We start from the raw sequence: 71,773 nt of genomic DNA on the forward strand, positions 1-71,773 counted from the left end.
TTCAGATCATGAACTAGAACAAAGGAAGAGAAACAATGTTCGAATATCAATGATCAAATAGGATATAACCGTAAAATGCATAATAGACATACATAATACTTAGCACTTATATGCGTAAAGTACATTTAGTTAGTTAATGTCTCACCTACCTACGCGACATCACCATAGCACATAGTCTGAATTCCTATAAACAAGTATTTGTCAATTTTGTCATCCTGAACAATTCACACGAGCCAATAATCATGTAAACTAATAATTATATAATTCAAAAACATATAAAAGAAAAACTTTATATTTTCTTTAGATGTGTACGCGTTTGTTGAAAATTGACTTTTTAGGAGAATATTTTATCATTTTAAGACCATATTTTTTGCCAAAAATATATGATGATATCCTTGCTATAATCAACATTCGTGGACGATTGAAAATTTGAAATTAACATTCAACACGTTGACGCTGGACTATTTTGAGTTATAAATTTTAACAAATTGATAAGAAAATTTATAATCTAATTGTTATATTTTTACTACTTAGTATTATTTTAATTTAAAATTATAAATAATAAAAGATATATAATATCTAAACTTTAATGCTACCTCTTTACCCGGAATATAAAACTAGAGGATCAGACGGTGGATTTATTATCACATTAAAAGTCAACTTAAAGTTTAGGATAAAGTTTGAACTAAGTTATAATGTATTATATGAGAAAAATATAATGCATTTGTTTGACACGTAGTGAATAATAAATTTTTCAAAACTATTTCGGTCTCGTGTAGATAGGGTTGTTAAAAAATGTCGTGACTGAGACAAAATCGGTTCATTTGTAGATAAACTTATTTGAGCTGACTCGGTTTATAAGTATGATGAAATTTTTAGAAATTGACAAAGTAATATTTCCATTTAGTATTCCTTTTAAGGCAAGAATTGATTTTTCTTTGATACGAGCTCGTGCTAAGATTAATTTACCCATCTATACACTAAACCGAAATGCTTATAAGTTATAACTCAAATATTATCCTTATCTGGCGATCCTAATCATTCTTAGCGCAAGTTCTACAATAATCTATGCTTACTATCTCGCTCATTTTAACTATTAGATGGATATAATATAGAAATTTATTAATTTGTAGTAATTGTAATTATCTAGTTTCTTAGTTTATCACGTCTAGGGTTTTCACACTCTTGTATTGTTTAATGAGAAAACTAATCGGCATTTCTACATTTTTTTACATGGTATCAGAGCACATGTTTTTCGAAACGTATTCTTTGGGTATCTCAAGTCATGATGTTGACCCACTGGCTTTAGATAACCGACATGGTCCTTGAAACTTACGGCTTACTCTGATTCTAACCGCGGGGGGGGGGGGGGGGTGCCCATATTCCTGTTGTTCCGCATCGGATTTTTATGTGACAGGCTACACTTTCACACTCAAGTGTCGAGGCCGAATATTGAGTGGGTTGGGGTTGGGGGGTGGGGTTGGGGTTGTTTAACACAGCAATCGAAACGACTTGGCTCCGGAATCTGATGCAAAACTTATATACATAATAAACTGGCTAGAAGATTGAGTGTAAAATCTATGATGATTATGTTACTGGGATTGCTCTTGATAACAAAAGTGAAAATTAAGATTATTATCAGGGTGACTAGTTTGGAATTAAGGGATGGCCGCAAACGAGACTAAGCGGATTGATCAAGGTGCAATCTTATATTACCCAAGAAGTACAAATGCACCAAAATAATTAAATGCTCATTTACTATTGTTTGTAGGCTGACATAGAAAGTTAAAAATGAGTTGATACTTAACTAATAAGTTAATTGGACTACAATTTGAGTATAAACTTATTTTGCCTGAAATTTTACCATTTATGTAAGTTTTCTAGTTTTTGTGCCAATTAGGTAAGTTGATACTCAGTAAACATAGGCTACTTATTAGCTATATGTTTACTAGACTCCTGAATTTGTATTGTATAGATGAAGGTGTTGACTTCCATATATCGCATGTTTATGCTATTAGTTAAGCTAATGTTTTTGCATTGATATGTTGTGCATATATTACACTAGTTGTATTAATACACTATATATCCAACTAAGTAGATCGATACCATTGATCAAAATAACTGAAAACTTGTTTGGGAAATTTTGGGTTTAAATATTGATGCATGCAAGTGTTGCTAATTAGGTGTGTTTTGATTTTACTATACTTAAGTATCTATACTTGACCTAGTAACTAGTAAGAAACACGAGTAGAAAAAAATTGTCACATACTCACATATATCCGAATAATATTATGAATGCAACATTATATCGGTGTTCTACTCGTTTCACGTCTAAATTTCTCTCCCCACATTTTGGCCTCTGCTATGGCCTTTGCTCTTTTCATCCTCGTCATCTTTAAACATAGAGCTTAAATCCGAATCCGAATCTGGATCTGAATCAAAATCAGAATCTTGTTTGGAACCCGCATGAGGATCAGATAAAGATGCAACAAGATCCAATCTATCAACAACTTCACTCATGTCCGGACGTTTTTCAAGATCATCATCCATACACATCAATGCCACTTGTACCGTCTTCTGAAGTGTTTTATGCATGAACTCCCCTTTCATTTTCGGGTCCGCTAGCTTTACGTATCTCCTTTTGTTTACTAACATCGGTTCCGCCTGAACATCATATTAGCCAGTTAAAAACAATTAAAACTTTATATTCAATGCATCTATGTTTTTCTATAGTTCTATAGTAATTTATATCGAAACGTACATAAAAACCAAAACAGCTGCTAAAACTTATAAACGAAAAATAAAAATATTAACTAACTAATGTCGCGTATTTGGTAAAAATAGTAAAAAGTTGGGTGCAAATAGTGGGACCCGCCTTAAAAAGGGCAAATTACACTTTTCGTCCTTTATGTATAGAATAATTTGCAGATCGTGTCATTTAACTTCATTAAGTACAAAGAACGTCCCTAAAGTTCATACGTTATCACACTTTGCGTCCTTTCCACTAACCAATGTTAACCTTTTTTGCTAGTTTATTATAAAAATGACCATTTTGCCCTTAGAACTAAAGCGTAAACAGGCCATTTTGTTACATCTTTGACTCCTATGTTATCAAAATAATCAAAATCTGTTTATGCAAACATTTAAGAAACAACATACCCATTCGATAAGATACTGCCCTCCTTCGGTTGTTTTATCTAACGCTTGTCGCCCCGTCACAAGTTCCAAAAGCACCACCCCAAAACTGTATGTATCAGACTTTATGGTCAAGTGACCAGTGAACCCATACTCGGGTGCACAATAGCCCATTGTGCCCATTACTCGAGTTGACACGTAAGATTTATCACCTAACGGACCAAACTTAGCCAAACCCAAGTCAGATATCTTTGGGTGGTACCCTTCACCTAATAATATATTGGCTGATTTCATGTCTCTATATATAATAGGAGGTTCACAATTATGGTGCAGGTACTTCAGCCCTTTAGCTGTTCCTAGTGCTATTTTTATCCGTGTGTTCCAATCGAGCGGTTTCATGTACGGTTTACGATCTGCGAAAATAATCAAGTTAGTGAAAATAATATTTTCTCTATGAAATAAGTAATGGTGTATACATGGACGGGATGGGTCAGGTCAGGTCAGGTCAGGTCGGGTCGGGTTTGTTGGCTCACAAACATTTTTCTAAGACAAAACTATATTACTCCCTAAGTTTCAAAATTACTGTCAACAAATAAAAGACATAATTTTAGATGTTTTGCAGTTGATGCAAGTTTTAGGTAGTAAAATGACAATTTTACCCTTAGTTCGTATAAGATACTATTTAAAAAAGGTGTAAATGATCCGAGCTGCTCGTGAACTACTCGGGATTAGCTCACTAAAAGTTTTGATCAAGCCGAGCGTAAACAGGCTCAAACCTATATTGGAGCTTATTTAATAAATGAGTTCTAGACAAGCATCGCTTATCGAGCTCGACTAGGCTAACGAGCATGAACGGGCCCTATTTATATACTTTTTATTTAGTATATTATTATTATTATTATTGTTATTGTTATTATTATTATTATTATTGTATAAAATACTATGATAAAAGTGACTAAACGATATATATGCTATCTATAACATTAATTATTATAAATATATAAAAAATATAAATGTATATAAATAGGATAAGTAATAAACAAGTCAAGCTTAAGGCGACTGCCGAGCCTGATTGAAAAACTACTCGCGAGCCAAACTTGATATTTATAAATAGAGCTCAAAACTCGGCTCATTTAGATCCCTACCACTAAGTAGTAACATGATAAAGGTAATCAAGGGTAAATGGGAAGATTGATAAATAACTATCTATTTTTCAAAGTGACAATCATTTTAAGACAAATTAAAGTAGTAACATGACTAACAATAATATGAATACCGAATATACCCTTTAGGTGACTTTTTGACCCATTTAACAAGTTAAGTAGATTAGTCAAAATGGCCACTTTATAGAAATATACAGAAAACATGTTACCATGTAGGTGTTCTTCCAAGGATCCTAAGGGCATGAACTCGTAAACCAGAAGCAGATTATCATTCTCAGAGCAATATCCAATCAAATTAACAATATTCGGGTGACACACGAGCGAAAGCATTGTGATTTCAACAATAAATTCCTTATGCCCTTGCAAACCATCTCGGTTTAGTTTTTTTAACCGCGGCAACCTGACCATTAAATCACTACATTAAAAGTTTAAAAACATATATACCTTCAAATTAATAAACTTAAGATTAAAAGATATAAAAAGTTATTTACTTGGTTAGTGTTTTCTAGCTTTCCTTTATACACTTCCCCGAACCCGCCTTCGCCAAGATAACGGTCGCTTTTGAAATTATCAGTTGCTTTTACAAGCTCTTGGTAACTGAATATCCTTTGTTTGTTAATGTTAGTATTTGCAGGAACATTGATCTTTAAAGATTTTGATGGTGATGTTTGTGCTTGTTGTGTTCTTGATTCTTGTTTGTTTAACTTTGTTTGTGAATCTTCATTATCCACCTTTTGAACTGCATCATTAGAACATGTGTTGTAAGAAGCAATTTTGACTTTTTAGCTCAAAGTTTTATAAGGATTCTATTCAAATATACCAACTAGCATGTTTTGCATGTCAAGTTTTATCTATGAATATCAATTTAGCCTCCCTGTTCCTACGGTGTATAGATAAGGCTGTCTACATCTTACCCTCCTCAGACCCTACTATAGTTTTGCTATTGGTGAGATTTATAGAGTACGATGATGATGTATACTCAGGGTCGGCTCCGAGAAGACGAATTTTTTTTTTTGGTCAAAGGCGAAATTATTTTTGGGCCTTAAGTAAAAGGAACATTTTGTTGGGTTTAAAACAATTTAATTTTAAGTGGGCTTACTGGGTTTTGATTTGACTTGTGTAAAAAACCAAAAAATGTCTCAGATAAGACTAAAACCCACAACCTCTTGGTTATTTGTCATACCACTTTGCCACCAGGCCAAGCTATTGTTTATGTAATTGTGTTGAAACATTGATTATACATATTTTGTTTCATAAAAATACATATATTTTTTTTAAAAAAAAATAAATCGGGCCTAACGGGGTGTCGGGTCTATGGCCGTCGACTGCCCTGCCACACCCTTGGGCCGGGCCTGCGTATACTGCATTCAACCGGAAACAAACAAACTAACAAATTCGTTGATGTCACTTTTAACCAGGCTGATATAACATGTCAAACACGATATGATAAGACACGAGTACCTTTGGCGCTAGACATGAACACAACATGATAGCTAATCGTGTTTTTTTTTTCAAACACGAATCTGTCGAGAAACAGGTTACATGACACGACATGTTTAGGGACATGAAAAGTTGTCAAAAGTTCATAAAACTCTTAATCAATACGTAATTCTTAACATATTTGAAACAAATATTCATAAAAAAATATAAAATCAAATCATAGCATCCACTAAGGCACTAAGTAGGGAATATATTTTATTTTAAAAAAAATGAACATGCTGTTTAAACGGTCTTAAATGTATCGACTGTTTAAGACACAAAACTTGTTAAGCCAAACCCAGCCTTGTTTAACTTCGTATCGTGTTAACAGGTCTCTCATTGATCACATTCTAGCTCAATCAATGGTATGATTCTCTACATGAATGGTTGGATTAACGAACGGTTTAATTAAAAACGTACGATATCATATCATATCATATAATCATTTAATTAAGGAACATAAATTGAAAAATAAAGAAGAAGAAGAAATACATACATATACATATAGATATATATTGTCATGAGGAGACCTGTGGGATCGGTGGATACATCATTGTTGTTGTTGTCGGGGCTAACTTTCCGACGGCCGGGGAAGCAGAAACATGATATTAATCCTCCCACCTTCAAACACAAACTTCTGTAATTCATTTTCATGGCTTGCATGCATCGACCCACCAACCATGCATGGTGGTTTGTCGATGAAATTGCTTACGAAGTTTTCAGAATTCAAATGATTTGTGAATAAATGAAGGAATTGAACGATGGATTATTATGTTTGATCATGTTTAAATGCAAAGAATTTTGTCTCCTGAGAAAACAAAAATTCTAAGAGAATATTAGAAAAAAAAATGGAAAGTTATTTTCTAATATTAGGCCATGGGGTATACTCTAACCCCTACATAGATTAAAGTGACATGACACTTTAAAGATGGATTAAACCGCTCTCCATTTGTTTTAAGTGTGTTAAAAAGGTCCATAGGTTATGCTTTTAAAGGGTTAAAAAGAACAATATGTATTAATTATGTATTAATTACTAATTGATTTGTCATATTAATTATGTGTTAAATGGGTTAAACCATTTCCTTTGGATGACATAAAGTGAAAGAGAAAAAAATGATGATGTGGAGCTTATGTGGAATTAAGATGGGTTAGAGTACACCCCATGGCCTTATAGGTAAACCTGTGCGTTACGACACAATTGATAATATTCGGAATGCTAATTAAAAAAAACTAGTTGTTATGTAAATACGAGTTTGACTGGGGTCTAAACGGGAATTTTCACATGGAGTGGTGAGCTAAGAATCATGAATCGGGTATGAAAATGTTGTGATATGTGAAACTAACAATGGTGTTAGGCTCGTTACATGAAGGGGACTTCATGTAACTTTTCTCCTATTACCGTTGATGGAATGTTTATTCACTTTATTGGGCCACGTGTCATGAGAATATCCAGTTTGTCCCTTATGCAGCTGTAATAGTTGACCGTGGATGTTGTTTTACATGGGCCCAATGTCCAATATTGTTGTCTTCTTTGTGTGGTTATCATAGTGGTCCCACACGTACATGTTGTACAGGTCAAGTGGCGCTCCTTGTTGATGCTTATTTTGTACAACTCTTGGCGATGGTCTATAACATCTAGGTGGCATTATTGGACTGTCTGTTACAAGGCGTACAATTGTGGGTATGTTTCCTTTTTGACGTTTTACCCTGTTGCTTATGGATAACTTCACCCAATATGGAAAATTCTTAAAATGTCCTATTAATGGAGAGAGATTCTATTTTTGTCCTTGTAAATAAAAGTTTTCAGAATGTCCCTTATAAACACGTCTTTAAAGATATGTTGGGTCTCAAGTCTCAACGTGTCTTTCACAACATGTTTGGCCTTAACGTGATTTCACGACCTGTTAGTCGTCATTCAAAAGAAATTTCAAATCAGTTTAAATGAAAGTTGCATTGTGATGTTATTTTAATGTTGTGAATAGATTTAAAACATCAAGATTATATCTATACTAATTAATAAATAAATGTTTACTTATGCCACATGTCATCACCATGTTAATTCTTACAAAATTTTCCCTCCCCTCTCTCATATTAAATACATTTCTCTTTTTAATATTTCATTTTCAATTTTAATAATTCCATCTTAATTTAAAAGAATTAATACCATTATAAATATGTTAATTTGTTTAATATAAAATATATTGCATTAGTTATTAATATTAGATTTTTATAAGTAATTAATACGAAACGGGTGGGTTTCTTTAACCGATTAAAGTATCAAACATCGTTCATGCCAAAACAATTTAAGATTAAAATGACTTTTGGTCCACGAGTTGGTTTAAAAAAGTAGCCGTTTTCAACTAAACTTTGATATAAAAAATAACAAAGAAATAATTTATGATTTATGAATTTATAACAACTTTTTATTTTCAAATTGCGTAATGTGTAACTTTTTTACCGTATAATATTATCTTTATATATGTGATACATCTTTTTTGTATTTTACATTATGTTATTATTTAAAAAAAATTACTTATTTTAATCCGTGTGCTATACGGGTAACTAACCAGTATATTAATAAAACAAAGTTGCCAAGTTGGTTGAAAGTTGAAACAACTTAGACGATAGAATTCCAATTTTAATTTTCTAGTGGAGTGTTTTTAACGAGATTCAAATACCCTTTAATCGGTTTAACAATTGAAAACGATTAGACTCTTTATTTTATAATAACTATATTTTTGTCTGGATAGATACAAGTGCTAAAGTGTGATATATTTAATTGGTAATCTATAAATATTAATTAAATCCAAAGGAGTAATGGATCATATCTTTATGGTAGGCAAGTGAATGATAGGTAATTACTGGCCGACATCTCATACATGTTACTATCACCACTACACTACGTGACAATGACTAGGAATAAGATACATATCTACCTACTTCAATGGGTGCTTTGTGTTTGATTGTCTACTTACGTAGTTATCACTTTCTCATTATATCTAGCGATAAAACCAGAAACTTTTAGTTAGAGGGTTATTACAAAGTTATTTTTTCATTTGACTGCAACTATTAGGTCCAGCTTATTTTTCATTTGATAAAAAACCGATTTTATATACAAAAATTTAACAAATTTAGGTGATTAAAAGGTTAATAGACTCTCTTGACACTCCACTAGTTCCACCCCTTATTATAGATTTATATCCATTCATTTTGGGCGAGGGAGCAATTTTTTAGTTGAGTTTTACATTAGTTTGGATTTTAGCTAATAATTACAATAATACAGGTCGAGTTGACTAGAGCCAACGTGTCCATTTTGAGCCGGATTTTAGCTAACAACATTAGTTCAGATTTTAGTCTGGATTCACCTTGTCAAGATGATCTATTAAACTTTTTGGACATAACATTTCTAACCAACTTTCACGATAAATAAATCTTTCCTTTCCGCTCTTTTCTTTTCTTTCCTTTCCTTAATTCTCTTCTTTCTTTTCTTTCGTATATGAAACTCGGAAACACAACATAAGTTTTGATATGATAACAAGCTTGCTATACAAAAGCTTTATATAACATTTTATGATTGAAATAGGTTTAATTTTTATAGTAATCCTTATTGATGATATTGACTGATAATAATCTTTATTCATTTTTTAACGACGTTATATTTTTTTCTTGAATTTCAAACTAATGTTTTAGGGTTTTCGATCAGAAGAAGGATACAAGTTGATTGATGTAAAACTTAGTTCGAAACAGCGATCCGAACAACTTGATTTTTGTTAATTCTAACTTCAAACACCCGAATTGAATCATTGTTCTGTTGTTTTTCAGCATCGTTTCAAACTAAGTTTTACATCAATCGACTCGTATTCTCCTTCCGATCAAAAGCCATTAAATATTAGTTCGGAATTAAAAAAAAATTATAACGCCATTAAGTCCTTTTAACGAAGGACACTTTTGTGCCGACCTTTTTAAATGCAAGACCGGCAGTAACAATAAACTGACTTGAAATTATTATCAGCAAATATATTCAAAGGATTATTAATATTAAAATCCAATAAACCTTTTAAAAAAACACGCTTGTAAAATTTAATAATTTGAAGACAGCGATATATATTCACCGTATTCAAACTGACCGACCAGTAACCAGTACAAAGGCTAAAGTTGAAACACAAAACAAAACAAATGAGTTGGGTTTTATGTTTTATGTTTTTTTAACTTTTAAACTCACATTCATTACCACACTACACCTCGAGATCGGGTCTAGGGTTCCTCATCATCTTCTTCTTCAAAGGTACAAGTTTTTATTCAACAAATTAATTTCTTCTTCATTCATCAATTCATGTTTATTAATATTATTTATTGTAATTTAACTTTGTGTAGTTTATTTCTAGGCTGTTTTATTAGTAATTTAAATTGTTGTTGCAAATGCCTGAAGAAGATCTTCTAGAGCTTAAGTTTCGGTTGCTTGATGGATCGGATATCGGTCCGTTTATGTACCCGCCCGCCTCCACCGTTGCCATGCTCAAGGAACGAATTGTTACCGAGTGGCCCAAAGGTTAGGCCGATACGCGTTTATATGATTATTAGGCCTTGTTCGTGTTTGTCCGTTAAGCGTTTAGCGGACAAGCGAACGGTTATTAAGGAAATGAACTTGTTTGTGAACGGTTCATGAACACAAATGAATAGAAATAATGTTTTATTTGTTTTGGTTATTCGAGAATGGTTAGTGTCAACGGGTCGTCGGTCTGGCAACCAAGTTTGTGTTGGTGTTTATTTATTTTAACGTTCATATTCATAGTTAATTTTCATATAAATTAGTCACATAATACTCGTATATTTGGTTTATAGTTAATAATTTTTGCTTAAATATATATGATAAACAAGCATTAAACAAACGCCTTTGTCTGTGTTCATTTAGCTAATCGAACGAAATTCCTTGTTCATTTTCGTTTATATATTAAACGAACGGACATAAACGAACTTCACATCTAACAGTTCGCCGAATGTTCGGTTCGTTTACAGCCATAATTGCTATTAAAGTTCTTGCATAATTTGATTAGTTAGTAACTCCATCATGAATGTTAATTGAGCTGGATATTCATGTTAGATTTAACATTTAACGATTAGACGCTACATGTATGAGTATGCTTATAAGCAATCAATCAATCAATCAATCATGCCCAGTAAAATCCCACCGAAAGCAAAGCTATAAGTAGGGTCTGGGGAGGGTGGGATGTAGGCACACCGTATCTCTATCCAAAGGAATAAAGAGGTGGCTTCCAGAGAGACCCTCGGCTCTAAGTGCATGTGTATGAAGCAAAATAAAGGAAATCAAAGTTTAACAGTTATATAAAAACTACTACTAATTATAATAATAATAATAATAATAAGATCACAGTTTAACAGCCATATAAAAGCTAATAATAATTATAATAATAATAATAATATATGTAAGGGAAATACCATTATGGTATGTGACCTAAATAAGTTAAGTCTAAGCCCTAAGGTATTCAATTCTCTCTAAAAATCCTTAGCTTTAATTCTACTTCTCCACGAATTCCTATCCTCAACCATGTCCTCGGAGAGGTTTAGGTCTATCAAATCATGCCTAATCCTCTCATCGCAAGTCAATTTCGGTCGTTCTCTACCCCTCCTCCCCTCTATAGTAATGTTTTCTACGGATCTAACAGGATTCGTCGTCTGTCTTCTCTTTACATGTCCAAACCATCTCAATCTCCCCTCTCTTATCTTGTCTGCTATGTTCGCCACCCCTAATCTCTCGCGAAACACAACGTTTCTTATTCGGTCTAGCCTTGTGTGCCCACACATCCAACGTAGCATTCTCATTTCTGCTACCTCCATCTTCCGCACTTGTGCCTTCTTGATGGCCCAACAATCTGTTCCATATAGCATTGCAGGTCTAACTGCCACCCTATAGAATTTTCCCTTTAGTTTAGTCGGGAAACTCTTGTCGCACAATATACCTGTGGCTGCTTTCCATCTACACCATTCTACCTGAACTCGGTGGGTCACATCACTGTCTAATTCCCCATCGCTCTGTACAAATGATCCTAAATACTTGAACTTCGTTACCTGCGGGACCACCTGCCCTTCAATTGTGATCTGTGCGTCTTCATTGTCGTTTATCCCACCAAAATCACAGTGGAGGTACTCCGTCTTAGATCGGCTAATCTTTAAACCTTTTGTCTCTAAGGTTGTTCGCCACTCCTCAAGCCTCATGTTTAGATCTTGTTTTTTCTCAGCAAGTAACACAATATCGTCTGCGAACATCATGCACCACGGGAGAGTCCCCTGAATCGACTTTGACAACTCATCCAAGACTACTGCAAAAAGAAACGGGCTCAACGCTGACCCCTGGTGAAGACCTACCTCTACAGGAAAGAAATCAGTATCCCCCACTGGCGCACGGACACTTGTTTCACTCCTGGTATACATATCCATAATTATCTCTATGTATTTCCTGTGCACTCTTCTACCCTCCAAGCACTCCCAGAGCACCTGTCGTGGCACACTGTCGTAGGCCTTTTCTAGGTCAATAAACACCATATGTAGATCACGCTTCTTCTCCCTATACTTTTCCATTAATCTTCTTATAAGGTGTATTGCCTCTGTGGTGGAACGCCCCGGCATGAAGCCAAATTGGTTGACCGTAACCTGAGTTTCTCGTCTAAGTCTACCCTCAATCACTCTTTCCCATAGCTTCATAGTATGACTTAGTAGTTTGATTCCTCGGTAGTTACCACAACATTGGGCGTCTCCTTTGTTCTTATAGATAGGAACTACAACGCTGCTCCTCCACTGGTCTGGCATCTTACCTGATTTGAGAATACTATTGAACAGAGTAGTTAACCACATGACTCCTTCCTCTCCCAGACACTTCCACACCTCGATGGGTATGTTGTCTGGGCCAACCGCCTTAGACCTTCCCATCCTCCTAAGTGCATCCTTCACCTCTTCTCGTGTGATCCGTCGGCAGTAGCAGTTATTCGATTGTTGTCGTTGAAAGTTTGTGTTGTCATGTTCTTCTTGGTAACCTCTCCCATTGTTAAAAAGATTGTGGAAGTAGGTTTGCCATCTTAGCTTGATGTCCTGCTCCTTGACCAGTACATGCCCATCTGTATCCTTTATGAACTTCACCGGTTCTAGATCTTGCCTTCTACGCTCCCTGGCTTTGGCAATCTTAAACATAGCATGTTCCCCCTCTTTTGTTTCTAGACTTTCATACATCCGTTTAAAGGCCGCCTTCTTTGCTTCCGCCACTGCCTTCTTCGCCTCTATCTTGGCCGTTTTGTAGTTGTCCCTCAATTCCACTCGCTCCTCCTCATTCGTGCACCTCATTAGCTCCCTAAAACATCCTTGTTTGTCTCTTATCTTGTCTTGCACTGCGTCATTCCACCACCAAGACTCCTTATGCCCACTTGTCTTTCCTGTTGTGACCCCGAGAGTCTCCTTTGCTACTTGGATGATCTTTGTGTCCATAGCTTCCCATATATGAGTTGAGTCCCCATTTAGTCGAGCCCGCGTATGCAGTATGAGTTTATCCTTAAACAGTAGGAGATTTTCGTCCTTCAAATTTCCCCATCGAATTCTCGGTGTACCTTTCTTCTCTCGAACAGTCAGCTTATTTCTGAAGGCTATATCTGTCACTAGTAGTCGATGTTGAGTCACAACTGCCTCCCCAGGTATGACTTTGCAGTCCTTCCACCAACGTCGGTCTCCTTGCCTCATCAAAAGGTAGTCAATTTGCGTGTCGCGTCCACCACTGCTAAAAGTGATTAAATGAGAATCTTGTTTCCTAAAATAAGAATTTATAATACCTAGGTCATGTGCCACCGGCATGAAGCCAAATTGGTGTATTGCCTCTGTGGTGGAACGCCCCGGCATGAAGCCAAATTGGTTGACCGTAACCTGAGTTTCTCGTCTAAGTCTACCCTCAATCACTCTTTCCCATAGCTTCATAGTATGACTTAGTAGTTTGATTCCTCGGTAGTTACCACAACATTGGGCGTCTCCTTTGTTCTTATAGATAGGAACTACAACGCTGCTCCTCCACTGGTCTGGCATCTTACCTGATTTGAGAATACTATTGAACAGAGTAGTTAACCACATGACTCCTTCCTCTCCCAGACACTTCCACACCTCGATGGGTATGTTGTCTGGGCCAACCGCCTTAGACCTTCCCATCCTCCTAAGTGCATCCTTCACCTCTTCTCGTGTGATCCGTCGGCAGTAGCAGTTATTCGATTGTTGTCGTTGAAAGTTTGTGTTGTCATGTTCTTCTTGGTAACCTCTCCCATTGTTAAAAAGATTGTGGAAGTAGGTTTGCCATCTTAGCTTGATGTCCTGCTCCTTGACCAGTACATGCCCATCTGTATCCTTTATGAACTTCACCGGTTCTAGATCTTGCCTTCTACGCTCCCTGGCTTTGGCAATCTTAAACATAGCATGTTCCCCCTCTTTTGTTTCTAGACTTTCATACATCCGTTTAAAGGCCGCCTTCTTTGCTTCCGCCACTGCCTTCTTCGCCTCTATCTTGGCCGTTTTGTAGTTGTCCCTCAATTCCACTCGCTCCTCCTCATTCGTGCACCTCATTAGCTCCCTAAAACATCCTTGTTTGTCTCTTATCTTGTCTTGCACTGCGTCATTCCACCACCAAGACTCCTTATGCCCACTTGTCTTTCCTGTTGTGACCCCGAGAGTCTCCTTTGCTACTTGGATGATCTTTGTCTCCATAGCTTCCCATATATGAGTTGAGTCCCCATTTAGTCGAGCCCGCGTATGCAGTATGAGTTTATCCTTAAACAGTAGGAGATTTTCGTCCTTCAAATTTCCCCATCGAATTCTCGGTGTACCTTTCTTCTCTCGAACAGTCAGCTTATTTCTGAAGGCTATATCTGTCACTAGTAGTCGATGTTGAGTCACAACTGCCTCCCCAGGTATGACTTTGCAGTCCTTCCACCAACGTCGGTCTCCTTGCCTCATCAAAAGGTAGTCAATTTGCGTGTCGCGTCCACCACTGCTAAAAGTGATTAAATGAGAATCTTGTTTCCTAAAATAAGAATTTATAATACCTACGTCATGTGCCACCGCAAACTCTAGAAGATCTGTTCCGGTCTCATTCCTATCACCAAAACCGAAACCCCCATGTACGGCTTGAAAACCATCGTTAGCCTTACCAATGTGTCCATTAAAATCACCTCCTATGCAAATCCTCTCCCACCTAGGTATGCCCCCTACCACTGCGTCTAGGCAATCCCAAAATTCTCTCTTTTCCTGATCCCCTAGGCCTACATGAGGCGCGTAGGCGGAGACTACTGCCACTACTTCCTCTCCTAGTACTAATTTCAACACCATAATCCTGTCATTATGTCTTATCACCTCCACCACACTAGTGTGTATTTCCTTAGCCACTAGAAACCCCACTCCATTCCTAGCTCCATCAGACCCCGAGTACCACAACTTATACCCATTACACTCAGCCCCTCTATGTCCTTTCCACTTAGTCTCCTGGAGGCATGCTATCTTAACCCTACGTCTTTTAAGCACATCTACCAATTCTAGCAACTTACCATTTAATGTTCCTACATTCCAAGAAGCCAAACGCAATATACGCTCCCTATCTTTACTCTTTCCTACACCCCTCGTTTTAGGACATGGTCTCAAGTAATAGTCATGGTTCCTACGCTCTATGGTTGCAACTAATCACACAAACACAAGCAATAGAACACCAAATCAATAGTAATAATAATAATAGTAACAAAAACTAATAATAATAATAATAATAATAATAATAATAGTGTGTAGCAATAACACAAGCAATTGAAGTTAGATCATGAAACCCAATACCCAGCTCTATTCAAACAAATCGGGCAGCTAAACCCAACTCAAATTGTGAAATTGACAAGTGCAAAAGTGCTTAGAAAGAAACAAGATTAGTGAGGATGGTGAAGATTAAAGGGGTAGAAATACCTGTGTACCGCAAAAACTATAAATAAGACGTAAAAAAATTCGCCGGCCGACTTACGATCTCGTTGTCTCGCTCCTTCGGTTTCGAGCGGTGGCTTGCGGGTGGTTTGTGGTGGAGACGAGGGGCGAGTGGAGAAGAGAGACTTACCTGTTGTCGGAAGCTTTCCAGTTGATACCGCCGGAAAAACTGCCGGAGGACTTGTACGGAGATGTGAATGTTGGGGGTAATTGGTAATTGTACGGAGAGAACGTTGGGACTTTTGAACGTTATATTATGCTTATAAGCAGAAACAGATAATTGTTTTATTGGAAACAGCTTATTTCACCCTAAGGATCCAAACGCTAAAAATGCTTTTGAAAGGTAGTTGTTACAGTTATTTCATATACTGAGCCTTAAGCTCTTCGTTTAGCTTTCGTAATCTTGTTACCATTTTTTCAAAACATAATTATATCGTCATGAAAGATTCGAAGGATAATTAATTTTCTTGATAAATACATTAACCATTCTCTTGACCACTTGGCTGTAATATACAAATCATTCAAAATAACTAATTGAGTTCTTGTATTGTGTTAAATTTTTAAGTGGTTTTTTACACTAGAATGCAAGTACAAGTTATATTTTTCATGATTTTTTGAAATTGGTTTATTTTTGTTTGCATCATCATACGTAAGGTCTTGAAGTAATCATCTTTGAACACAAGTGTAACTTTTCTTCAGATAAAAAAGGAGGGCCCAAATCAGCAAACGACATTAAGTTAATAAACGCCGGGAAAATCTTGGAAAACAGTAAAACTGTCGGTCAGTGCAGAACGCCTTTCGGGGAGGAGCTTCCGAAAGGGGTAATTACTATGCATGCTGTTGTACAGATGTCATTAGCCAAAGCAAAAACAGGTAAATCCATTTGGTTTTTCTAGTATGATATAAGTTATCTTCTATTTATATGCTCTGTTATGCAGTTTCTGCAATGTAATTTTATGACTTACACTTGTTTTATTTGAATCATTTAGTGCTCGAGTATGAAAGATATTTTTCTTAGGATCAAACAATTTCATAAATTCTAGTAACATTGAATATGTTTGATGAATTAGGGGTGTGCGTGGTGCGGTTCGATGTGGTTTTCGGCTAAGACCAACCGAAAACCAAAACTTCGGTTTTTGGAGTTTTTGAAACCGTTTGGTTTCAGTTTTTTTTATGGTTTCGATTTTTTCAGTTTTTACCATTTGAGCCTGAAAATTTTAGGCCGAATTTTTTTTTTTGGTGAATTTAGGTATGAATAATTTTGTTAATTGTAAAATTATAGACTATTATACATTTGAAAATATTTGAGTTACATATTTATTAAATTCTTATAAATTACTTAATATAAAATATAATTAAACTAAAATTTAGGAATTTGGTTCGGTTTGGTTTTTTCGGTTTTTATTACATGAAAAAACAAAACCGAACCGTTAGTTTTTGTTTCGGTAAGGTTTTTTCGGTTTGAATTTTTCGGTTTTTTCGGTTTCAAATCGGTTTTTTGTGTTTCTTGCACACCCCTATGAGGAACTATAAAACAAATACCATTAGTAGAAACTATTTGTGTAAATATCACAGAAACTAAAAGATCACTTTTTTGTTGAAATTAGTTTAATATTATATTTTGCAATAGCAGACTTTGAATTTAATGGTCTCTTCTTGTTCAATATAGATATCTGATGGGATATGATTTGTACTGCAATAAATTGATTTTGTACTTTTTTTTTAGCAAATTTACCCTCACATTATAATCAGTCTTTTTTGTCTTTCCTTGTGTGAGCCTAAATTTATCTAACAGCACTGCACATATGTATCATCTTAAACTTATATATATATTTTTGTTTTTTATTTTTTAAACAGAAAAGAAGATCGATGAGGCTCCAAAGACCGTCTGTGCATGTACCATATTATAAGAAATTTTTTAAGTCTGTTTGTTTGGTCAAATTTATCATCTGGTGGGGTCGATGAAATGAGGCTGGAAACCGGTTGGCGTGGGAGAAATAATGCGTAAACAGTGGCGTACCACATTGCTGCATGTGCTGGGTAGAGGGGAAGTCACATCCAACTTGTTATTTATGTCATTTTGTGTAGTGTGTTGTTATTTATAATTTGTTACTTTAAGTTGTGCAATTTGTAGCTTCGGCTTCAGTAATATTAGTCCTCACGGGCCTACTATTGTTACAGAATGCTTCTTTGTTTTACCATTTTCAAATGAGTTGAACGTGCTCGTATCACATTGTTAAGAAAGGTAAACTTGAATCGATATATCGTTGTAAATTTACGGGTCAAAACAAGTCAGGTTTTTTTACCTGTGGCATATATATGTTCTCTTTTGTATTTCTATAAATTATTAATATGGGTTGTTCTCATATTCATGGGTATCAACTAGGGGTGTAAACAAGTTGAGCTACTTGTTAAACGAGTTGAGCATGAACGAACTCAAAACTGAGCAAACTAAAAAACTATTAAACATATAATATCAAATGTAAACCTTCAAACCGAACACTACATTACATAATATAAACCATGTTTAGTTGGTTTTAGGTAAATCATTTAATCGTAACATGGATGCTACTTTGACCCAAGCGTAGAGAGCGATATACACTACTACTATTTAACATTGATATCGGCTTAGCACCCGTGCCTTGATACTGTCCACTCAAAACTTGTAATATTTTATCACACTTTATAGTTAGAATACAAAATTATCAACATAATGACCAAAGAAAAAAGCTCGTTTCGGCTTGTTCCAACAAGCATAAGCGACTTCGTACATCTTTGCTGCAAATTTGTAGTCTTTCTAACCACATTTGCTAAGGCATTTAACTCCCTCCTCCAAATAATCTTGTCTGCTAATCCAAAATTCAGGTGCATCCTGCAACAAAGAATTCAACATTTCGTGTTGCACTTCAGTCAATATTAAATAAACTAAACACATATAACACGCAAAATGGGATCTGATCAAGTCTTTAAAGTGCCCTTTTTCTCAGTTTTCTGTCTCTAACCCCCTTGATGGCCACTTGCTCGGCGCAAGCTGCGTTTTATCTGATCCTATTGGTTAGTAGGGTATTAATGGGTCCCGTGACTATGAGTTTACCCGAAACAGATTCTCATGGTTACAAAAAAAATGATTCCAAAATAAGATTTCTTTATATGTGAAATGATTTTAATACATTAAAATACACTTATGGTGCTTTTAAGATTATTTTTTTATGTTTTACCTGATAGGGAAGGGATCAAATAAAAACCACTAAGATACTTGAAAACTGATGAAAACGACTTTTAAGCACTATTTTTTTTCATAAATGTTATTAATCTTAGCCAAAACCAAATAAATTAAAAAAGAATATATAGCTCGTAATCTACATATTTTACCTTATATGAGAGACATATATGTAACTTCACAAGATACATATATGTACTTCCACGAGCAACATATTTTTTTAATTTCGTTATGGTCTTGGCAAAGATTAATAAAATATGAAAAAGATGAAAAAAAATTAAAAATTAGTGTTCAAAGTGGTTTTCACGACTTTCACGTTATTAGTAGTTTTCGTTGGAACCCACACATGACATGATAAAAGATAACAGTGCTAAAGTCAGAATATTCATAATTGGCAGTCCTTGGAAAACAGTTTAACACAGTAACTTTTTTTATCCTTTATAAGCCTAACAGGTTCAGGTTGAACCAGGTCATTTTGAAGAACAAGTTAAACGGGTCAGTTCGGGTTGGGTTAACCCACAAACACCTTTCTGGTCTTTTTAATTATTTATTAATGCATGAAAAATGATTACCATGATAATAATTTAAATCTTTTAGGCGGTTCTATGCATAAAGATACAACTTTGGTGGATTTGAAAATGATTTAGTCCTTACTCCTTTCAGCGCATTCCGCGTATAGCTTTTTATTATTTTGATTTGACCCGTTTGGATAATACACAAACCCAAATTGACCAATAATTCCTAAGTAAACAGAATTGGGTTCATGAAAAGAGAAGGACCTTCATGATTCCTGCTAGTACTGCGCCCCCAAGGTACACCATATGCTTCCTTCGTGGTGGATCTTCAATTCGTAACCGCAATTTCTACATTGCAAATAACATTAAAAATGAGTAAATTTGATTCTGACTATTAAATTATAAAAACAGTGCAGAATATATGAAAAAAAGGCAGGTAATTTTTAACTGTTTGACTACTAGATAGGATTTATGCAAGGCATTACCTTTAGTCCAACTTTGTTTCCCTTCAATACAACATCAAGATAACGATCCAATATTTCTTTCTCTAGCCTGTTTAAATATACAATTCCAATAAGACCTTTGATGAAAAAGCTACTAACAAAGTAACAAATAACAAAAGAAACACGAATACTTCCTTATTTCAACTAAAAAGTTGACCAAAATAATACTAAAAACCCGGTAAAAGTATATCAAAGAAAAGGTTGCATAAATGAATAAGATGCGGATGTACTACCGACTAGGTAATCCTGGATACATCGTGCTCCCTCCACTTAAAACTATATGCTGATAGAGCTGCAAAAACAGAAAAATAATCACATGCAAAAACCAAGAAACTTTTAATCGTGAAAACAGACTTGCAAATTTAAACTATATCATAAGCTTGTATAGAATAATCATAGGCGATTTGAATATTTTTAATAAAAGGTTACCAACTTACCATCATACGGTTGTCAATATCCATTTCCTGGATACAGTTGAATGCCATGTCAGCAATTCCATCACCTTCAACATCTATGAGCTCCTGTAAGAAGCGGCTTATATTAATTGTCAACATCATCAAACTCATTACCAGTCATCATAAACATAAACTAAAAATTTAGTGTATACATCATTATAATGTAAGAGATCACATTATGGGTATGTGAATGTATCTAGTATATGATGGGAAACTCCAAACACCAAATGAAACTAATTCGAAATTGAAGTCAAAATATACCAAGACTCACCGGTGTAAAAAGAGCTTCAGGGGCTTGAAATCGTTCAGTACCAACTTTGATAACCCTTCCATCTGGCAGCTGATGTATTTTAAAAATTATCAAACACTTATTCATAAATGTTTCCATAAGAATTAGTATCTTTCAAATAAACAATTTACAGATAACTAACCGTATAATTCTTAACAAGGATGGTGGTATCAAGTCCTAGTTGATATTCCCTTTTGTAATCATAACTGAAACAGACAAATAAAAGTCGACATTATTCATTGCAAGTTCATAATAACCATAAAAAATGTGAATCATGTATGTACCTAATGTAGCAGAGCTTTTCTTTGATATCTCTTACAGTCTCAAAATCAGCAGTCTTATTCATAGCATAACTTCATATGTAATAAAGCAGTTTCAAAGTAAGAATCTCGGTACATTAAGAATCATAATACCATCATGAATATAACACTTTTTGGAAAAAAAATATATATAGAAACTCACCCTCTTCTAAGCAGTAAATCAACAAGATATGATGTTATGTGACGTCCAGCAACATTCATTCTTTTTGTAAGATGAGGGAACGAGTAGCCATCTACAACGGGAACCTAAAAAACACTTTTACTTAGGCAAAAATATCCACATGGCAAACCGCACGAATACAAACTTGGCATGTTCGTGTTCGAAATATGTGATCAAACACGAACAATTAAATGAGCAGGGTTTTCTTGTCCGTGTTTGTTTGTTAAGAAAAAGAACATGTTTGTGTTTATATATGTTTGTTCGTTAAGATATAAACAAACAAACATGACTAAACATAAATGAACGAACATATTCAAATATAAGTGAACGAACATCAATTGAAAGTAAACGTGAACATGAATCTGTTGAGCCCAAAAAATATGATAAAACTAGACTTAATTGTAATTGGTGATAGTTTAATTTCATAAAAGTAGACTAAACTTTAACGTGCCTAAAAATCTAAATTAATATATAAGCAAACGTAAACAGATGAACTTAAACAAAGATAAACATACAAATATAAATGAACGTAAAAGAACAAACATAAATGAACTCAAATGAACAAGACATGTGTTCATGTACGTTCATTTAACTATATGCACAAAAAATTTTGTTCGTGTTTGTTTGCTTATTATAAAAGAGAACATAAACGAACTTCCTGCCGAACAGTTCACGAATGTTCGGTACAATTACAGGCCTATGTAACATAAGATATCTTGTTATTTTGGAAACACTAGGTAATGATAATTATTTATTAAAGTACTTACCACATGACTTACACCATCACCAGAATCAATGACTAATCCAGTAAGTAAACCTGTTTTATCATCACATTAGCATTAGGTGAATAAAATATATTTCACTCACTAACTGTAAATTGAAGCCTTATAACCTTTACCCTATAACCACCTTGAGCATACAATGTTAAAACAGCTTGTATCTGAATGAATACACCAGCAAAATTGTACTTCTCGAACATAGTCTCAACCTAAAATCAAAATCAATCCTAAATTAAGTTTGCATACTACATTAAAATATAACTATTTTTAGAATTATATTGTTTGAACAAACCATCTTTTCCCTGTTCCTTGAAGGATTAAGAGGCGGATCTGTGAGCAAAATGTTACATTCTGACGGATCCACCTTGAGTTCATTATAAAACGCATGATCCCATACATGACCCATATCATCCCATTTTTGCACAATGCCATTGTTGACAGGATATGATATGTCTAGTTGATGCCTCAAGTTCAAACAGGTTTCACCAACAACGACATCCTGCAATCAAAGATCAATTAATATGCTATGTGCATATATACCAGTAACACAAGGTGCTAGAACTGATCAATTGAATCAACTAGTATTCACCTTTAACTCTTGTTCCATGAGAGTTTCTTCGTATCTCAACATTGGCCTACCTACCACACAAGGGAACACCGATGTGGGAAAATTCTCACCAGCAAAACCACACTTGACATACTGCATTGAAAATCAGCAATCACAAAAGATGACATATTTTTATTAAAAGTATGGCCAGAACTATACACACACCACTAGCAGATGAGAGTCGTATGATACTTTTCGCCATCTCATACAGCCGTATAACTCCATATCATGGAACATATTTGTATTACAAGTATTTTCACCATATCATGTGGGACGTATAACTCTATAAGGCTCGTATGACATGACAAACTATACACTCACCACTGACATATTATCCACACACCACTTACAGATAATACGAGTCTTATAACATTTCCACCATATCATACGGGCCGTATAACTCTAAAGGGCTCGTATGATATGACAAACTATATGCTCACCGCTGATATACCATCCACACACCACTAACACATAATACGAGTAGTATAACACTTTCGCCAGCCGTATAACTCCATAAGACTCATACGATATGACATACTATCCACACACTGCTGACAGATACAACTGAGTCATATAACATTCTCCCCATATCATACGGCTCGTATGATAGTGATACGAGTCTATAACTATGACAAATTGTACACACACCATTCCATTGGACACCAATTACAGAACATACAAGTCATATAACATTTTAGCCATATCATATGCGCCGTATAACCCTATAATGCTCGAATAATATGGCATGTGTGTGACTAGTGTGTAGATTAGGTGTGGTGTACCAATAACATAACTCAAAAGTATTATTGATATACTTGCAATTCGTGTCAAAATGATCGTTAATTAAATCAATTAAAATCCGGTACTGTTTTGAAGCTTAAAATGTTATGTTACCTTATGTCACAAATTAAACAGATCAATTAAGCGAAATTGAGTTTGTAAATAAGCAGTGGATTCGAAATAAAATAATAAATAGATCGAGATTAAGTAACATAAACAGATTAATTACCCCGGTGCCATTGTCGCAAACGATCACCTTCTTGCTGTCCATTTTTACCGAGATTGTGAGATCAATCGATCCAACAAGAAAACAAGATGAAAGAGTTGAATATTATATAATTAAATAATAATGATTTGTGTGTTATATTGCTAATAATAATATTATTATGTTTACTTTGCGTATAAACTGGACCTCTGTCACTGTCTGGTGTAAGAAAACGCAAAAGAAAACCAGCCCAACTTCCCAACCGGATACTCCATACCCGATGTTATATCCGTCGGTTATTTATTACCATTTCTTTTTTTATTTTTTAACGGCAAATAAAGTTCGAGTTGACGCAACACGCTAGGTCCCAACTTTGACATAGTGGTAACAAGCTTGGGTTGTTTAGTGGAGACACAAGTTCGATTTTTACTGTGCTAGCCTTGATGGATTATGTCGATGCAAGATTTGAGTTAGACCGTATGAGGTTGTCAGTTCAGCTTATGAACTCACTTGGGTTTTCATTCTACCATGTGTTACACTAGAGTGTTCTGTTCTTGTGGTGACACAACGACTGTTAAGTGGCAACCGAAGGTATGGTTTCTCAGGCGCTCAAGCCAAACTCGAAAACCAGTATGGACCCGATTAAGACAACATAGTCTGCCCAGATTGAGGCAACGTGTCTCTCCAATTTGAGGAGTGTAGTGGCCTAAAACACAAAGAAAGGAAAGTCTTCGTTTCAAACAAAATAAATCCTAACTTGTTTTACCATATTATACGCAACACTTAACATGATATTTGAGGGTAAAATGGGTATCGGTCATCTATTTAATCCTAGTCAAATGCATGTTTTTATTTCTTCCCATTTTCATGAATAATACGACACTTAAAGAGGATTTTTTTTGGAACGACCATAAACCATATTCTTCACATTGTTGACCTTATAAGGACCCTTGGGGCGTATCTTGCAGGAATCCATCCAACATCAAATCATTTGTGAGCGCATCATATTAACCCTTCGAAACTCGCATCATCAGCTATGAGCGCATCATATTAACCCTTCGAAACTCGCATCATCAGCTGTGAACGCATCATATTAACCCTTCAAAACTCGCATCATCAACGGCGATGTTTCGTTACCACCTGCATCCAGTCATCGGTGTTCCTTCACAAACACCCACACAAGCCTCCTAATCTTTCTTCGGTTAGTAAAACCCGTAATTGAAACCCGCACTGCCTACCTGAAAGGGTGGCGGCAGCGTAACCTCTCAGGTTGTCCTACATAGACACGGACACCCCATCCACCCTAAGTCAATGAAGAAACACTAAATGACTCCGGCAGATTAAGGATAATCTGGGGGTTAAGTAGATGTTTTTCACGAGGGTTAGGTCCAGCAAAGATGGTTATTCTTCTCGACCTGCAAAACAGACACCGTGAGCTCGTCACTGAGAAGGGGGGGTTCCTCCTTGTGACCACCATCCGGCGTGAGAATCAGACTAGATTGCTCTGAATATAAGTGTATATAAAGAGAAATAGCTATAGAAGATAAGATAATGATACCGTTCCAATGTGTTGGAGTATTTATAGCCGAAGGTAGGTTTCCAAGCAGGTACGGCCAGCTGTATATAATATTCCATTTCCACCAACCACGGGCTACGTTCGTGCCACGATGGGAGTTAGTGGGTAGGCAGCGGCTGATAGTAACATTTTGTACTGGAGCGTGCTCCTCCTCGTACTATTGTCGGTGAGCTGTCACCCTGTGATTGGTTCATGGGCTGCTTTTGTCAGATTTTGTCTATTTGTCCATACCTTGGTAGGTATAGTACAAAAGATCTTCTAGAAGCGTACAGACTGGCTCTTTTGGGCGGGATTATTCCCGCCCTGCTCATTCCTTCATGTGACATTGCTGAAGTATAAGAGTTAGTGCCTTATGCGTGTAGCCTTACTGTTAGTGCGGGTAGCCTTCCTTCTTGGCTTGTACCCACAGCTGCGGGAACAGGCAGGGTACTGTACCAAGGGAGGCTTTCCTGCGGGAACAGCTGGCTTACTGCGTGTAAGGTCTTCATCTCTGAGCATGGTGGGTCCTGCGGATCAAGTTGGTCTTTGCGCAGACGTACCTCTTCAAGGTGTGTCTTGCGGGTCCAACTGGTCTTTGCGGGGACCTACCTCTTCAAGTCCCCCCAGTCCATTGTTCTTCTCATGAATTGTTAATAAGTGAGAGGAACTTTTGGACTTTAAGCAAGGGGTTTTAAAGAGGGGTTTTCGTTTTTTAAGGTTCTCCGTGGGGATTCTTCCCGCGGTTTTCCTAATGTCACTTGCAGAAAATTCCTGATTTTTTCTGCCTGATCTTTGGATATGATGCGGGTAGGTGTGTAACCTCTTCGCAAGTCTGGAGCGTTGAGTTTCACTTGTATAGATTCTTCACGGGGTATTGGTAGTTTTAGACATAGTGATCAGTTATGTTAAACAGCCAATTCCACCTTGAAGCTTCAAACAATCTAGTTCTCAACGTTCCCGCCATGCGGTGGTGTTATTTCCCTTTCCGCAAGCATGATCCATAAGATCCATCCTAGGTTCAATTCCCTGCAAGTGTTGAGTATATGAAGGGTTTCACCTTGACACTGTACCCGCACTTGTCTTACGGTTCATTGTTTTCCAAGGTATCTTCTTGGCTTCAATTCCCTGCAAGTGCTAAGTATGTGAAGGGTTTCGCCTTGACACTGTACCCGCACTTGTTTTATGGTTTCTTGTTTTCCAAGGTAAGGGGGTATATTCCCTCTTATTTTTGAATCTTTTTGAATCTTTTTGGAATTCGGAGAGTTGGTGAAAGGATAAGGACAGTCCAAACGGTTGAAGGGACGTTGGCGTCTTCTGAAGGTTTCAGGACGTGCAGGAAGTTATGACGACGTGACAGCATGTGGTCAATCAGGACGCTTATTCAGGCGCGTGGGCGCGAGTTTCATGACACGCGCCATTCCGACACCTGTTGCCAGCTTGCTGTATCCACACGTGTCGCCGTGTCATTGCGCCTGAGCTTTCTCTCTCATCTGCATTAAATTCATCGCATTCATTGCGATGAGTATATAAGGGGGGAGAGGGTGTATCTCGTCCCATACCTTCACTTCACCTTTCTTTTCCTTTTAAGCGATTTCCGGCGAATACTCATCTTTTCCGGCGAGCATTCTCCTGAAACCGTTTTCTTTAACTTTTAAAAAATGTCTTCTTCTACTCATGATCCTGAGGTTAACGTCGAGGAGTTTGACGTTTACCTCGAGAACCCGACGTCTACGTCCGATAAGGACGATAAGAGTACTGCTGGCGAGTGCCAGTGTATTCTTTCTGTCGATGTATACCATTACATCGTCAAGAAGTTCATGCTGGAGCCGTATGAGCCAGAGTTTTCGGAGCCCAACCAGACGGTGTACGATGCCCCTAAGGGCAAGATAGGGGTTTACGCCTCGTTCTTCATATATGGGAATCTAAGATTCCCATTAACGAAGTTCGTATACCATGTTTTGGAGAAACACGGTGTGCATTTGACGGAGGTGCACCCAATGGCGATTGCTAAAGTTCGCCATTTCGAATGGGTGTGCCGTATTTTGGACATCGAGCCCGGCGTCGACCGTTTGATGACCTTCTACACCTGGAGGTGCATCCAGGGCTGGTATACCCTTGTTGCTCGAATCAAGGGGTTGAAGATCTGCGCTACTGAGCGTAGTCTTCGTTCTTGGAAGCGGGAGTTTTTCTACCTCTCCGCTCGCGTCGTCCCCATCGCGATGACGTTCAAGAATGGGAGGGCACTCCCTAACCTTCACGCCTCCAATTAGCAGGAGACGGAATGGTTCGCCAAGATCTCCCAGATCCAGACTCCGGTTTATCGCTTCGCGGAATCTGGGATGGTGATGCTTGGGATGAGCCGCGTGTGGAAGGATGCCGGGTCTGGGACGCCGCAAATACCCATCGTCCTTGAATACGGTTTGAACTATATTCCTTACGGTATGCTCCGTCTTTTGTGTTGGTTTAGGATTTTCTTCTAACATTATCTTTTTTATTTCAGAGGGGAACGACTTACAGTCGCTCTTGGATCCGCGGGAGACTGGTGGTCCCGCACGGTTGGGTACTCGTGATCTCGATGATAACGAGTTGCCCATTTTGGAGCAGACGGCGGATAGATTCGCAGAGGTCTACCCGCCGGGCCACGAAATTTTAAGCGCCACTCGGCCAGGTAAGGAGTTCTTTAATCCTCGTCCTCTCCATGCTCAAACTTCTGCTGGAATTCCTCTGATTTTGTCATCTTCTGATGAGGGATCCGCAGATGGGCCTTTCTTTGTGAGGAAGAAGAAGGCTGCTGGCGTGAAGGGCAAGGCGAAGGTTGCTTCCGTCGTCGACCTGGGGAATCATTCTGATTCCGAGACTGAAAGTGAGGAGGCGGCGAGGAACCTTGGTGGTGGTGACGAGACCATTGTCTCAGAGGTTGAGACAACGACTGTCACTTCTGAGCCACCAAGCGCTGCGAAGGTGACTGGCGCGAAGAGGCCAGTTTCATCAGGTTTATCTCCGCCAAAAGGTCTTTCAGGATCAAGAAAGCCAGTAAGTATATTTTTTGTTCACCTTTTTCGCATTTCCTTCCGCCTTTGTTTTTAATATCTTTTGTTTTTCTTCATGCAGGAGTGGACTTATCCGCTTTCGAGAGCGGTGCGGGAGGAAGCGGTTCAGGACCCACGACGATAGGTTTGGTCAACCTATTTGAGGCGATGACCCAGGCGGCTGCGCCTGTTTCTGGTGCTGGTTTAGTTGCTCATGCTGTTGAAGCAACTGTTCCAGTTATGACGTCATCTCCGCCGGCCGTCAGTGCCATCTTTACTACATCCTTCACCGGACCGGCGGTGACATTTTCCGCGAGCTCATCTGCGGCTGCTACCACGGTTATGAGTTCATCTCAAATGAGTTCATCTCCGATGGTGTCTACCTCACTGGCTTCTGCATTGTCGCATTCGGCGTCAGCGACTACCTCTGTTAGGGCCAGTTCTCCAGGTATGTTTAGAGTTGGAACCTCTAGACTTACCTCTGTTGATGAGGGAGTCCAACATTTGCCTCCTTCCCATCTCCTTGACCTCTTGGATGGATATCCTTTAGGTTCAGGTGATGGGTTTAGCGGCTATCGGCCTGTTATCGTCCCTACAGGTGCGTGGGGTTATTTTGGCCTATTATCCATTCTTATCATTTTTTCCTAACTGTTTTTTGTTTTTGCAGTTTCGGATTCCAGTGAGGTGTATGCTCCAAGGTGGAATATCCGCAGGGGAACAACTCTAAGGACGGCTGCGGACTGCGTCGACTGGGCGCGCCATGCCGCTCCAAGCGGTGCATTGGGGGAGGCAATGGCTAGCTACCAGGAGGGTAGGTTGTCCAATGAGCTTCGAATCCTTCTCGCCCGGATGCAGCCGCGTGTCGAGTTACTTTGTCGTGAAAACGACAAGTTAAAGACTGCGCGTAGCTTGGAGGTGGCTCAGGCGCGATAGCTGCGGGAGGAAAACAAGAGGCTTGCCGCCATCGCTGCGGAGAAAGAGAAGGCCTTCAAAGACCTTGAGGCCGAGATCCAAGCCAGGCATGAGGCCCGTTCCAAGGCTACCAAAGCTGTTAACGAACAGCTTAGGTTGGCTAAGGAAACTGCGCGTAATGCCACCGAAAGGGCCACCAAAACCGAAGCCGTTGCTGAGCCTCTGCGCGTTGAGAATGAAGAGCTTAAAGCCAAACTGGAGAAGCTTCAGCAGGCTCATGAGGCTTTGGCTTTAGAAGATGCCAAGAAGCTACAGGAGCTTTTGGATCAGAGGGCTGTGCTTGATCGCACTAAGTGCAAGCTTAAAGGCGTTGAAGAGGCTGCTGCCAAGGACGTGTTGCTTGCCAACCTCAACAAGAATGAAGCCGAACGCTCCCCGCGATCAAGCTCAAGCTACCCTTCAAGAAGCTCTATCTAATAAGGATTGGCTTCTACGAGAAGCGTTGCCGCAGGTACGCGTAGCTCCATAATTTCTTTGCTTTGCGCTTTTCTTTATACTTAGAAAAGTTTTTTATATATATTTTTTATTGTAGGTTGTGCATCGGATTTTCGCGAACACATCTTATGACGATGCCATGAGCGCAGCCCTCAACGCTTCTCATGAGGATGGGGAGAAGGCTGGCTTCTTGCTTGGTCTAGGATTTGCAGAGAAAGGCATCCCGCCTTCCAGATTTCCTTTACACGATGTTAACACTGAAGCTGCCTATGACCAAGCTGTGAACCAGTATGCTGCCTTCTCGCATCCGGTTGTGGAGAAGATTAATGAAGTTGCTGCCGCTGATGACGGGCTAGCTGTTCTCAAAGCTTTCCTCGAACCGCCGCAGCCGACTGATGGTGCGGGTTCAAGTGGGTTTGGAGGAAGTGGTCCCGAGGCTTGAATCTTGAGATTCATTCCAACCGTTAGGATAGATTTGTATTTTTTGTAGGCGGGTAGATACCTAGCCATTTTGTAATGTTTGAACAACTTTTATTGTGAATAAAAATATTTTGTTAACGCCTTGCCTTGTAAACATTATATGATTTGCTCATGCATATTTTAGTTTAACTTAACAATTTTCTAAGTGTTTTGAATAAGTTAACCTTTCGGCGCGTGTCAAATAATAGGTTAATGTTCTGTTTCCTCTATCATGATTGTGCGGGTAGGACTGTCACTTTCACTTAGTAGGATGACCAAACTTCATCTATATCTGACCTGCGTGAAGGTTTTCCTCATCTTCCCCTTAGAAATATTTGCTGTTTTTGTGTTTATGCGGGTTGTGCCGCTTTCCACACGCAACGACTTACTTCCTCCCTCACTTATGCGGTGAATACCGGCATATCAGTGTGGTCAGTTCATAAGTATAAAGGTAAGACTATCAACACAATGTGATAAGGAGAATCATTTCCATTAAAAGTGGCTCTAGGCCTTTTCTTTACAAGTTTGGAATTGATCTACATGTAACATCTGCATAATTGAGCTCCATTCAATGTTCTTGGGATGGGGGTGCCATCGAGCCTTTCGAGCCGGTATGCGCCCTTTCCCAAAACTTTTTTAATAACGTATGGCCCTTCCCAGACCGGGGCCAGCTTTCTTGGGCGCTCTTGATTCGAAGCCTCGTTGTTACGCAGTATGTAGTCTCTGACATTGAAGTTGCAGAGTTTTACCCGCGTGTTGTAGTACTTTTGCATTTGTCGCTTGTAGTTCTCTTCACGCGCTGCGGCTAAGTCTTTGCGTTCTTCGGTTAGCATAAGGTCTAACCGTCTTCCCGCATCATTGTCTTCTGGTTGAGTTATGACTCTTGGTGAGGGTAGACCAATCTCGACTGGAACCATGGCTTTAGTGCCATAGGTTAGGCTGAACGGAGTTTTGCCCGTGCTTGCTTTTTTCAGCGTTCTGTTTGCCCAAAGGACATATGGAACTTCGTCCACTCAGCCGGATCTATGCTCCAAGAGTCTTTTCCTTATGCCGTCGACGATGCTCTTGTTTGCTCTTTCCACCTCACCATTACCCTGCGGGTGTGCCGCTGAGGTAAAGGTGTGAGTGATTTGAAGCTCTTTCAGCAATTTTTGTAGCTTCTGGTCAGCAAAGTTGGTGCCGTTATCGCTCACCAAATTCTGTGAAAGTCCAAAACGACAAATAATAAATTCCCAAATAAATTTTTTGATATGTTTTGCGGTTGTTTGGGCTAAGGGTTTTGCTTCTATCCACTTGGTGAAGTAGTCAATGGCTACCACTAGGAACTGAACGTTCCCTGCTGCTGTGGGAAATGGGCATGTCACATCGATGGCCAACTTTTGGAATGGCCATGAAGAAGTGACTGGAACAAGTTCGTTCTTCGGGCGATACATGTTGGGTGCGTAAAGCTGGCAGGACCTACATTTTCAGATGTAGGCCAGCGCATCCGTGTGCATCCCCGGCCAAAAGTATCCCGCGGTGTTTAGCTTAGCTACAACTGCGCGTGGACCTGCGTGTACTCCACAGATGCCTTCGTGTACTTCCCTTAGGAGGTAGTCGACATCTTGGTCGTCAACACATCTGAGGAGTGGACCAAGAAAGTTACGCCTGTAAAGTATGTCATCAACGAGTTGATAGTTCAGTGATTTACAGCGTATCTTTCTTGCCTGTGTCTTCGACTCTGGTAGTATACCCGCTGCAAGGTAAGTTATGATTGGTGTCATCCATGTTTCCGTGCCGGTTTGGATGACACAAATTTCCTTGTGCGGGACTGATGGTGCTCCAAGAAGTTCAACGCGGATGTCCTTTCCCAAGTGGGTGAAGGCTAACGATGCAAGCTTGCTTAACGCATCCGCAGATTTGTTTTCGCTTCGCTTGATGTGCACCACTTTGCAATCGTTAAAATCGCGCATAAGGGTTTTGGCTTGTGCAAGGTACAGGGCCGTTATGTCATTCACGGCCGTGTACGTCCCGTTTATCTGGTTGGCTACTAGCATGGAGTCCACGTGGGCTTCAAAGTTTTTACTCCCATCTTACGCGCAATTCTTAATCCGGCCAAGAATTCTTCGTATTCCGCTTCATTGTCCGTACTTGGGAAATCAAGCCGAATAGCGTAAGTGTATTCTTGGCATGCTGGGTTAATTAGTTTCAACCCTGCGCCTGAACCTTCGTTGTTGGCTGCTCCATCAGTGTAGAGTCGCCAGACATCGTTAATGTCTTGTGCTGGAGAGGGTTGAGCCTCTTCCTGACACTCTTTTTCCCGCGATGCGGGGACTTCCGCAATAAAGTCGGCCAAGACCTGGCCTTTTATGGCTGGTCTTGGCTTGTACTTTATCGCGTATTCCCCCAACTCAATTGCCCATTTGGCTAGGCGTCCCGACAACTCGGGTTTGCCTAGAACGTTTGCAAGTTTGAAGTTGGTGTGAATGGTGATTGGGTGACCTTGGAAATATCGTCTTAGCATGCGTGAAGCCTGTACAAGTGCTAAGACTAATTTTTCCAGGGTAGAGTACCGGGTTTCTACGTCTGTTAGGACACGGCTAACATAGTAGATTGGCATCACTAGCAGGACTGCCCCGGTTGCTCTATCTGTGGCGGAGAGGTATAGGATTAATCCTCCCCCGCTTCTGGTGCCGTGAGCGTTGGGAGTTCGATCAAGCGTGACCGAATCTCTTGAAAAGCTGCTTCCGCTTCTGGTGTCCAGCAGAAGTGCGTTTTCTTTAAGCAGTTTCTCAATGTTGACACGAATGGCAACGACCTATCCGCATGGTTTGCCAAAAAGAGGTTAAGTGCGACTAGTCGTCCATTCAGTGTCTGAGCCTATTTGATGGTAGTAGGTGATTCCATTTTCATAATGGCTTCGACCTTTTCAGGGTTCGCTCTGAAACCATCTTTGGTAACGATGACTCCTAAGAAATTCCCTTCTTCCATCCCAAATGAACACTTGCTCGGGTTGAGCTTCATGTTTATTTTTCTGAGCGTGCTGAAAGTTTCTTCGATGTCTGTCAACATCGCCTCTGGCTCAAGGCTTTTGATGACCAAGTCATCCATGTAAACTTCTAAGTTCCTCCCGATTTGGGCATGGAACTCTTTGTCCATCAGGCGTTGGTACGTGGACCCAGCATTCTTAAGTCCGAATGGCATCATTTGGTAACAAAATGTGCCATCGGGCGTCCGAAATGCGGTTTTGTCCTGATCGTCAACGGCCATGTGGATTTGATGGTATCCCTTATACGCATCAAGGAAGCATTTAAGGCGAAACGGTGCTAACGAATCTACCTTAAGGTCAATTTCGGGTAACGGGTAACAATCCTTGGGGTATGCTTTGTTTAGGTCTTTAAAATCTATGCACATGCGCCATTGTTTGTTGGATTTCGGTACCATGACGGGATTTGCAACCCATGTTTGATATTTACTAACGCGTCAAGGAGTTCCTTGACTTGGGTTCTACACGCGTTAGCCTGTTCCGCACCCATTACACGACGCTTTCGTATGACCGGCGTAAAAGCCGGGTCACACTTGAGCTTATGCTCCACCTTACTTCGGGGTACACCATTCATGTCAGCTGGTGTCCACGCGAAGATGTCAGCATTTTTTTGCAATAAGCGTTTGAGTAAGGTGCGCGTGGGATTAGTGATCGTTGGGCCAATGGTAACGGCCTGGTCAGGGTACTTGCCATTGAAGGCCCATTCTTCCGGCTCGGTAATGGTTGGTTTAGCCATCTTTGGTTTAGGTTTAGATGAGACAGATGCGATGCATACCTGGGGAATACCCGTGATCATCGCGACACCCTCAGCTGTTGGCCATCCCATCATGCCATGGACCGAAGACACCACGGCATTAAATCTTGCCATCCCATCTCTCCCGAAGAGAATGTCGTATGTGTGGTGTGGCTTCCTCATTACGACAAAGTCCACGTCTTCTGTGCGGGAGTACTTCCCGTCCGTGAGAGTGACGGGGAAAGATAGGATACCCAAGGGGGTGTTTGTGCTGCCATCGAACCCTTCCATCGAGGCGTAAACCGTTTCTAGGCGTTCTTTGTCTTCGTCGTCTAACTTGTCGAAGAACTGCCTGTACATGACCGTTGACGAAGCGCCGTTATTAGCAAGAGTGCGGGAGGTGATGTAGTGCCCCAGCTGGCTTTTGATGACTATGGGGCCTCCTTTGTTGGGTCCTCCTGGCACACGCGGGAAGCGCACTTCAGCTTCATTCCACGCACTTGGCTCTGTTGTTCGTCGTTTTCTTCCTCTGACGTTGCCATGAACCATGTGAATGCTGATGTCGACGGGCTTTCGTCCATTGCCTTTGTACCGATTTCCATTCCTCCCACCGTTCTTGATTGACGCCACGAGGTGTGTGAGTCTCCCATCTTTGACGAATGTTTCGACGATATCCTTCAAAGATGTGCATTCTTCCGTGGTGTGGCCTTTGGTCCCGTGGAAGTCACAGGATTTGCTCTGATCAGCGTTATGACGCTGTCGGATTATTGGAGCCTTTGGCCATGGGAGTTTCTCGGTGGCAAATATCTCGGTGACGCTTTTGGTGAGTGGCGTCCACCTGGGATTCCGGTTCGACGAGTGCGTGTTGTCCCTTCCGCTTAACAGAGGGCGAGAACTGGATGAAGTGTCAAAGTTTATCCTTGACTGCCAAATACCAAGCTTCCTCTTCTTATTTTGTCGAGTGGTACGGACGTTATTTTCTCTTGTTCTCTGCGTGTAGAGGTTTGTGCTCTGGGGTAGATTTCTACCCAGTTGCTTCTCCGTCTCGGTGAAGCGTTTAGCTGCCGTCATGATGGCATCCCACGTGGATGGCATGCCATCTTTACCCGTCAACGTGCGGATGAGTTCTGGGTACTCAGCGCCCTGGATGAAAGCGGCGCGAACAAGATCTTCGCTAATAGTGCCCAGACTTAGCTTCTTTGAGTTGAAGCGAGTGATGAAGTCTAGCAAAGATTCATCTTCCTCTCGGATGCAGTTGAGGATCGTCCATTGCTCTACAGTATATTTTCTTTGTTGACTGAAGTACTGGCTGAACTTTTGCTGGAAGTCTGCCCAATCGTAGATGTGGTGGACCGGTAGACGATCAAACCACGCTCTGGCTGCCCCGACGAGCGTCATCTGGAACATGTAGCACCATGTGGGTTCCGTCCAATTACTGACGGTTGCCCCCGCTATAAATCTGTTCAAGTGATCGTCAGGGGTCAGATATGCCATCGTAAGTGCCTATGTTGGACATCTGTTTGACACTCTTTGGAGCAATTGCTTCCGCAATGTCCCTTGCAAATTTGGACGTTCCCGCATTCGTAACAGTTGGTCTGAAAGTTTTGGAAAAGTCACGTGGGTTTCCCCCCGTGTTCTTTGGTTTGAAGGTTTCCTCGAAATTTCTTTTCGAGTGGAAGTCTTCTTTACGCTTCCCTTTCGCCTTATGACGAGGGTTTGCGTCACTGTCAGATTCTTCCCAATCTTCATCATCCACATACTCGCAATCATTGCTCATGTTGAGCTGTTGTCGAATGCTTCCGAATTCGTCATTGGCCTGTTGGAGTGAACGTAAACGTTCATCCAACTCGGCTTGGAATTCTTTCTGACGTGCTTCCGCCCAAGCTTTGACTTGTTCTAGTGTTTGGCGGGGAAGCCTCGTCCGTTGTTTCTCCAACTGGGTATTAATGAATCCCAGGGGAGGATTGTTTTCTGCACTTGCCCCCGCTTGGGTAACCGGGGTAGTGTTCTTAGAAATCGTGTATTCACCGGTGTTTCCCCCAGTAGCTGGGGTTGTGGTTACCGGAATTTCTTGGTCACTCGGTGGCCTTGGCGTCGGAGTAACCTTAACCATCTTTCCAGAAGTTTGAAAAAACTGAGAAAAAGAATGAGTTCTAGCTTAATGCACGGATGGCGCCGATGAAGAAACACTAAATAACTCCGGCAGATCAAGGATAATCTGGGGGTTAAGTAGATGTTTCCCACGAGGGTTAGGTCCAGCAAAGATGGTTATTCTTCTTGACCTGCAAAACAGACACTGTGAGCTCGTCACTGAGATGGGGGGGGTTCCTCCTTGTGACCACCCTCCGGCGTGAGAATCAGACTAGATTGCTCTGAATATAAGTGTATATAGAGAGAAATAGCTAGAGAAGATAATATAATGATACCATTCCAAGGTGTTGGAGTATTTATAGCCGAAGGTAGGTTTCCAAGCAGGTACGGCCAGCTGCATATAATATTCCTTTTCCACCAACCACGGGCTACGTTCGTGCCACGATGGGAGTTGGTGGGTAGGCAGCGGCTGATAGTGACATTTTGTATTGGAGCGTGCTCCTCCTCGTACTATTGTCGGTGAGTTGTCACCCTGTGATTGGTTCATGGGCTGCTTTTGTCAGATCTTGTCTATTTGTCCATACCTTTGTAGGTATAGTACAAAAGATCTTCTAGAAGCGTACGGACTGACTCTTTAGGGCAGGAATATTCCCGCCCTGCTCATTCCTTCAGGTAACATTGCTGAAGTATAAGAGTTAGTGCCTTATGCGTGTAGCCTTACTGTTAGTGCGGGTAGCCTTCCTTCTTGGCTTGTACCCACAGCTGCGGGAACAGGCAGGGTACTGTACCAAGGGAGGCTTTCCTGCGGGAACAGCTGGCTTACTGCGTGTAAGGTCTTCATCTCTGAGCATGGTGGGTCCTGCGGATCAAGTTGGTCTTTGCGCAGACGTACCTCTTCAAGGTGTGTCTTGCGGGTCCAACTGGTCTTTGCGGGGACCTACCTCTTCATTCAAGATTATCCAAAATGTGCATCCACAACAAGGGTCGGAGATGGCATCATGCTACAAAGCATTTAAACATGTTTAAATCAGAACTTGTGGGTATGTGAAATACATTTAATTTAATAATATAAGTATTAGTTAGAAGAATGTTGTGAAGTCTCATGACATGTTTGGTTTTATCATTTATGCAAAGGGATAACGAGTCATCGCATGTGTGTCAAACAACAAAACAATATCATGTGTCAAACAGACAAAAGCAAATAAAATTACATGTTCATTGATACAAATTTCAATTTGACTACACACGAATATACTTTTGATTTGTAAGACACGTTAATACTACCTCTTTAACTCATGTATCCGAAACCTTGTCGCTTAAAATCAAAACCCTACTCATGATTGATGATTCAAACCTAAAAACCACAAATTGAGAATTTAGCGTACACCTGACAAATAGGTCGGGTCGGGTGAGTTCGACTTGCAAGTCAAAACAAGTTCAGGTCTGGGCCAGGACAAAACAAGTCAATTCAAAAGGAGTTAATTTTGGTCCGCGTCCAAAGAGGATCAGATCAGAGCAGATTACATGTCAAAAATGGTTTCAGGTCGGAACATGTTTTTACCTTTTGGGTTGGTTTAAAACATACGTCATAAAAATCACTACCTTAGAAAATTCAAATAATTTAACTAAACTTCATTTAAACGATTTCGAAACATCTTTAGAGTTTAGACCATCCGTAATGGCACTAAGTTGTGACTCCAAAACGCTGGGGGTACGCCCCCCCCCCCCCTTTTGCATTTTGGCGTTGGCGTTTTGGCAAAGCGTTTTATACACAACGCCAGGAAGGCAAGATTTTGAGGGTCTTGTGTGTGTGAGAGAGAGAGGGAGGGGGGGGGGAGAGAGAGAGAGACGTTTTGGGGGCATTTTCCCACTACACCCACTTTTTGCAAAATGCTCAAAAGCTGACTAGGCGCCACATGACGTAAAATGTCTGAGTTTGCTTAGTTTTGACTTTTGACTACGCATTGTCTTATAAAATGTTAGGGTAAAAGTGGGTTTTGTGGGGTTTAGTGTCAGACATGTAACCAATGCCATTGATACGCGCTTATCCCAATGCTCGACGTGTAACCGAGCCAAAGGGCTAACACAAATCAGTAAGTTGTGATTCGTGAAACACTCAAACGAAAAAAGACCAAAAGAAATGGATATCATATCATAGTTTTATATTAATCCAAAAGCTAAAAAACAAAACTTTTTACCAATCTGCAGAAACATAAAGCAGCAAAAAGTACTGGTATCTGATAAACCCTAAAAGCAACTTCAAATTACAACTGTTGTTCACCAAGTTAGCCACATTACACAACAATACATAAACCCTAATAATAATAATAATAATAATAATATTAATCACGAGAACCATCTTGATTCAAACCCCCAATTTGACCATCCTGAGACAACCCTAATTCCAACCCAGGAAGACATTGCTGATGCTGCTGATGATAATTATTATGATACCCGGGTACTTCAAACCCTTGAAACCCTAACAAATTCGAACCAATTACCGACCAATTGTTATAAACCCCGACTGAGATCGGAGCTCCGGCGGGTACGGCACCGGCTTCCGCCACGGCTGCCGCCGGAACGGTGCCGGAGCCGGTGGCGGCGATGATTGAGGGTTCGGCGTGGTGTAAGAGCCACTGGATGGTTTCGCCGTCGGATTTGTGTCCTAGCTCTTTGGTTAGCTGGAAGACTCTGGCGGCGCAGAGTGCCGGCATGCGGACACGGCGGCCGCGGCCGTCGACTTTGGTGTGGCGGTCTTTGGTTGAGGTGCGTTTGACTGGGAGTTTGTGGTGGTTGTTGGTGGTGGGTGGTTGGGGTTCGGAGAGTATGAGTTGGAGGTGTTTGGTTTGTGAGGTGGTGGTGGTGTTATCGTTGGACATGATGGTGGTGGTGGTGGAGTTAGGTGTTGAGAGTGATGAAAGACGGTGGTGTGTTGATGACTTAATGTGTTGTGTTGTTTGAATAAGATATTATTATTATTATTGTTGTTATTGTTTGATGGCAAAACTTGAACATGTGTGATGTGTCGGGTTTTATTGTTTTTTTTTCTTTTCTTTTTTGTCGAGTAATGCACTACAATAGCCAATAGGGTCCGCACACAAACACTCTCTTGCGTTGTCAGTGACGGACCCATAATTTTTTTCTTAACGAGGGGCGATCGGAGGCTTAGCCTAAAATTTAAGGGGCCCTAACCTTTAACGTGAGTCCACCTCTGCTCGCAGGGCCGGCTTAACTTCATTGGAGGCCTAAAACATGATAATAATTTTAGGCTTTTTTTATTAAAAAAATAATTTTGTAATTTACCTTGTATTAATTCCATAACTGCAAAAGAACCAGAAATATAAATTTGAAGTTGAAAAGCATAGAATATTAATTAAACAGTAGCCAAAATTATAAATCTTCATATTCAATTAAAACCAACATGTCAATAAAAAAGCTCTCACTACACATTAAGAAAGACATAATAAAATAGGTAAAAATTAAAAAGAAAGATGCATATTAGAATAGGGACCTTTCAAGGGTGGAGGCCTAAGTCCACCATCTTGGTTGCCTTGGGCTAGAGCCGGGCCTGTCTGCTCGTCCAAGAATTTTTATATTATCTGTGAAGACATATTTCGAACTTATTTCACAGACATTTATTTTTTCGATACCATTAAACCTGTATGTACCGTTACATCATTATTTACTTCAACAATTAGTGTTATATAAATTTAATTACTTTTAAATTTGTATTAATATATTGTATTTTTTATATTATTTTAATACAATGTTTAAAATAAAAAATAGAATGCTATGTAAATAAAACAAAATGATACATAATCAAATATAAAATGTTACATATATGTAAAACAGATTACATAAATTAAACAGTTGATTACTTCTAGCACTAATCATCGTCTGAATCCTTGTCTTCAGCTTCGAATGAAGAAAAGTTATGTTCGTGAGTTTCATTAAAGTTATACTCCTGAGCTCACTTAAATGAGAGAAAAGAAATGGAAATTTTTATTTTCATTTCTTTCCTTCTTTTTTTTTTATTTTTTTCTTTCCATTGCTTTCCAAATTGTATTGAAAACATTTTTTTTCAATCATGCTCTTTATTTCTCCTTATTTTCCTTTCATCGGTTTTCTTTCCATTTCTCCTTATTTTTCTTTCATCGGTTTTCTTTTCTTTCATTTAATGAAACTCACGAACATAACTTTTCTTTATTTCATTTATTTTCCTTTCTTAAAAAAGCCCCATGTAACATAATATATATTTTTTCTTTCGTTTTCTTCTATTTTATTTCTTCTCCATCCTTAAATAAAATCGGGTACACAGTGTTCGTAAGGATCAAAATATGGTTCGTTAATGTGGATGGATCCATCCAAACCTGGACAAATGGGTTTATCACTTTGGTCTAGTTTTAGGCCCAAAATCCTTGATAAATGCAAACCAGGGCAAATGGATTCACTATTTTGGTCCATCACTAGGCCCAAAATATTTTATGAATGCAAAGTGCAAACCATTTAGGCCCAAAGAAGGACCCAACAAGACCAGATTTGGCCTAAGATTTTTTTTTTTTACATATTCAGGGCTTCAGTGATTTTTGTAAAGAAAGAAACGCCAGTGAAATTTTTGACTGGCTTGTTGAAAGGAAGGCCAACACTCAGACCATCTGACATTTAGAATAGTTGGGGGGGAAGCATGTATATATGTGAGATTTTCTATGCATATATAAAACGAGGCAGGGGCGGCTCGGAGGATGTGCGAGTCGTACCATCGACAGGGGCACAAACTTTTATATATATATCACATATATATGTTTGTTGTGTTAAAAATAAGGTTATTTTCAATGGTTTATGAGATAATTACATGCTCAGAATGGTTCATATTTATAATAAATCGGTCGATAAAAGTTTCATCCATATATATTAGTGAATTAAAATTTTCGTTAAGACCTACATGCCTTTTTATTTTGACTCGGACGAGATATGTAAATTCTTGATGACGACCTTGACACGAGGTAGACCTTTTGTGTATGATAACATGCTCTAGAATTATGGCATAGCTCCTCTATGATTTTTATTTATTAGTATAGAGATTATATTTGATACCATCTGATGGTATGTGAAGTTTAATGTGTTTTTTTATAGAATAAGTTTGTACACATTATGCAGAGAACAAATTACAAATAGCACTTTTTACTTTCTACAAACGACAACGTGTGATTAGTTAAGACTATAAGCACACGGATATAATATTTTGGCGGTTGTATTATTAATTAATTATTAAAAGGTGCAATGGTTATTTTAGTGGTCGGGCGTATACCACAACATATGGCGTCATGTATTTTGATCGGTTCAAAGAATAAAAATATTCCAATATTTGAATATACTATTAAATTAATCAGAATTAAATGGTTTTTTTAGATTGTTAATTTGACTTATATAAAAACTGAAAAAATACATAAGCATTACAAATCTTTACTATATAATATAAAACAATGTTAATCAAGGGACATCTAGCATTTGAAACTGGCGTAGCTTAGCTGGGGTAAGAGGTGGTCCGGCCCCCTCTGTTTTTTTATTTGGTAGTGCAGTGTGAACTTATTTTTTTCAGACAAATTTTTTTATACATAGTGTAAATTTACATGTTTTCGATCGAAATTTTGAGCCCGGCCTCCTCAATTTTCTGCTCGGTAATGTAAATTTATCCTTTTTTGCCCGAATTTTTTTGAGTTTGGTCTCCTTTTTTCGCTCAATTGTGTAAATTATCCTTTTTCAGATGAAAATTATTATACATTGTGTAAATTCATCCGTTTCCGACCGAAATTTTGAGCTCGCCCCCCTCTAGTCTATGAATTTTTTTATACATATTGAGTCCGACCCCCTCGACGTGTATTTTCAAGCTTCGCCACTGAAACTACCACCAATACCCAGGTGAGTCTAATCTAGACGGAATGTCAACCGTCCATAATGATTTTGACGCTCTAAGTCTGACTCGCCCAAAACTAATATCATGGAGGAATCTCACTATCGTGGGAAAACCCTCTTGAGTCAGATTTCAAACCTGAAACATTAAAAATCTCAAATCTTAACCATAACATACATGTCATTGGATCAGAAGATCAATTACATTATGACGTAGATTTAAAAGTTTAACTATAAAGGTTGTGTATTATCCTTTATAATAATAATAATAATATGTATTATCCTTTATAATAATAATAATAATATGCTATAAATTAACATTTATTAACTAAATGTGTACGTAAGATTTCACTAAACAAAAAAATCAAGACTTCAAGTTTTGGGAGGCGGCACAACTTATTTTAATTCGTGGTCAATTTTGATAACTTTAAAATGCCAATTGTAATAAACTAGTTTATGAAATCAGTAAAAAAAATATTAAAGTAACAAAATCAGTAAACAAAAAATATTTAAGTACCGACTTTTTAAAATAAGTCAACTGTTGTCATGATGCCCGGGGCAGGCTTGACCATGTCATGGCTGAATTTTCGGCTGTTTCAAAATTTATTATTTCTCAAATATTAACATGGCATACTCGCAATTTACTAGTCACTAACAATTACAGAAAAAAAGACTAGAATGTATAGGTTTAAATGTTTAATACATCAACATTACACCATTTAACCCAATCAACTTTAAATTACCTTAATCTTAAGACCAATTTTTGCATCTCATCTTCTTCCGTTCATCCGTTGTTATATTTTATGTGTCATGTTATTTCATAGTTGTTATATTTTAGGTGTTATGTTATTTCATTTATGATAAATTGTTATACATTACTAACTTATTTGAAGTTTTGGTAATTTGTTCAATAAGTATCGCTTTTTTTACACAACTGTTTCATATTTTATAACATATACATAAAATTTATTCAACCCATTTAATACATGTCGTGTGTGTATGTATGTGTTAATATTATACTAACAAGTAATGATAACCATGTTAAGTGTAAAAAAAGTAGAGGGTTGATTAAATCGTAATTTAACACTAAGGGGCCTTTTAAGTTCAGACAATGTGTATAACCTCCTAGATTCATTAATATGTTAGTAGGTTTGGCAAATAGCACGACCAATAAAAAATGTGGTCAACATATGACCGTCTTGCTATAAAAAAAATAAATTATTTTTGTAATCTAATCACGATCAATGATCAAAACCAAAGACGTGCATGGTTACAAGATTAGGCAAACAATACGAGGAATAAGAGAAACCAAGTAGATGATTATCTATAAAAAAAAGTGTGTACTCGTATTTAAAATATAAAATTGGTTATGCAAGTTCCTATAATCATGTTGGGGTGAATATTAGACAGGAGAAATTGTCCTTTATGTTTACCTCAAATTTCACTCGTGGTCATTTATCTTTTAAATTGATGTTTATTGTCCTTTACGCTTCAAAATCTTACATTTTTTGTCCTTTAGGCCTAACCCCGTTAAAAGCTACGTTAAGTTGTGTCACGTGCTTCTCACATGGGGGTGTTACCTTAATTTCAGATCCCCTTTACATTTCCCCCCATTATATACCCAATCCAACTAGATCGTGAAAGTTGTAAGATTACGGTAATACCCCCCACGTGAGCAGCACTTGACACAACTTAATGAAGTTTGTTAACGGGGTTAGGCCTAAAGGACAAAAATTGTAAGATTTTAAAAGATAAAGGACAATAAACATCAATTTAAAAGATAAAGGACCACGAGTGAAACTTGAGGTAAACATAAAGAACAATTTCTGTAATTATGTCTGAATATTATAAAGTTTGTAAGAAGTTTCCGCTTTCCACCATGAGGATGAAAATTGTAACTTATCAGGTATGATAAAATATTTCATTTTGGATTTACAAGATAATCTTTAAGTTTTTAATAAGATATTCATTATGAATAATTTTTTATACATATTTTGAAAATTGTGTATATAATATTTCTTCATTGATATATAATGTAACATGTAGTTTCATTTATCAGAAATTGTTATACATGAAACTTATCAATTTTGTGTAATACAATTTTGTATACTAAATTACTCGGTGTTTAGTATTTATTGGATAATCATCATTTTTGTGTGCTACACAAGTGTTCATATGCTATGACATATTGCTATGACATATGTTTTATGTTCGATTTCACACATGACAAGCATCACTTATATAAACATCTTTATTTACTTAGCATTATATCATTCATTCAGCCAGTATAGTACATTTGCTACTAACTTATCGTATATAACCTTTTCATTTATGGTATCATTTTAAGAAAATATAAGTTACCTGGTTTGAAAATTTGGTAATGTATTAAACAAAACAGAAAATCTAACATTAGAATATTTTGTTTTTGTGTGTGTGTTATTTATTTATTTTACCCTTTAAGTCATTTTGACCTTTTATTCTTTTAATATCAACAATTTTCTCACCGTCTAAATATTAACCATTAAAAAGTTTGATCAATGACCTTGATCTACTTCACACACTGTATCGCATCTTTTATAACTTCCTATTTTATCTAACCTCTAACAAATACAACAAAACTTCAAACAAATTAATCAAGATCTAACAATAAGACCATCCTCTATGGTGAGGGGCTTTGAAGCTCCTCCCCAGTGCCACGTTAGTGCCACATGGGCACTGGGGGCTTCAAAGCCCTTAATTTTTTTTTATTTTTTTAATTTTATAAACCAACAAATTTATTAAATACAATAATTATCGAATACAAACTAAATTAGAATTAAAAACATATATATAAAAAAATCAACTATTTGTAGTCGTCGCCGCCGCCGCCGTTTTCTTGTTTGTTTCTAAAAATATGTTCAACTAAATCCGCTCGAAGACTGAAATTCGTTTCCTTTTTTTGTGTTCTTAATAAAATAGCAAATCTCTCATCTTCGTTTAGTGTTGTCATCAGATCCGGCGCATCGTCGTACTCGCTTTGACATATTGCTCTACCCGAGTCCTCCAGTATCAGATTATTCAAGATAATACAAGTGTACGTTACATTTCTTAACTTATATATATAACGGTCAAAAAGAGCTGTTGCAGGGGAGGGGGCCCATCTAAATTCAATCACCACGCCGGCCGTTGGAACAATCCCACCCTCGTCGCCCTTGTTTCGTCCGCGCCCCACAGCGGTGTTTGGCACCCATGTCACCCAAAAAATCCCCCAAAGGACACCCCATAACGTTGGTCTAAAAAGGACCTAATGTGTCAATATCCCCCAACAACCTACAAAATAATAAAGGAAATGGCATTAGTTAGTAATGGGACAAAACATCGAAGGAGGATAGTTTTACATCTTTGTCTCCATCCTAACATGGATTTGTTATTCTAATTTATCATCTTAAACAAAATAAAGCATTATAAGACATTTTAAAGATTACAACATCGACTTATTAACAAGCTCAAATAAATTCTTATAATTTACCACTTATAACGCAATATCAAAGAAATATATTATGTATGTTAAATGAGAACTATCAAATTAACGAATGTTTGGTTTTGCATATGAGGTAGGGTGGATCTACGTTGTAGGGAGGAACCCCCGAAACCGTAATGTAACATTATATAGAAAAGTTGAAATGATCCCTCATATAAAATTTGGGGTGAACATCAGGGATGAGCTCGGGATGGTATCGGTATCGAACCGATACCGGTATTTTGTGCAAAACTTGGGAAATACCTTTACCGTATACCAAGAACTAAAAACTTGGTACCGATGGTAACAAATCGGTACTGGTTACAAAACCGTCCATCCCTACTGAACCCCCTAAGAAAACTAAACAAGTTGGTAAGACACAGGTTATTGAGTATGATGTCCCGGGTTTCATTCCCTTCTTTGTCTTTTTTTACATGTTTTAATGGGGGTATTGTCGTATTGGGATATTTTAAGGAACTATTAGTTGTTGCATGACTTGCATCCAGTCTACACCAAAGACAACAGAACACAATCGAACTCCACTCAGAACCTCCAACCACCACCGTCTTGCGTCTATGATTCTGGCTCCCAACAGCAACCGCGCTGGCAATCCCCTGCCACTCGAACCACTCTCCATGGACCAGTGGACAACCAGGTTTCTAAATTTGACTTTATTCTTACTTTATTATTATTTTTTAATTTTAATTATTTGATTAAAATTGTTGATTTGTTAGTTTATTTACTTGTTAAAATGTTGCATTGTTTACATACTAGGTTACTAGCTACACAAAAGTTTAAATTTGATTGTCGAAGCTACGATTTTGCTAATGCAATTGTTGAAGCTAAAATTACTGTATCGTATTTATATTTATATTAAAATCTTTAACGTACAAAAACGTACACGAATCACGCTCAAGGCAAAAACAAAACGCTCAAAGCCAAAATACAAAAACGCTCAAGAAAATCATAATATGCTCAAAACATGTTTCGTGAAGAAAAGTAAAAAAATGATCAATTAACGATCTAGATCAGTTTTTTCAGTAAATTGATAAGTAATTGGGTATGTATTGATGATTCTGAAATGTTGGGATGTGATTACATTGATAAATTTTGTGAATATAGATACTTTTGTACGTTAAAAATTATTGTATTCTATCATTTATCTATATTACAAAATAAACCTCACCTAACCTACTACCTCTTTCCTTCTTTAAAACTAGTCTAATCCATCATCCTTCATTTTACTTTTGCTTCCGTTATTATTATTATTATTATTATTACTACTCTCTCCGATCAATCCATCAATCGTTCGATCCTTCAATGGCTTCTGCTGCAAAGAACGTGTTGTTAACAGTCAGCGGCGACCACGTGTCTCGTAACATCGCTTATCATTTAGCCAAACGCGGTTGCAGGTAGTTAGTAGTAGTAATAACTCAAATTATTAACAAAACTTGTGTATGTTTGATTTATGGATTTCATTTCACCTTTAGATAGAGCTTTGAAATAGGCGAATTGGAAATAAATAATAATAATAATTGTTATAATCTATTTTAACGGTCAATTAGGCTGTCTTGTCTTTCTTTTCAATGGACCTCCGTTAAAAAATACTTAACTTCGTTAAGATTTTTTCCGAATTTCAAATAGAAGATGTTTTAGGGCTTTTGATCGGAACGAGTCGCCTGATGTAAAACTTATCTCGAAACGGTTATTAAAACGACGAAACAGTGTTAATATTCGGATGCTTGAATTTCCAATTAACAAAAATCAAGCCATTTGAATCATCGTTTCGCGATAAGTTTTATATCAATCGACTCGTATCTTTCTTCGATCATGAGCCGTTTGAATCTCTGTTGAAAAAAACACTTAACGCTGAATTTCATATGGATGTTTTAGGGCTTTTGATCAGAAGAAGGATATGAGTCGATTGATGTAAAACTGATCTCGAAACGGTGATTCAGATGGCTTGATTTTAGTTAATTGGAAATTCAAGCATCAGAATCTTAACACTGTTTCGTCGTTTGGATCACCGTTTCGAGATAAGTTTTATATCAGTCCACTCGTTCCGATCAAAAGCCCTAAATCATCGGTTTGAAATTTGGAAAATAACTTAACAACGTTAAGTGTTCTTTAACGGAGGTCCATTGAGAGAAAAAGAGTCAGGATGGTTGGACCATTGGCAGATTATTTATTTCAGATTTGCCTTTACAATATTAATTTTGGATTAATTTGTTGTTATCAGGGTAGCATTAGTTGGAGACTTGAAGGTAGTTACGGCCGTTGCGGATTGGATAACTGGTGATGTAAAGGGAGTTTGGGTTGAAACCGTCGGATTGAATATGGAAGATGAGAGCGAAGCTGTTTTCGATGAGGCGGTTGAGAAGACATGGAGTGTTTTGGGGAAAGTGGATGCTTTTGTTAATTGTTACAACTATGAAGGTAAATTGGATTTCTAAAGTTGATATTTATCGAATTTTTCGTGTGGTTTCGGTCATCTGTCTAACATATTGTATATTGAGCTAATTCATTGATGTTTGTGATTTTGATGAAAATGAAAACAACTAATTTCTCTAAATTGCTGTTCAGTTTGACTTATGAAGAAGCAGTTTTTGAGGATAACACTTTTATGGTCAACCTGCAAATGTTTGATTTGATCTAAAAATCTCTAAAGCAACTTGCTGGTTTTTTATTTTTTTATTATAATATAATGTAAATCAGATAAACAATTTTTTTTAAGGATCCACTTGAGTTCTACCTGAGGGGTCAGGTTTGAATCCGGGATCAATTGGTTTTCGGTCTTTAACTAGTAAGAATGTTGGGCTGTAAACGAGCCGAGCTGAGCCGAGCCAGGTTTGGATCCAGCTCGGGTTTGAAGTTAAACAATCTGGCCCGGCTCAGCTTGTTATCCTAACTTGCTGGAATTTTGAGCTTGAGCTCAGCTTGTAGAATGCGTGAGCCAGCTTGTTTATTTAAAAACAAATTTAAAAATTCTATTTTTTTGACATATTTATATATATAAAAATTAAAAATAATGTTTTTATACATTAAAGTTTGGCCTTTAATTGAAATGAGCAACGGGTGAGCTTACTTCAACTCGGGCTCAGTTCATTTACAAACGAGCCAATTTTGAGCAAGCCTATTACAAGTTGTGTTTTATAATCCTATTGGTTAGCAGGGTATTGGTAGGGTCCCGTGAGTTTTCTAGTAACAAGATCTCACGATCACCCACAATAAGTATTCAGCTAAACAATCCGAACACCCTCAAAAAACAGCTTATTGTTGCGTCAGAATTTCAAACAAAACACGCAGATAATTAGTTCTTATTAATCAGTTTCATAATTCATACAAACAGGAAAGATGCAAGACCCGTTGCACATATCGGAAGCTGAGTTCAAGAAGACGGTTAGAATCAACTTCATGGCTCCTTGGTATTTAATGAAAGCGGTTGCAAAGAGGATGAGGGATAACAAAACAGGGGGGTCCATTGTATTCATGACCTCAATTATTGGTGCAGAAAGAGGGATATATCCAGGTGCAGCTGCATATGGTGCAACCCTTGGTGGAATTAATCAGTTAGTAAGGGTAAGTCATTCAACATCTCTTTTGACCATTTTTTTTTAATTTGTGGTTAAGTATGATTACTAATATAATATTACAGTAACAATCTAAGCTTTTGAATAAGTTGAATCTGACCCTTTCAACCTGTCTATTCTTAGCTGTATTATTTTTACTAGTTTATTGTCTTGCATGTTACATGAAGAAAATAAAAAAGTAGTTTAATGAGATGCATGAATTATCATATAGGCTGTTGAGAAATACATATTTTAGATTAATAAAAAAAACAGTTTAATATGAGACGTCGTTATGCGTTTTAATCATCTTGTTATTTAACAGTTTTTTAAAATAATATGGCATATATTAAAACAAAATTGTGAATAGATGAATGGTAATTAAATAAATTGAATAATCATACATTTTGTTTATTGTGGGAATGTAGAGCTAGTGTTTTAAAACTTGGTTTATGCTTGTAAACGAGCCGAGCAAACAAGAACTGGGCGTGTTCGTGTCTGTGCTCGGCTCGTTCGTTTAACTTTAATTGAACAAATGATCGGACACAAACATTTAAATGAACAAAGTTTCTTGTTCGTGTTCGTTCGTTAAGAAATTGAGCGTGTTGGTGTTCTTTTATGTTTGTTGGTTAATGGTATGAATGAACGGTTCACGAACACTACTTAAAAGTAAACATGAACATTAATATGTTGAACCTAAAAATTAATAAAACTAGACTAAATTGTAATTTGTGATGTTTCAAGTTCATAGAACTAAACTACATTGCCATAGGCCTAAAATTGTTGATAATATTTAAACAAACATAAACAAAAAAATGTAAACGATCAAACATAAACGAACGTAAACGGAATTAGATCCTAATATGTTCTTATTTTCTGTAACCAGACAGCAGCTCTGGAGATCGGTAAGCATAAAATCAGGGTTAATTCAATCGCGCGTGGGCTGCATATAGATGATGAGTTTCCGGTATCAGTGGGGCAGGAACGCGCACAGAAACTGGTCAAAGATGCAAACCCGTTAAACCGATGGCTAGACCCCAAAACTGACCTGTCTTCAACCGTTATCTACTTGGTTAGTGATGACTCGCGTTACATGACTGGGACCACCATTTATGTTGATGGTGCACAGTCTGTTGTAAGGCCCCGTATGCGTGCTTACATGTGAAACATGTTACTCTGTTATGCATGTTTGGGTTCGTGGTTCGGCAACTTTATGATTTATCAACTGATCTCTAGAGGTTTGAGTGCAACTGTTAAGTGGTATTGTAAGAAGTTTATTTAAAAAAGAGACAATTATGTTTCATTTCATGTTTCGTATGTAATGATGTAATAATGTAATATTTTATTGATGTTATAGCTGATGAGAATTGAATGGAATACCCATAATTTTCTCTATTAAAATCTCGTTGAATGGTCAAAAGTCAACTGTTTTAAAATATTATCAAATTGTTGTTTAATGCCTATTTTAAACTGTTAATGCTTATAAAATGTGGTTATAAGTGTGAAGTGTTGAAAATGGTTATCTAGTTTGAAAAATGATATGAATTGTCGAATTGTTGATTTTTTTTACTTTTCACCAAATGCTTTTTAACTAAAAGAAAAATGGCGTGGGAAGTCATAAAACTCGATTATAACCGTTTCTCGTTTATAATGACGAACTCGAGCTAAACTTGCAAACTCGATTATCACCTCCTTGTGCAATGGCATTTAGTTGGGAGTATTGGTTATAAGATCTAAATTATGCAACTTTGCACCAGGAAGTTGTGTTTATACATAACTGTTTGATCATGATCAAATACAAAAACAAGAGATGTTTACAGAAGCTATGCAGCTTATTAAGCTAGTTATACCCAAGGGTAGACATCAAAATAATGTTGCAAGTATTTGCTAATTTGTTAAATACCCTCATAGTCATTGAGCCTGTTTAATTATGTAATGTTTCAATTGTTGCATGCTAGTTATATTATGTTAGCTATGAAAATTGACCAAATACTAGAGCTAAGCAATATTATTAAACTTATTAGTTAGTTTCATAGGATGTATGCTAGATACATTATGCCAGCTATACTGTATATTGTAAATAAGACTAGTTTCATAGTTAATGGCAATGCCTTTAGTGCAATTTTTGGGTTGTACACTGAAGATGCCTACTAGTCGGTCAAACTCGACAAAGGTCCAAAAATGATGGAACACATGATGAACGAGCGACTAATAATACAGACGGAATCCCTTTAAAGCGATTAAATTATAAATCAAAAGATGTATAATTATGTGTTTAACATAGTAGATCACACCAATTGGTTTTCCATTATTACAGTGCTTGTATTTGCGCCAAATCGCTAATAACATGAACGAGAATATCAAAGTGAATCATGCAAAATAGATATATTTGATGTTATGCCTCTACCAAAACCAAGATTGAAAATCACATATTCATATGAAACGATCTTATAGTCGAGCTTGTTTTGTATGTGTATTCGTAGTTGAACAATGGCTTATGAAAACCATTAAGCTAGTTTGGTACTTGGGGCAAATAAAGAAATACACAAAGAACCAAATTCACTTAATCTAATCAAAGGGCCTGAATTTTTTTTAACCAAAGTACTAAAAAGATTGCCAAATTAGTAGTGCTTGCTTTTAGCCATGAAACAAGCTGTGTTCCCAACAAATTACATGCACACACAATCAATTCATTCATCTTAACTAACTCGGGTTCATGAAAACGAACTCCTTAACAGATCGAGTTTGCTGATTTACTATGGATGCTTTCAAAGGTTTAACAGATGTACCCTCAAATTTTGCAACTACATGGCTTGAAGCCTAATGAACCAAAATGAGATTGGAACATAATCTACCCTTAAGATTGAGTGTTCAATCTTGTTGAGTAGAATTGCTAGGTGAGATGGTTTCATCTTTTAACCATGAAACCAACTGTGTTCCAACCAATCACACACACACACAATCATTTCAATCGTCTTTTTAACCGATGAAGAATGCTTTCAAAGGTTTAACCAATGTACCTGATGATGAAACCAAAGGCGCCACTAAAGATTTCGGTACTTGTACCAGGACTAACCAGTACTAAAGATTAGCGATTTTCGGGATTGGGACTGTTCGGCACCAATCACATCCCTAAATGAAGGTACCAAGAATTTGAAAAAATCATAATCGAGACTTTCAGGATCGGTGCAAAGCTCATCCTAAATATTTACAAACAAGTAAACACACAATCAAATAACCAAAAAACCATAAACTCTACTAATGAAGAAAATGCATTGAACACCAAATATAAAATTTCAACTTGAATCACATATTACACTAATAATAATATCTTCTCAAAACCAAAACATCAAGTCTGAAACTCAAAACAAACACCAAAACGAGAATAAGAATTAAACCATAAGATTTGTTGTAATAATAATAATAACGAAATCAACGAAGCCTCCTGGCCTCTCTCTCAGACTCGAGCAAAGTAAGGACATCGCCTTCACGAACCGGTCCTTTAACGTTCCTCATGATGAACCGGTTCTGGTCATCCAAAAACTTCACTCTCACCTGTGTCACCTGACCTCTTGAACCGGTTCGGCCCATCACCTTCACCACCACCGCGTGCTTGATCTGTGAGTCCATCCTGTTATTCAATTCGGTATTAATTGATGGATTACACAGACAGAAAATTAGGGTTTAGAATTGATATATTAGCAGATTGTGTTACCTGATTGAATTGTGGAGATTGATTGTGCGGCTGGTGAATGAAGAGATTGGAGAATGAATCAATGAAACCCTAGGTTGAAGGTTATATAATGGCTGTAAATTACATTGTTTAGTCGGGTTGGGCTTATGCTCCAAGGCCCAACACAAAGAGGCTCGGTTTGTAATGTTCTAAAAAGAGAGGTACACAAACCAACTCGAACCCGGTTTTTTTATACCTGAAAACCAGAACCGCTTACATACCCAGAAACGGGTTATTCCAATACCCGAAACCAGGTTTTCTAATACACGATCTATGCCCGAAAAATAAAAAGTGCAACCCCTTAAAAGACTCAATCTATACCCGAAAATTATCGGGACCCCCCCCCCCCCCCGAAAATAGAGTGTTTTCAATATCCGGAAATAGGGTATTCAAATACTCGGTTCTATACTCGATCTGACCCGATGCATAGGGTGTGGTTTTTAGAAACAATACCCTGACCAGAACCTGGCCCGAGGATTGCCAATACCCGGTTTCATACCCGTAACCGGGTATTAGAAAAGCCCGACTTATGCACCTTTACAAACCGGGTTTATTTAAGAACTGGTTCCGGGTAGTTTTGGGTTTTTTATTAGTTAGGTTCAGGTTTTGACTAAGTAGAGGTTGTACTTCGGTGGTTCCGATTCGGTTCGGGGTCTATGTAGGGTTTTAGCTGAGGAAATGAAACATGGTTTGTACCCGACGGTTCAAGTAAGGCGTGTTCGGGTTTGGAATATAATAGCATCCATCATTTTATATAACTTGTAACAGATCAAATCCCTATATACTAAGCAACATAAATAGATAGCACTCCTCCTAACGTTTAAAACAATAACATAAGATAAAATTCGGGAAATATCGATATGTATATTGTATCATATCGATACCAATACAGAAAACTCAAAACTTTGGTACTGATTCAATACCGACGATTTCAAATCAGTATCAATATCAAATTTACTCATCTATAGGTTCTTTCAAGTGAGAGGTGACCATTGCATATAGTCATGTAGTCTAAATGGATGAACCCATCAAACCATACAGTTACATTCCCTATAGTAAAATAAACCTTTTTTTTTACATGTAACAATAAAAGGTAAATGTATTATAAACAACCATCTTGTATATAAGATAATAAATTATAACCTTAAAAAAATATACCTTAAAACCACCGAGTGAGCACATGAATCATGAAAGATGGGCTGATGAGATCTTATCCTCTTCATCTCAAATTCCAACAATTTCAATCTTATCCTCCAACCATCACAATATCATCAAACTAAAACTAAAACTATAGACCTTCATACACACCACACCACCACCATGAGAAACCAAGATGACCAAACTCAAGCTCTCTACCAACTCTTTTCCATGATCATCAACATCCTCGGTTCTCCGCCTCTTCCTATCCCATTCCCCTTGCCCGCTGCCTTCTCAGGCCCTACCTTAGCTTCCTCATGGCCACGAGTGTCTCCGATTGCATTCGCCGCATTGTTTATATGGATTTCAATGGCTTTGATGATGTTTGGAACCCCAATAATCATTATAGGGTTCTTGTTGATGCCTCAAGTTATTGGTTTGGTCATGCTGTTTTATTTTGCACGTGTTGTTTCTAGTGTGACACGCTTTGTTACCGATGTTTTATTCCCTCCTAAGACTAGTGTTTCAGGTTTGCTGTCGTGAACACAACATGTTTTAAGGATGTTCATAGAACATTAGTTGAGTTGATAGTTGATACATGGAGAATATGTTGGATTTTAGGACGTGTGTGATCTAAAGAAGTTGATGTTAATGTTGACTCATTTCTTTGTATTTTGTTTTTATGTAACTTTTTTTTTCCTCATCTTCTAATGCATTTTTGTTATTTAAGTTATATATTTTGAATTGTGTTTAATTACACCGGCACACACCCTAAAGAGGCTTTATGTGAATGTTGGTATGATATGCCAACTTCAATTAACTGAACCACGAGGTTAGGAACATAAAAAACTGAACTAATCATGAGAATCACTCGGAGATCTGAGAGGACTCTAGAATAATTTGCAAATTAAGAGTGCATGGCACCGCTAGGGCCATCGGTTTGATCAGCTTGTTTAGTAATACCAGCACAAGTGGCTCGGTTTGTGAGTGAATTAGCAAACATATTCAACAACAACCCGATCATGAAACCGATGATGAATGATGGGTATTTTGGCATGCACCTTGGATATTGGTAAAAATAAATATATGTAGTTTGCCATACATCCCGGAATCGGGAGCGAAGCATAGCGGCGGCCAGGGGTGGCGCCCCCGCCCCCCTGTTTTTTATACATTTTGAATCCCTCTTTCCCAGCGTTCTTGTCCAAGATTTGTCACTGTCCCAGATAGATCGATATGAAATGAGATGTAGCTTGGTGGCATTCGGGTATGTAGGGTAGTTCGCCATTCACCTCGGATACATGAACGGGATTATGCAAATTAGAAGACAACCTTTTTTAGAAGTACGAATTGAGCTAATTATTATAGCATTTTGCGAGTACTATATAATTACATGTAAATAAACTTCTCTTGCTAGATAAGATTACTCTTCACTATCACTCTATATAATTTGAAACTGTTGTATGTTTCGGGTCGTTTACTGAGATAAGAACATCCACTGGGCACAAGCGATTTCATCATACCCCGGTCTGTATCTTTAATTTTTGACACGTATTGTCAATCTTTCTTGTTACATCCGGCCCTCAGATCATCAATATTGTTCGCTTTGCCCTTGAAGAGCTCACAGATTTACTCTTGGTTACCCAGTGGAGACTTGCCAGTAGGTCATACATCATGTTGCTACTCGCACCTGTGCATGTTTAACCATGGAGCTTTATTCTCGTCCACTGGAAGTAAGAAAAATTTTTAAAATGGTGTGTATGGAAAAAAAAGAGGAAAATGGGAAAGTAAAAAAAAAAAGGGAAATGGTTGAGCCGATATTGGGAATAGCGGCTTAGGAGTAAATTTATTTTGCTTTTCTGACTTAGAGAGAGGGAGCCGCTTTTGGCAATGCAGGCTTAGGAAGAAAAGAGGGAGCCGCCATTGCCAATCGCGGCTTAGGAACAAACCAACTTAACCCTGTTTAACCTCCGTTAGTTATAGTATTGGGTATAAAAAAAACTCATCAAAACCCTATCACACACCCTAACACACATTATAATTTTATAACTTTAAAAAAACCCACCAAACAACCTAATACACATTTACATATCTCCATTTATATTTTATAAAAACTATACCTATTTACATATGTTAATGTATATATTTTATAAAACTAATTTGTTTAAATGATAATTTATTAGTGTAGGATTCATTATTTATAACCGTAATTTAATTTTTATAACTCTAATATTAATTTGTATAAATATTGCACGTTATGGTTTAAATAAGTATAAATATGTTAAATTATTTTAATGTAATGTAAGATTATTTGACATCTAATAATATTAAGATAATGAAATAAAAAACTATAATACTATCAAGAACACGAGATACAAGACCTAACATTCCTCAAAATTTGCCACTTACCAAGAACACGAGATAATGAAATATGCTTATGTGTATTATGTTAACTAGTTTAATATTTTGAGGAATGTTAGGTCTTGTATCTCGTGTTTTTGATAGTATTATAGTTTTTTATTTCATTATCTTAATATTATTAGATGTTAAATAATCTTACATTACATTAAAATAATTTAACATATTTATACTTATTTAAACCATAACGTGCAATATTTATACAAATTAATATTAGAGTTATAAAAATTAAATTACGGTTATAAATAATGAATCCTACACTAATAAATTATCATTTAAACAAATTAGTTTTATAAAATATATAAATTAACATATGTAAATAGGTATAGTTTCTATAAAATATAAATGGAGATATGTAAATGTGTATTAGGTTGTTTGGTGGGTTTTTTTAAAGTTATAAAATTATAATGTGTGTTAGGGTGTGTGATAGGGTTTTGGTGGGTTTTTTTTATACCCAATACTATAACTAACGGAGGTTAAACGGGGTTAAGTTGGTTTGTTCCTAAGCCGCGATTGGCAATGGCGGCTCCATCTTTTCTTCCTAAGCCTCCATTGCCAAAAGCGACTCCCTCTCTCTAAGTCAGAAAAACAAAATAAATTTACTCCTAAGCCGCTATTCCCAATAGCGGCTCAACCATTTCCCTTTTTTTTTTTGACTTTCTCATTTTCCTCTTTTTTTTTCCATACACACCATTTTAAAATTTTTTTCCTGGAAGTAAGCCCAAAACGCATTGTTGATTTAAAAAATAGAACATTTATTTATGAACCAAGAACTCTCACATCTACGGCCTAGGTGGGATTCATCTAGAGTGTTACATTTTTCAAGTTTCATGAATGGCAAAGCATGTCCCTTAATATTGGAAATTTGTTTTATTAAACTTAAAAAGACTTTCTACTCATGTTTTTGTTCACCGATGACTCATTGCTGATGGACCAAACATGCATTATTAATTACCGACATGTCATAAACATAGTCAAATATGTTCGAAATATAGACGGATTATGAGATAGTCCGGTAAGTTTTTTTATGAAAAGTTTTACGTCAATAGTCAACATTCAGCAGGAATTCGTTGCCAATATAGAGGATCTGTTGATAATCCGCTGGCAACTAAGGATAGAATTTTGATAAGATGACCACTGATGCTTTTCCAACGTTTGTTGAAGTGGGCCCGGGAACATCGTTTGTTGTCGCTCCACTACACTAAGCCTAATATTATCAGCAAGATTCTCACTCGGACATTTTTATGTTTATTGGTGTGGGTCTCATTACCGATGGATTGTGCAATACTTTCTAGTCTAAAAATGGCAACCTCCATATATTTCTTATGTGGGAACTTATTGTTTGAGTGTGGTCTATGAGAAGAGTTAATACTTCGCTTGCGGATAAGACTTATATATTCATGATCCCGTTATGCATGTTGTCGGTAATCTATCGATAAGCACGATGTTAATCAATATGTCATGGATCTATTGAATCAGGTTACCCCGGACTACATTTTTGGCGGAGTATCAACAACGAATTTTCATCGGCAACCCTCCACCGATGGTTTTACGACGAAACCATTTAGGCGATACTGGTTTATTTTGTATAATGTTGTCGATGATTTTTTCGGATTGCAAACATCATTTAACATCGTGATTATTATTTATTACTACTATTTCAAGTGGTTAATATTATGCTTATTTAATAGTTTTAATGGTTGCTTTCAGTAATTTGTAATTTAAATAATATTACTAAAAGATCAAATACAAGATTGGAGCACACCTCTCTCAACTTTTGTCTTACAAGATTTAAAAATATACACCATGTACAACGTAAAAGAATAATGAACTAGTATATATGTAATAATGTAAATTAAGAACACCAAATGATTGATTTCATGTAGAATTTTAGTATATCAATCAAAGCTGATCATAGACTAAATTATGTTAATACATACAGCTTACTACTCAAGGGGTTCGGTATAACTTTTTGAGACAAATACATAAATTTCTTACACTGATTTATGATTGCTTATCCTAACAATTTATGTACCATTTGTGACCAAAATAAGTTGTTTAGAAAAATGTTATTTATTCCATTCTATGAGGTCCCTCCTATATGGGATTTCTAAATTTGACGATAATTGTCAATTTTTTTGAAATTACAAGTTGTCTTGTAATTAATGAAAGTAACGAAATAAATAAACGCGTAAGTGTGGACACTCAAAGATTTAGATGTTTGTATTAAAGAACTAAAAAACTAAAAATAGCTAAATGTTATAGAAAGTGATGAAATTAGAGTACTATGTTAAGGGATTCAAGTTCGACAACTAAACCAACTCACTAGGGCTGTTAATTTATGACATGGACATGTTAACACGACACGACACGACACAGGTTTTAACAGGTTTGGATTTAAGGTTAACAGGTTTCGGTCTTAAACATGTTGACATGTTTAAGACATGCTAAAATTCGTGTCCTAACAGGTTAAAGACCTGTTAACTTGTTAACATGTGTATATTTTTAATTTAACAAAATAAATAAATTTGCATTCCTAAAGCTAAAGTCATACTTATATACGACATTTCACTAATGCCCGTCAAAACCCGCTATTATATTTTTAATGGATGTTACGATTTGCTTCTATGGTTTTTTGTTTCAGGTATGTTATTGACTTGTGGTTTTTTATTTCAAATATGTCATGGATTATGTGTAAATTAAGACTTTTTATGCTTGTTTTGAATATTTTTGTTTCATTACACATGTATTACTCATTATATATTTAAACATGTCTGTTAACCTGTTACTAAACAGGTTCGTGTTCGTATTTGGAAAAAAACACGGTTAGTTATCGTGCCGTGTTCGTGTTTAGTACAATAGGTCATCGTGTCTTATCATATCGTGCCTGACATGTTATGACAGCCCTACAAATCACATTATCCGGCTTGTCAATACTTTTCCTTTTGCTGCTTACGACCTTGTAACTTTACGCGTAGCTTACGTTAAACTATTTTAAATTCCAAACCTATATTTCATGTTTTCCTATGTATAAGTGATTTAACTAAGAGTATGTCAATTTGTAGATCAGCTCCTAATCACAAGTAGACAAAATAATCATTTAACACATAAAAGATTAATATTAACCATTAAGCATCATGCTCATAATACCTACGCATGCTTGGTCACTAAGATAATGTGTTATATTCAACTCCCATGTCATCATCCTTTCAAGATCCACCACTAAAGAAAGCAAACATGATATAGATCATTAGTAAGCCATCCACCTTTACACCTACATAAATCAGTTTCTTTTCTTAAATCTTTTCTTTGCACAAATCATATTCACAAATCTCTTACCACATTCTCTGCTTTAAAAAGCCAACAAAAAGAAACACTCTTGGGATCAATAATTGTATTCTTAATGAAGAAAAATAGTAAAAGTATAATAAAGCATATTAAAGCTCCTACCCCCCCCCCCCCCCCACCCACCACCACCACCACCACAAAACATACCTTACCTCCCTTCATTAGTTTCCATTCTTTTTGTCCATTTCAAGTTTAGTATCCTCACCAAGTAATCAAGTCCCCATACATATTTGCAACTCTACTCTCACTTCAAAAAAAAAATAGTTTTTGTTCTTATATAAAAACAAAATATTTTGAGTGAAATATGCATACTGATTGGGGACCTGCGGCTGTAGCAGTGATTATGTTCATATTATTATCTCCGGGGCTGTTATTTCAACTACCCGCAAGAGCACGAGTGGTAGAGTTTGGGAACTTGCAAACCAGTGGCATATCGGTCCTAGTTCATGCGGTTTTGTACTTTTGTATTTACACCATCTTATGTGTAGCTATCGGTATTCACATTCGCACTTGATGTTAATCGAGGCTTTATGTTCTATACGTTTTAATTCTATTTGATATAACTATCTTTTTATTTCTCGAATTGTAATTTTAACTCGGATATTACAACGGATGCCTTTTGATATATCGTGTTGTTATTGTTACGGTTTTGTTTGTTTTATGAATATGTAGTTATAATGGGAATATAAATCTATAGACCCGGATAACCTAGCAGTGGATCACTAAGAGGTTTTTCGGGTTTGTAGGTTGTTAGATTGTATTGGTACAATCTAACAACATATGGTTTCAATGTCATGAAAGATTAATGACAATGAACTTTTGTCTACCTCGTGTTTATAATTGTCATGTATATGTTTTCTTGGTTATTTACGTTTGTACCAAGATCGAAGTAAGTTTAGAAGTTGATCCATAGTAATATTCCTTTTAAGTTTGTTCAACTTGAATAGAAGTTGTACACACAACATTAAAGATTAAAGACTATTCTTATCTTAAGAATGTATTCATCTACCCATTATATATATATATATATATATATATATATATTTCTCCAATCTTACTGAAAGGCTAATAACATATTGTTAAGAATATAAAATATTGTTTTTATGATTCTAATTTAAGCAGTTATTTATCCAATGAAATATATAATTTTTGCAAAACAATTATGATTTAAGAGGTGGTAAATATTTGAGTTATGCTTTTACCAAATGTCCAAATATCTTTTTCCAAAATTAAACTTCACTGATTTATATGCTTTTAACCTTTTAAAGAAGGCGTGTATAATGCAATATGCTTACATGATTCTGTTGGTTAGCAATTCAGCACAAGGTATTAATAATGTACCTTAAAGTTTTAAGGTAATGACTTTTCAAGATTAAAAAAACATCGTCTTAAATTTCTTGTAAGTCGGATGTAAAGACCTTGATTTTGAATGGACTTACAACTTCCATGGATTTCAGTACAAGCGTATCAACTCGTTAAAGTTATTTTTCATTTAACAATGTGAAGCAACTCATTGATAGAAATTATTACCTCATAGTGGAAGATCTTAGTTTTTAGCTCAGACGTATTACCAGCACTTTAATTTACCATTAAAAAATAAAATAAAATTATTTTCATATATCTATAAGTTATATTTTATATGATAAAGTTACCTTTTAATAGATGACTTATTTCATTTGTTATATTCTAGAATCGATTTTTAGTTGAAAAAATAAATTCAGAAAAGTATTGTCCTTTAAAGCAATGTGCAAAAATGCAAATGAGGTTTTAACTTTCATCAAACGCGTTATAATAGAGGCCCCACTAAATTATTTATCTTGACTGTTTTTGTTTGCAATCCATTTTGAGATTTTGTTGTTTATCACGCCAAACAATAATAAGTTGGTTAGTTTATTTATTTATAGAAACGAATTGATCTATTTGTAATTGATATAATGTGTATTTTTTATTTTTATTTTTGTTTGTTTAAAATCTGTAATCCATAGTATTATATCACTACCAGAAAAGTAATTTTGTTTAACAACATTAATTACAAATAAACATTGTCATTTTTTTGTTGAATTATATTTTAATGTATTGGTCCCTAGTTTATTTTTAAATTGACTATATAATTGAACTTCCACCTTAATAAAGCAATTGGTAACGGGTTTTGATCGAACAAAAACCAACTTGATACGTTATTTGGCTAAACATTCTAACGTTTATTATTGAGAAATTTTACAAAGATTGTAAATAATATGAGAATATAACATAATAATTATCACTAACAATTAAATTTAATCATATTTAATTGTTTATAATTATACATTCCTTAAGTATCTCAATTTAGACGTGAATAGGACGTTTAAACCAAAATTTCCAGCACAAAAAACATTTTGATGTTGGTATTGAAGATGTTATGCCTCGATACGGAATTCATAAAAGTAAATAATAAGCACAAGGTCTAATCAAACTAGTGACATGCAACCGAATGAGACCCACGTTCATGCGGTATCTACAACCGAATGGAGCCCACGTATTAACAGCATGCGTGAATAATATTCAAATGGGACGATTCATAACAAACCATGATAGCGACTAGCCTGGAAGTGGAGCATTAGCGGTACAATTCAACATTAAGGGTTTATGTGTAGTAACTTAAATGAGGTAATTGTAATCTATCCACTAAATTCTCTTAGTTCAGATTACTTATTAGAAAACCAGTCGCTTATTATCATGTCGGCTGGTGATCGGAGAAGACACCACCCTCTTATTCTCACCGCTTTTAAATTGTTTCCAAAGCCAATATATATATATATATATATATATATATATATATATATATATATATATATATATATATATATATATATGTATGTATATATATATATAGGATCCTAAGAGAACCCTTTGCAAATTGAGAACTTTGAGAACTATTTTGGACCACTAAAAACATATTTAAAAAAATCATAAAACAAAAATTAATAAAAATTTTAAAAAAGTAAAAAAACCAAAATTCTTATATTTCATTCCGGTTTCATTAAAAAATACAAAAAAATAAAAAAAAACGTCGTATTATACACATATATATAGTTTTATATAATCTTTAGTTACGTAATATACACATATGTACAGTATCATTTATCTTAAATTATACACATGTGTACAAAAAAACATGTAAATATACATATATGTATATATTATACATATGTGTGTATAATTTAGCTAAACCGAGTTTTTTTATATGAAACCGGGATGATAAAATAAGAATTTTGGTTTTTATACTTTTTTGATTTTTGTGTTTTTTTATAGTTCTCAATTTCAAAAAGGTTCTCTCATGATCCTGATCCTGATCCTATATATAGGGCTGGCAATTTATACAAGAGACACGAATACACGACACGTACCTACACGACTTTAACAGGTAACGGGTAAGGCCTTAACAGGTTTCGTGTACTAAACAGGTAGACACGAAATTACCTGTTAATTTTCGTGTCTAAACAGGTATAATACCTGTTTACCTGTTAGATACCTGGTTATTTTTAAAATTAAATAAATTATAAAATATATATACTTATAATATAACCTATATTATCCTAACCCTTATTCTTACAAGTTAGTAAGTTATAGCCGCTTCTCTCAAAACCCTCTCACACCGGCCATCACCATATTTTCCGTCGCCGGCCTTCCCTCTCACGCCGGTATTGCCTCTCTCCGATCCGGCCTCCAGTTGTCCATCTTTGCTTGATTTTTATAAGTTTTATACATGATATTATATTAATTTTATAATGTATATGTTTGTTTGTACTTTGTAGGTTCTAACAAAGTTAGTGTGGAAGAGCTCACTGAAGATATAATGTCGCTTGACATTAGTTGTGAATCAAATGCTTCAAACTCGGTGAACAATCCTAAGGTACCAACTCCAAATGCTTCAAGTAGTGTTGCTCGCTAAAAACAATGAACAATTCTAAGGTACCTTGCTCTAAAACATAGTAATAATGTTACTTGATAAAACTATATGAATATGTCTAATTGTCCATGATTAATATGACTAATTGACTATACTTATTTTGTGTGTAGGTTTTATTGCTTGGAATTGAAGATTTGAGAAGAAAGACCAATTGGATCTTGGAAGCTTGGAACTTGATATAATCTTTTCAATATATTTTGATTAGAATTCTATGTGTTTTTGTCTTAAATTTGTTAAGGAGCATGGATTTATGTTTTATTTTAAGACTTTTATGAACTTTCGTCGACTTTTGTTTCGCTAAAAGGTTGTCAAATATGCGTGTCTAAACAGCTATTATCGTGTATACCAGGTATTAACATGTTCGTGTTCGTGTTTGGGTTACAGGTACACGATAAGTTTTCGTGTCGTGTACAGGTATACCCATTTCGTGTTCGTGTCTTATCGTGTACGTGTATACACGATATACCAGCCCTATATATATATATATATATATATATATATATATAGAAGAGGGTTCAAATAAAAAACAATAGTTTTGTGAGAAGTGTGAGAATACTTTAAAATAAACCACACCATCTAAATAGGACATCATACAATGTAAATAGAAAACTATATGATTTTTTGAAAACTACTAATCTCAACCACTAGATCCTAGATCTAAGGGCCTAGATTTATTATTATTCTTCTCACAAAACTATTGATATATATATATATATGTCAGTATTTTTAACGGAGCTGATTTTTAAAGGTTGGTATGATATGAATATACCACAACAATTCGTTATGTATGGATGATGAGATTTCATTGATACAGAGCTAATTCCAATAGACTTATTGGAGGGTCCCATTGGCGTGCATCCAGTAGGAATTGAACCTACGAATTCACCAATTATGAGTTGGGTGCTTTAACCATTCAGCCATGGATGCTTAGCGGGTCATAGTGAATGACCAGAAGAGAATGAATCTTTTTATCGAAGGATCAGAAAAAAAAGGGTCCGGATCTCCTGCGAGAATGATTTGGAAGAGCCAAAACCAAAAATAGTCAATTCTGAAATGAACCCTACCGAGTTGAATATTATTATTCTATGGAATCTTTTTTATTATTCTATTGAATAAAAGTAATTGATAATCATCCGGTTAGGATCGATCTAAGTAGCGAAAATTCCTAAAATGTCCTAAAATGACCCATTTTAGGAGAGACAATATAAAAACGTCCCCTATTTTTGCTTAATTCTAGAAATAAGCCCTTCAAATCAAATCATGGCGATGATATTTGTAAATATTGTTTGTCAAAGCATTTTGGGAATTTTCCCCCGAAACATTTGTTCCATGTAAAGTTTCTTCAAGTCTGAATTATAAATATTGTTTTGTCACATAACATGAATATAAATTAAAGTTAGGGGCAGGTGTATATATGTTTGTGTAAGTTTAGTATGATTATTTATGAGTACACATAGTTAGCTAAAAGAAATATCATACATACACATGTATAGCCAGGTATGATTGATTGTATGATGTAATTATGTGTGTGCATATATAGGTATGGAGGATCAAATATATGTGAGTAATTTCCACATTAATAACCCCGAATATGATGTCTAGACTCTAGAAGATAAGAGAGAAACAAAATAAAATTCTTATTTTTCGATTTTTTATATAGTGATTAATTAAAGCTGATTGGAATCTTGGATATGAGATTATAAGTAATGATACTTTTATACCTATTGCACTTATATTCAAACTTATTAAATTAAAAAAGAATAGCGACACAAATTTGTTTATCATATGCTCTGTACTTGTAAAGACACCAATATTTTGTGCATGAGAACATAAAAAAAGTTCCAAATTTTTTAAAAAATCCAGGGCCTTCGTCACATAATTTTATTTTTATACCCATTCCACTTAAATCCGCCGGGAACCCCATCCCGACTCCTTCGATACTAACCCAAGCGCATCTCGACCCATTGGCACCGACCCAAAAGCGTCTCTTTCATATAGCCAACCCAAAATAAATAAAAATTAATGTAAGTACTTAAAAAGGATTTTCAAGTTGGAGATGAATTTTTGTATCGGAACACCACCCCACCTCCTTCGGGTCCTAAGCAAGATAACTGAGACAGTAGGAGTGTAGCACCTCCACCTACCCCACCACCCTTAAAAGCATTTTACTTATAAATTTAGTACTTAAATCTAGAGATGAATAATTATGTACGGGTACCGGTATCGAATCGGTACCAAAGTTTTAAGTTTCGGGATCGGTACGGTATCGGTATTTCCCGAATTTTTACCTTCAATACCGGTACCGGTACCGAACCGAATATTTCGATGTTGATACCAAAAATTTATGATTTTTGAGGTCAGTATTTTCGATAACGGTACCGATACGATACCAAACTCATCCCTACTTAAATCTATTAATCATAATTTGAAGAAAACTAACCAATTTCATTATTTCAATAAATTCCCAAACAATCAATAGTGTGTAGTGATTACATACATATAAACCAAATATATCTTAAAAAAAACAAAACAAAATGAAAAAAAAATACAAATGAAATTATTAATATTATTATTATTATTAGCTGGAAAGCACTATCGTATTGGTAGTTCTTTGATTCCTAAACCGCTGCAAAAACACAAACCCTACCGCCACCAATAACACAACTCCGACGGTTCCGAAAACTAAGCTCGACACTATTAAAACCTTCCTCACGTGATCTGAACCACCACCGCCGTTACCGTTACTCCATGACGTGTCCGTTAAGTTTTTGGCCTCCGGTAGTGTGGTTGAAGAAGATACTCCGGCGCCGAAGAACGATGACATCTGCGGAGACGCTGCCGGTGACTCGGCGGTTGGATTTAGGCCGTGATCGGATGGCCGGAGTTCCTTAGTGTTGATAATAAGTGGTAGTAAGTAGAGTGTTATAAGAATGCACCATTGCCGTTGATTCTTCATGTTTTGTTTTGTTTTGTTTTGTTTTGTTTTGGTTTCCTTGCTTTTTTGGCTCTTTATTTATTTCCTAGTGTTTTTGGTAACGTGGTTTCTATTTATTTTTCGGAACTTTAAATAATGTTTAGAAAGGAATTAAAGTAGGAAAGTTACAATTATTAAAGGGTAAATTGCACGAATATTTGATGAAGTTACCAAAAGGTGAATCAAATAAGCATATATTTTCCTTTCATTTCTCAAATATTTTGATTATTTTCTCCTTTCTTAAAAAAAAGACCTATTCTTTTAAAAAAAAAATTTTTCCTCTCATTTAATAAAACTCGGGAACACATTATTACGGTGTTAACGTTTTTTCATGATTTATTACTAGTAGGTGTGCCCGCGCGTTGCGGCGGGGGTTCAATGAGGATTATGTCGGTATGAGTAAGGTTTGCGACGGAGACGAGACGGAAATTTGATGGCATCAGTATGGTTTGCGACAGTACCGTAGTTTGCTATATGTTAATGCAACATATGCTAATGTATGTTGAGTAAAAACAAGGTTAAACCTTTTATACATTCTTTGACCCGGTAAGGCGTCCGGATAAATGTCCAGGCCGGGTCTGAAAACATTGCTTAGAAGGCAGCAAAGAGAAACTTATAAAAAAACATGAACATGATAAACTTCTTATCTTTTTTAAGAACTAAATGTCCTCCTTTGATTCACTGCAAAATATACCAGCAACATAAGTATTTAACTTGCGCCCGTGCATATTAAGTGAAGTTAATTCCAAAAATGGAAAATACACTTGTAAATCAAACATAAAATAAACATAATTGTAAAAGCACATAATACATACAACTTATCATGGAAAAATAGATAGCACAGTCTAGAAACAACCTTACACAACTTTGAAAGCTCGCAACGTTTCACTCACAACGTGGTTTGACTTGAATTTCTTTTATCAGTTTAGTTATATTTTTGAGATCAACGTGTTGCCAAACTGCCATAGGCATTTTTTCTTGAATTATCATAAACTCAACATCAATTAGCATACTATTCAAGACATAACCAAGCAAGCTTTGGAAATGTTTCTGTTTCGGTACAGTTCCAAACTGCATTTGTTTCGATTCGGTTATTGCAACCCTTACTTCAAAGGGATTGCCTGTTTCTGTTATATTTATTTGGTTTAAAAAAATTTTGGTTTCGGTTTTTGTTTCGTTTCGGGTTGACACTTTATAGTGACCGTTGCTTCAAAAAGGACGTCTGTTTAATTTCAGACTGGTTTTGTTTTGGTTCGGTTCATTCCAAACCGACTCTGTTTGAGTTCGGTTCCAACGGTCGGGTGAACCCGAACAAGAGGATCACCTGAATGTTTATGATTCCACAATCACCATAGCGACCCTAACTTCAAATGGATCAATATAATTTGTCTGTTGTTAATAGTAAAGCAAACTATTTAGAGCAATTAGTTCATTGTCCTTTTGTAACTGCAACTCCTTTTTAACTTTCTAGTTTTTATCCAAGAGTGAGTTGTATAATCTCGTGTATAGTTGGCGAAACATCTAGCAAGGTGAGTTGTAGATGAATACATACAAACTTGGGATGCATGCCATTAGATTTTAAAGACAAATCGTACTGATATATACGTGTAAATAGCGCCGGTTATATGTGCACTAAGCACTGAATTTCAGTATTATGCGTCATGAGTATTTTTAACAACTCGAAAAGTAAACACTTCAAGATGTGTTTAAAATGATTGTATAATGAACTCACAATCATAAACTGACATGTTTTTAAGAATGTATAAAAGGTGATCAATATTTACATAACAAAGGTATCATATATATCCAGAACAAAAACAACATCCCACAAAACAATAATAAAGATTTTCATTTTAGAGTAATGGGAAAAGGTTTACATTTTTCGTACTTAGAAAACTAAAAGACCATAAAAGTTACCAAAATAACCATAATGTCGATGCACAAAACAAAAACAGAACATGCTCATAATAATCTCAAACAAACCTTAAAAACATCATAATCGCAACCCTAGTTTGTGAGTTCCATAACAGCCGATACTATATCTCCATCAGCAGCCTTAAGAGCTTTGACCGCCTTTGGCCTAGACACCCCGGCTTGAGTCATAACCAACTAAATATCCTTGGGCTCCACACCGGTCTCATCAATGTCTGCATCATCTTGAGCCGCGGCTGAGGTCTCCGGATCGGGCTTGGATGAATTGTTACCGAGATTAGGGACTTTAAACTGCTCTGCTGCTTTTGACAGTAACACGGTTAACACCAGGAATGGGCTTCATCCCGAGCTTTATCATAGCCTTTCGACTCTTTTTTTCACTTCTACTTTTCTTAGACCTCCCACTTGCATCTCCATGTCCTGCTTTTACAGACAAATTATTACATATTTCTTTAAAAAAATTAATAATATATATTAAAATACTGGTCCATATTTCCACTAAATAGAGCAGCTATTTTATAATCACGGTAGGTATTTGGTGGGCACTAAGACTACACACAGCACAACCGGAACTAACTTTTGTTCAATATTAGTATTTTGGCTAAACAGGCTCAGGTTGACTCAGAATAACAGTTTTCTAAATGCATCATGTTTTCTAACGGTTACCGAAATACAAAAACTGAAATTTTCAGATTTTGGTTCAACCCAAAACTGGTCCAAACCGACTCATACAGTCACAAAAACCTCATTTGTACTTTTTTGGTAAAAGTATTTCAAGCTCAAGTAAGAAAACTAAGACCAAACCATACCCATTGTGAAAACCGAAACCGAACGGTGTTTAAATACAAACTCGGGATTTTTCAGATTTTGGTTCAACCCAAAACTGATCCAAACCGACGCATACACATTCACAAATACCTCATTTGTTCGTTTTGTGGCAAAAATATTTCAAGCTCAAGTAAAAAACTAAAACCAAACCGAACCCATTGTGAAAACCGAAACCGAACGGTTTCCAAAATACAAAAACAGAATTTTTCAGATTTTTGTTCAGCCTAAAAACTGATCCAAACCGACTATAATACATATTCACAAATACCTCATTTGTTCTTTTTTGGCAAAAGATTTTCAAGCTCAAGTAAAAAAACTAAAACCATATAAAACCAAACCTATTATGAAAACTGAAACCGAATGATTTCCAAAATATAAAAACAAAAATTGTTAGATTCTGGTTCAACCTAAAACTGATCCAAACCGACTATTACACATTCCTAAGTATGATGTTAACCAAATAGAACCCACAATTACATCTTCATTTCATAATATGTAATATAAGATAAAACTATGGTCTACACAATAGGCTTTAATGGTATGAACCAGAATAGGGTAGTTGGATATGCTACAAAATGATCACCAAGTAATAACCAGTTTTTGGTGTTTGGAAAAACCAATAAAAAACTCTAGTTATTTAGGGTCAATATAATAATATGTTAACAACTATGGTTTTGATAGAATTTTCATGTGATTATGATTCTTGTAATTAAAAGGTATTTCTTATAATTTACACCCGTCTATTGAGTTCGTAACAAAAAATTTCAAATCAACTATTTAAACACAAAGGAAGAGGAACTTACTTATCAATACATGAGCAATAGTGAATTACAAGTATGAATCAGTGAATTGAGCCCTAGAATTTGCTGTTAAGGGCAAGAATCAAGAAAGTATTATTAGCTTGAGCAAAATCAAAAACCCACAATCTTCACATGTGGGTATTTCAAGGATTTGTTGTTTAGGCCAAGAATGAATCAGTGAGTCCTAGAAATTGATGTTTAGGCCAAATTGGAAGGAAAAATCTTCCCAAGAAACTCGAAAACATAATGTTTTTATCCCTCCGTCCACGCCCCTTTATTTCTTTCCATCCCTTTCATTTGTTAAGTGGAAATTGGAAACACAACAAGGTTCCGTGTTGTTTATTGGAACGGCCAAACAAGTAACGTCGGGTATTTCGTGCGTGACGTCCATTGGCTAAAAGTAGCCCGAGCCGGCTACGAGTCCGGACGAACGGAGCCCTAGCGGTCCACCTATTGAGTAATTCTGTGGATAAAACCGTGTAAGACCAGGACTCGAACCATGGCAAGGCAGGGTCATCCCTCATATATCCCATATAAATTGGTGATAGTAAGGTTTGAACCTCTTACCTCTCACTAGTAAAATAAATGTTTTATCATTGAGCCACATCCAATTTATATATAAGGTTTTGTGTTACAATCATTTTTTAGGCTTTCAGTAACAAAAGAATGGTGAAAAAGAGCATTCATGACAATTCCTTACTTTCATCTCTATTATGTAAAATTACTATAATTTTTTCCTTTTTAATTAAATAATATATTTTTATACATTTTCTTTATCCTTTTACTTACAACCACTTTAACCACTTTCAATAAATATAAAAAAAATTATAAAGAGTAAGTTGTGTTTCTCCGAACTTATTCATAAACCAATGACATTTTCCTTCTCCTCTACCTACGTTCTTACAACCACACTCTTAGGTGTGGTTCAAGTAGTCAAAAATCAAAGTGACGAGCCCTTTCATTTTTTTAGCTTTATTGTAGTAGTGTTGGCCTCTTAGTTCAAAGAGGCATTGCCCCAATTTTAGCTAAAAAGTAAGCCCGGTAATTTGTGTTTTAACAGTTTAGAAACGACACACTTAATATTAGTATCAAATATGGATACAAATCATCTAACTACTTTATATGTCATGACTATAAGACAATTTTAAATTTCATGTAACATTAAGTTAAAATGGAGTCTATCCTACTAATATAAACTATTAAAGAAAAAAAAAATCACATACCATATTTTTTTGATTAATATGTCTTGTCTTATCGTGTCTTAAACATGTGACCAAAACTATCAGCCCTACTAAAAAGTCCAAAACTTTCTTTTTTTAATTTTTTTTTTCTTGGACCCTCACATCTCTAATCTTGACATCAGATCTTAGGCAAAAAAAAATAATAATAAGGAATATGACAGAACTGAATCATGACGATAAACGAGTCTCTAAAGTTCAAATTGAATTTGTAAATTGTGATATTACAAAATCATGAATGAATTGAATCGTACTTGTAAATTCCAATCAATCATGGTCAAATTGTGCATCAAATGAAAGTCCAAAATACAAATTTCACCAACATTTTTTCACAATCTGATTGCACCTCTACAAGCATCATCAAAGTCTGAATTCAAAAGAAAAAAAAAACAATATTCACACAAGGACCGGCAAACGGGTTGGGTTGGGCCGGTTCCGGTCATGTGTCAGAAAGGGTTAGCGTCGAAACAGGTCAATTAAAAAAAAGGTTTTTTTGGTTCGAGTCGAAACAGACTGGTTTAAAATAATTGCACAAA

At 36.6% G+C, this 71,773-nt stretch overlaps 7 protein-coding genes, 1 non-coding gene and 1 pseudogene across 9 annotated transcripts; 3 read left to right on the top strand and 6 right to left on the bottom strand.

Annotated features, from left to right (window-relative positions):
• Positions 1–2,331: 2,331 nt before the first annotated feature.
• Positions 2,332–5,128, bottom strand: LOC143560826 (serine/threonine-protein kinase PBS1-like). The gene is made up of 5 exons (XM_077049038.1): positions 5,119–5,128; positions 4,821–5,037; positions 4,508–4,698; positions 3,160–3,548; positions 2,332–2,664 (listed from the first exon to the last, which is right to left on the bottom strand). Exons 1-5 carry the CDS (start codon positions 5,126–5,128, stop codon positions 2,332–2,334), a joined length of 1,140 nt encoding a protein of 379 aa, XP_076905153.1.
• A 4,814-nt stretch (positions 5,129–9,942) lies between these two features.
• Positions 9,943–18,032, top strand: LOC143560809 (membrane-anchored ubiquitin-fold protein 4-like). 2 transcript variants are annotated; one of them, XM_077049026.1, is made up of 4 exons: positions 9,943–10,062; positions 10,176–10,326; positions 16,476–16,649; positions 17,634–18,032. In XM_077049026.1, the coding sequence occupies exons 2-4, from the start codon at positions 10,197–10,199 to the stop codon at positions 17,684–17,686; spliced, it is 357 nt and encodes a 118-aa protein (XP_076905141.1). In that variant the 5' UTR covers positions 9,943–10,062; positions 10,176–10,196; the 3' UTR covers positions 17,687–18,032. The 2 variants fall into 2 exon arrangements, with proteins under 2 accessions (XP_076905141.1, XP_076905142.1); XM_077049027.1 differs by having other exon boundaries at positions 9,950–10,068.
• A 345-nt stretch (positions 18,033–18,377) lies between these two features.
• Positions 18,378–23,843, bottom strand: LOC143560810 (actin-related protein 2). The gene is made up of 14 exons (XM_077049028.1): positions 23,634–23,843; positions 22,607–22,717; positions 22,310–22,516; positions 22,148–22,226; positions 22,006–22,055; positions 21,221–21,324; positions 21,043–21,111; positions 20,901–20,964; positions 20,741–20,809; positions 20,452–20,535; positions 20,248–20,306; positions 19,997–20,063; positions 19,776–19,859; positions 18,378–18,648 (listed from the first exon to the last, which is right to left on the bottom strand). Exons 1-14 carry the CDS (start codon positions 23,673–23,675, stop codon positions 18,574–18,576), a joined length of 1,164 nt encoding a protein of 387 aa, XP_076905143.1. The 5' UTR covers positions 23,676–23,843; the 3' UTR covers positions 18,378–18,573.
• Positions 23,844–38,250: 14,407 nt separating this feature from the next.
• LOC143560827 (transcription factor TCP20-like) lies at positions 38,251–38,787 on the bottom strand. Its single transcript, XM_077049039.1, has one exon. The coding sequence runs from the start codon at positions 38,785–38,787 to the stop codon at positions 38,251–38,253; it is 537 nt and encodes a 178-aa protein (XP_076905154.1).
• Positions 38,788–46,534: 7,747 nt separating this feature from the next.
• LOC143560840 (uncharacterized) lies at positions 46,535–50,254 on the top strand. Its single transcript, XM_077049048.1, has 4 exons — positions 46,535–46,729; positions 47,557–47,753; positions 48,667–48,896; positions 49,770–50,254. Exons 1-4 carry the CDS (start codon positions 46,638–46,640, stop codon positions 50,046–50,048), a joined length of 798 nt encoding a protein of 265 aa, XP_076905163.1. The 5' UTR covers positions 46,535–46,637; the 3' UTR covers positions 50,049–50,254.
• Positions 50,255–52,158: 1,904 nt separating this feature from the next.
• Positions 52,159–52,626, bottom strand: LOC143560811 (small ribosomal subunit protein eS28x). The gene is made up of 2 exons (XM_077049029.1): positions 52,599–52,626; positions 52,159–52,514 (listed from the first exon to the last, which is right to left on the bottom strand). The coding sequence occupies exon 2, from the start codon at positions 52,511–52,513 to the stop codon at positions 52,316–52,318; it is 198 nt and encodes a 65-aa protein (XP_076905144.1). The 5' UTR covers position 52,514; positions 52,599–52,626; the 3' UTR covers positions 52,159–52,315.
• A 7,094-nt stretch (positions 52,627–59,720) lies between these two features.
• Positions 59,721–60,143, top strand: LOC143560812 (uncharacterized). The gene has a single exon (XM_077049030.1). The coding sequence runs from the start codon at positions 59,821–59,823 to the stop codon at positions 60,028–60,030; it is 210 nt and encodes a 69-aa protein (XP_076905145.1). The 5' UTR covers positions 59,721–59,820; the 3' UTR covers positions 60,031–60,143.
• Positions 60,144–64,318: 4,175 nt separating this feature from the next.
• Positions 64,319–64,392, bottom strand: TRNAM-CAU (transfer RNA methionine (anticodon CAU)). The gene has a single exon. It is a non-coding gene; the product is annotated as a tRNA-Met (tRNA).
• A 3,724-nt stretch (positions 64,393–68,116) lies between these two features.
• LOC143560828 (nascent polypeptide-associated complex subunit alpha-like protein 1 pseudogene) lies at positions 68,117–69,294 on the bottom strand (annotated as a pseudogene).
• Positions 69,295–71,773: the final 2,479 nt, after the last annotated feature.

Source organism: Bidens hawaiensis, unplaced genomic scaffold (assembly GCF_021521415.1).
Source record: "Bidens hawaiensis isolate Kalapana, Puna unplaced genomic scaffold, B.hawaiensis_p1.1 tig00020455_1, whole genome shotgun sequence".
In the NCBI taxonomy this organism is placed as follows: domain Eukaryota; kingdom Viridiplantae; phylum Streptophyta; class Magnoliopsida; order Asterales; family Asteraceae; genus Bidens; species Bidens hawaiensis.

Coding starts and splice junctions, on each gene's coding strand:
- LOC143560826 (XM_077049038.1), bottom strand. Junction 4,699..4,820: donor GAAGGCGGGTTCGGGGAAGT/GTATAAAGGAAA, acceptor TTTAATGGTCAG/GTTGCCGCGGTTAAAAAAAC. Junction 3,549..4,507: donor CTTGGAAGAACACCTACATG/GTAACATGTTTT, acceptor TTATTTTCGCAG/ATCGTAAACCGTACATGAAA.
- LOC143560809 (XM_077049026.1), top strand. CDS start 10,197: ATGCCTGAAGAAGATCTTCTAGAGCTTAAGTTTCGGTTGCTTGATGGA. Junction 10,327..16,475: donor TGTTACCGAGTGGCCCAAAG/GTTAGGCCGATA, acceptor ACTTTTCTTCAG/ATAAAAAAGGAGGGCCCAAA. Junction 16,650..17,633: donor ATTAGCCAAAGCAAAAACAG/GTAAATCCATTT, acceptor TTTTTTAAACAG/AAAAGAAGATCGATGAGGCT.
- LOC143560810 (XM_077049028.1), bottom strand. CDS start 23,675: ATGGACAGCAAGAAGGTGATCGTTTGCGACAATGGCACCGGG. Junction 22,227..22,309: donor CAAGGAACAGGGAAAAGATG/GTTTGTTCAAAC, acceptor TTTTGATTTTAG/GTTGAGACTATGTTCGAGAA. Junction 20,307..20,451: donor ATATTGACAACCGTATGATG/GTAAGTTGGTAA, acceptor CTGTTTTTGCAG/CTCTATCAGCATATAGTTTT.
- LOC143560827 (XM_077049039.1), bottom strand. CDS start 38,787: ATGTCCAACGATAACACCACCACCACCTCACAAACCAAACACCTCCAA.
- LOC143560840 (XM_077049048.1), top strand. CDS start 46,638: ATGGCTTCTGCTGCAAAGAACGTGTTGTTAACAGTCAGCGGCGACCAC. Junction 47,754..48,666: donor TAATTGTTACAACTATGAAG/GTAAATTGGATT, acceptor TCATACAAACAG/GAAAGATGCAAGACCCGTTG. Junction 48,897..49,769: donor GAATTAATCAGTTAGTAAGG/GTAAGTCATTCA, acceptor TTCTGTAACCAG/ACAGCAGCTCTGGAGATCGG.
- LOC143560811 (XM_077049029.1), bottom strand. CDS start 52,513: ATGGACTCACAGATCAAGCACGCGGTGGTGGTGAAGGTGATGGGCCGA.
- LOC143560812 (XM_077049030.1), top strand. CDS start 59,821: ATGCATACTGATTGGGGACCTGCGGCTGTAGCAGTGATTATGTTCATA.